This window comes from Apium graveolens, chromosome 6, assembly GCF_009905375.1.
Source record: "Apium graveolens cultivar Ventura chromosome 6, ASM990537v1, whole genome shotgun sequence".
NCBI classification, from domain to species: Eukaryota; Viridiplantae; Streptophyta; class Magnoliopsida; order Apiales; family Apiaceae; genus Apium; species Apium graveolens.
This window is the reverse complement of record NC_133652.1, coordinates 176,842,994-176,915,082: the sequence shown is the minus strand read 5'-3', so window position 1 is coordinate 176,915,082 and position 72,089 is coordinate 176,842,994. Positions and strand designations below refer to the sequence as shown.

General features: G+C 36.7%; 1 protein-coding gene across 2 annotated transcripts; it reads left to right on the top strand.

Annotated features, from left to right (window-relative positions):
- Positions 1-39,919: 39,919 nt before the first annotated feature.
- Positions 39,920-48,641, top strand: LOC141665242 (SMR domain-containing protein At5g58720). Of its 2 annotated transcripts, none has more exons than XM_074471218.1 (11): positions 39,920-40,758; positions 40,978-41,003; positions 41,710-41,832; positions 42,471-42,556; positions 44,142-44,374; positions 45,653-45,729; positions 45,816-45,872; positions 46,266-46,333; positions 46,407-46,513; positions 46,632-46,702; positions 48,136-48,641. In XM_074471218.1, exons 1-11 carry the CDS (start codon positions 40,191-40,193, stop codon positions 48,256-48,258), a joined length of 1,539 nt encoding a protein of 512 aa, XP_074327319.1. In that variant the 5' UTR covers positions 39,920-40,190; the 3' UTR covers positions 48,259-48,641. The 2 variants fall into 2 exon arrangements, with proteins under 2 accessions (XP_074327319.1, XP_074327320.1); XM_074471219.1 differs by having other exon boundaries at positions 39,921-40,758; positions 44,154-44,374.
- Positions 48,642-72,089: the final 23,448 nt, after the last annotated feature.

The window sequence follows — 72,089 nt, the reverse complement described above, 5'->3', positions numbered from 1 at the left end:
AAGCAATTCCACTGAGGCTTGGATTTCATTAAGTTGAGATTGCTGAGAAGCTTGATTTTTCATAATATCATCAATCTAAGCTTGTTGGTTCTCTTGAGTCTTCTCAATATAAGCAACCCTGTCAAAGGTAGGTTGGAAGAACTTTTTCTTATCAATCTTTTGAACTTGTTCTTGCTTCATTAGTTCTTCCCTTTAGTGATGTAACTCTGCATGAGTAGTTGAATGGAGACCGTGTAAATATTTAGTACTCAATGCAGTGACTCTAAGTTGTGTTTTGAAATCATCAGTATTTAACATTTCATCAGCTTTTGTCAAGTGCTCAGCCAGATGCTGTGCAGTTGGAGCACAGGTAACTGAGTTCCATTCCTTAGTCCAGTCCTGTCCTACAGGAGTTTCACTCCAAGGCACTGGTGCTTCTCTTGTAACAAACTTCTTAACAAGTTCATATTTAAGAACAGTTTGTTGAGGGGCATGTCCTGAAGGACCTACTTCATCAGCATCTGCATTTGGAGTAGTATCACCAGTATCTCCAGCATTTGCAGCATCAGAACTTACAGAATCAGTATCTTCTGATAAAACAACAGTATGAGTAGCAATGAAGGCTTCAACAGCATCCTCTAATTGCTGATCTGGTTCCAAGTTCTGATCAACAGCCATATCTGGATGCTCACCTATATTCTGATCATCAGCATCTAGATGCAGAGAAGGTGTTGTAGATAATTCTAGAGTTTGAGCAGCATCAGTAACAGGTGTTGTTGATGGATTAGTTGCTGTTGGAGCTTCTAAGCAAATTACTTCAGGCACAACCAAGGTCTGGATATCAATATCAGCACTTGTGCCTGTATTAACAGGAGATACAGTCTTAGGAGACACAGATGGTGTGTTGGCATTTTCAGTAGCAGCTTCCTTAGTTGGAGTTAATGGAGAAGCAGTGGCTTTAGTAGATTCTGGTTCTTGTGAGATCAGAGATTCCTGATCTCCTTCCTTAGCTGCTGCTTCCTCATCATCTGAAACTGGCCTTTTTGCCCTCTGTTTCTTGTATCTCTTCGAAGATATGGATTCCTTGGGAGTTGCAGCAACAGTCATTCTTCTAAGCCTTTTGAGAAGCTTAGATCCCCCAATTCTAGAATCCTTCGGAGAAGGAACTTTCTCAGCTTCTTTGACAACAGGTTCTGATGTAGAAACCTATTCCTCACTGTCTGACTCGTCTCTCAAAGCAATCCTCCTTCTCTTCTGAGGTGTTTGAGGAACAGTCGTTGTCCTCTTTGGCTTGGAAGATGAGGGCTTCACAGTAGGTCCTGAGGATGAAGATTGAACTTTCTGTGAAGTGGTGAGATCTGATTTGAGATATTGCCTGAGGGTAGGTTGAGTATTATAAGTGGCATGTTCTGATGGTTGTTGTGGTGTTTGAGATGTGGTGGTTGGTTGGACATTGGGATAAACAGATCTATAGATTTCAGGATCAGCATTTACCAAGATCTGTTTTACAGACTGAGGAATCTGTAAAGGTCTAACCACTTGTTTCTTAGTGTCAGCATTTACCAGGTCATTAAAGTAACGTTTTGCAACTTTGAAAGGTGGAGTTAAGGTACTGGCTAACTGTGGTTCATCAGTACAAAAAGTATATATAAGCTGACAGAATCTAGCAAAGTAGACAACATTCCTATCCTCTATCATCCTATCCCCAATAAAACCTATCACAGCAGTTGCAAAATCAAAATGAGTTTGGTTAATGATAGCATACCCGATGTGCTGACTCATTATAGGGATGGCATCAAAATTTCAACACTTATTCCCAAAAGCTTTAGTGATGCAGTCGAAGAAGAAACTCCATTCCCTCCTGATATGAGCCCGTTTCAACTGCCCAAGCTTTGCCAAACTCTGCTCATACCCCAAACTGGCCATTAGCTCCTGAAGAGCTGATTCCTCTGGGGTTGAAAAAGTACATTCTTCTGGTAGATATAGGGTCTTGCGAATTATACCAGGAGTTACCACATGTGTAGAATCAGCCACTTCGAAAACAATACTAGGGGTACCATTTTGACCACCATTATCAAAGTTTCCAGTCCTCCAAAATGTCAGAACTTGTTGGCTTGAAAAGGTTGAAGGTTGGGTCAAGGCATACCCGATTTCACTGTGTGCAAGAAGATCTTGCACAAAATGCAACTCTGGTGGAGCTTCAGCATTATCAAGAATTGCAGCATTGTTATTTGGAACAAATTTAGCTCCATCAATGATCAAATCCTTAGGTGCCATGAAAACAATCGAGATTTAAGAGTGCCTGTTAGGTGTTTGATAAAAAATCTAAATGAAAAACCAACGTCAGGAGTAGAAAGTGAGTAAAAGCAAATAGAGAGTTAAAGTATAAAAGTGAATAAAAGATTAGAAAATCCTCTCTCTGTCTTACTTATACTTTTTAAAAAAAATATAACCGTTGGACACCTGTAAGTCATACAGTAATAATGAATAGTTAATGGGCACGGGAAAACAGTAATCATTACTTACCCACTTGCAGTTTTTCAAGGAAAAACCGTTCCACTTACCCAGTAATTCCATTAATCAAGGTAAGTCAGTTTTAATTCAAAATTGAAACCGTTTCCACTTATTCAATTATTTTTCACTGCAACACCAATATTCTGAAAAAAAAATTGAGTGAGAATGACCAAAATAAATCAAAGGAACAAGTACTGATAACGTAAAATCAGAACTTAAGTTACATTTAAATTATAATGGTCATCAGAATATGAATACTTATTAGGATTTATCAATGCATTTCAGAACGTCTCAGAGACAAGAACTTGCAAAAAAGAAATTTCATTAATATATTGAGAGAATACATTCATGAAATTTAAAGTACATCAGAACTTTTACAAGATTGTCCTAAGCTGTTAAACCTAACATCAACAGCCTTAGTCCTAGCTCAAGAAGCAGGGCAAGGCTGACGATGAAGAAAAACAGGAAGAAGAAAATAAATCATTTCTTCTTCCTACTCTCGACAAACAGAATAGCGAGTCGTATGATTCGCTCTTGCTGGTGGAGAGCTTCCAGCCTTTCCTCCTCCAATCACTCCAGATGGCGATGGTAGTCCATGTAGAAGAACAGGAGGTGGGTGAGTACCTCCTGGGGAACTGAGTCCCATATCTCATCAGGAATGGCAGTGACGTGCCATTCCTGCTGCCAGGCTTCACAACTCAGCTCCATGTTAAATGTTTCATAGTTCAAAAACATATTGTAATTGACCATGGTGTTTTTGATATAAAGATTATGAAGGTGAGTTTGTGATAAAAGATTTGATGTGAAGGCTGATGTGAAGTGGTTGTTTATATAGGCAAGAGAATGCCAGGAGACGCAAAGAAATTTAATGGTGACATGTAGAATTAATTCTACCTCGTCTCCCCAGACTTGGAAAAAGAAAAACAGTCATTGGAAAGGTAAAACATGGTTTAATGCGCACAAGTAGCCAGTAAAAAAATGACTGTGCATGTACGAGTACCACTATCCCTAAATATAGTGACTGTTAATCTTCCACTTCAACATATTCTGGTTTAAACTGAGACTGTTTTTAAATTTTATCCACAAATAAGTCAGGTAAAGAATCAGAATTTAATATCAGAACTTAGACTTATATCAGAACTTAACGGTCATCAGAACATGATTTCTTAACTCGAAAAATGAATGCCTATCTTAGTAAGTCCTCACACAAATTCTGATATAGATTCTTCAGAACTTAATCATCAGAACGTGCAATCAGAACTTGTCCTCAGAATTTGTGCAATGTGACACAATAACTGTTCATCGAAAACAACATAGATCACCACAGTAATTTTCATCATTCATATGGAGTGTTTAGTGTGTGCATTAAGCTAAATATCAGACAAAGAGTAAAGTCTGATTCACTTCAGTACATCTTAGAAATAAGGCATAACTAAAACTTTACTAAAAACCTGTCATTATTCTGAAACCTACTATTGAATGAGTTCATGCTTGAGTCCACCTCAACTATTTTGTGCTAATTTTGTGCATCTTTTTAAATTCCATTTTACAGTGGCTTCTCAGTGTAAGTGAGTCACGACTGCTTATCAGAATTTATGCTATTATCAGAGTATTTCTCCAGTAATCATAGAGTGTGAAAAGTCACCAAGAAAATATTTTGCTTTTCTGATGCATATTTACTTAATACCAGCAATGCACTTGGGTCGTTCCTTCCACATTTGTACTCTAGATCTCAAAGGAGTACCTGAATTTTAATCCTTGATTCTTTTTCTTTTTCTTTTCATAAGTGAGGTTTATCAGCACTTAGTACATCCAAACAGATTTACTAGCATCAGAACTCAACAAATGAGAAGCAATATTCTAGTTTGTGACTTAGTAATAAGATAGACAAAGTAAACTCAACTAAGCTCAATATCAGAATTTGCTTGTGTCAATGGATTGCCACATAAATAATTACTTCTAACATGGGATCCCTTATTTATTGAAGACTACTAGGTTAGCATCTAGCACAGGTATCCTCATAGGATTGAGTAGTTACATTAACAGACATATCACTATCATAGTTTAGAAACTTACATCAGACAACAGTCAGTACTTAAGCAAATTTTCAATTAAGCACAGAATACACAAAGAGAGTAATTTCTGTAAATACTGATCATAAAGTCTGATGCATCAGAACAAAACTAAGCAGATTTAGAGAAAGAACCTGAAACCATTCCAAGTTCATTTACCAATCTTGTAAAAGTAGCTTCACACAATGGTTTTGTGAAGATATCTGCTAGTTGTTGATCTGTTGGAACAAAGTGCAATTCCACTGTACCTTCATCCACATGTTCCCTGATGAAGTGGTACCTCATGCTGATGTGCTTTGTCATAGAGTGTTGAATTGGATTACCTGTCATAGCAATAGCACTTTGATTATCACAGTAAATAGGGATTTTGAAATAGGTTAACCCATAATCCAGTAACTGATTCTTCATCCAAAGAATCTGTGCACAACAGCTTCCTGCAGCAATATACTCTGCTTCTGCAATTGATGTGGAAATTGACTTTTGTTTCTTGCTAAACCAAGAAACCAATCTGCCTCCAAGAAATTGGCAGCTTCCACTTGTGCTTTTCCTGTCAATTTTGTAACCTGCAAAATCTGCATCTGAGTAACCTATTAGTTTAAAATCTGATTCTCTGGGATACCATATTCCCAGATCAGCTATTCCTTTAAGATACTTGAAAATTCTTTTCACAGCTGTTAAGTGAGGTTCTCTTGGATCTGCTTGAAATCTTGCACAAAGACAGGTAGCATACATGATATCAGGTCTACTAGCAGTTAGATAGAGTAGAGAGCCAATCATACCTCTGTAATCAGTAATATCTACTGATTTACCAGTATCCTTGTCTAGTTTTGTTGCAGTGGCCATGGGAGTGGATGCACTTGAATAATCTTGCATTCCAAATTTCTTCAGCAAGTTTCTGGTGTACTTAGTTTGACAAATAAAAGTGCCTTCTTCATTCTGCTTGAGTTGAAGGCCCAGAAAATAGCTAAGTTCCCCCATCATACTCATCTGATACCTTGACTGCATCAGTTTGGCAAACTTTTTACAAAGTCTGTCATTTGTAGATACAAAAACGATATCATCAACATAAATCTGGACCAGAAGTAAGTCCTTTCCATGGTTGAGGTAGAACAGTGTTTTGTCTATTGTTCCTCTGTTAAATCCACTTTCCAGAAGAAACTAAGCTAAATTCTCATACCATGCTCTAGGAGCTTGCTTAAGTCCATAAAGTGCTTTATCTAGCCTGTAGACATAATCTGGATATTTGGAATCTACAAAGCCTGGAGGTTGTTCAACATATACTTCCTCCTCCAATTCTCCATTGAGAAAAGCATTTTTCACATCCATTTGAAAAACAGTAAACTTTTTGTGAGCAGCATAAGCCAAAAATATCCTTATGGCTTCTAACCTAGCAACTGGTGCAAATGTTTCATCATAATCAATTCCCTTATGTTGAGAATATCCTTTTGCAACCAACCTTGCCTTATTCCTTGTAATTATGCCATCACTATCAGTTTTGTTTCTGAATACCCACTTTGTACCAACAACAGATCTATTCTTTGGTCTTGGTACTAGGGTCCAGACTTTGTTTCTTTCAAATTCATTTAACTCTTCCTGCATTGCTTGCACCCAATCAGCATCTTGAAGAGATTCTTCCACTTTCTTTGGCTCAGTCTGAGAAAGAAAAGAATTATAAAGACATTCATTTGAAGTACCTGTTCTAGTTCTGACACCTGCATCAGGATTTCCAATTATCAAATCAGGTGTATGTGATTTAGTCCACTTCCTTGCAGATGGAAGGTTTTCTCTAGAACTAGATGCTCCCCCATGATCCATGCTGTCTTCATTTTCATTTTCTGATGCTCCCTCTGAAACTATGCTCTCTGAGTTGGATTCTTCAGAATTTAGATTTTCAGAACTATCAGAACTTGGCTTATCAGAACTTGACGAATCAGAACTTGAAGAGCCAGATGTATGTTCTGATGCTTCTTGAGATGTGGTAAGATCTTAAGTATGCTCCCCCTACATAGATGCATCTTTCTTTGGCGTAGTCACCACAGTTTCAATAACATCAGAGTTTAATCCATCCGAGTTTACAGTATCAGGACTTAGATTGTCAGGATTTTCAGTATCAGAATTTGAGTCTTCATTTTCAAATCTCAGCTAATCATGATCAATAAAATCTTCAAGTCCAGTAATCTTCTTGTCATCAAAAGAGACATTGATAGATTCCATGACCACTCTTATTCTCAGATTATAGACTCTGAAGGCTTTTGTGGATAGTGGATATCCAACAAAGATTCCTTCATCAGCTTTTAGATCAAATTTGGATAGCTGTTCAGGATAAGTCTTGAGAACAAAAACACTTGCATCCAAATACATGAAAATACTTCAGATTTGGCTTCTTTTTCTTTATCATCTCATATGGTGTCTTTCCTTGCTTGTTAATGAGTGTTGCATTTTGAGTAAAACAAGCAGTCTACACAGCTTCAACCCAGAAATAGGTTGGAAGCTTTGCTTCTTCAAGCATTGTACGTGCAGCTTCAATGAGAGTTCTATTCTTCCTTTCAACAACTCCATTTTGCTGTGGAGTTCCAGGAGCAGAGAATTCCTGCTTAATTCCATGGTTTTTGCAGAACTATTCCATTATCAAATTCTTGAACTCAGTGTCATTATCACTCCTTATTGTCTTCACAGAATCTTTGACCAATTTATCCAGTTGTTTGACATGATCAATCAAGATAGATGCAGTTTCACTTTTTGTGTGCAAGAAATACACCCGTGTGTATCTGGTGAACTCATCCACTATGACCATAGCATATTTCTTCTTTGCAATAGACATGACATTTACTGGACCAAATAGATCAATATGTAGTAGGTGATAAGGCTCAAGAATTGATGATTCAGTCTTGCTCTTGAATGAAGATTTTCTTTGTTTGGCCTTCTGACAAGAATCACAAAGGCCATCAGGAGCAAATACTGACTTTGGCAGTCCTCTCACAAGATCTTTCTTGACCAACTCATTTATATTGTTGAAATTTAAATGAAAGAGTTTCTTGTGCCAATTCCAGCTTTCATCAATTGATGCTCTACTCATCAGACAGATTGCAGAACCATCAGTACTTGTTGAAAGCTTAGCTTCATAAATGTTACCACGCCTGTATCCTTTCAGAACAACTTTGCCTTTAGATTTACTCACAATTTCACAGTGTTCTTCAAAGAAATCAACATGATAACCTCTGTCACAGATTTGACTTATACTCAGCAGATTGTGTTTAAGTCCTGAGACCAGAGCTACTTCTTTAATGATGACATTCCCAAGATTGATATTGTCATATCCCAATGTATTTTCAATGTTGCCATCTCCATAAGAAACACTTGGGCCAGCTTTCTCCACAAAGTCTGATAGCAGGGCTTTATTTCCAGTCATATGTCCTGAACATCCACTGTCCAGAACTAGGATATTTTTCCTGTTGCCCTGCAATCACAAAGACCACTAAGGATTAGTTTTAAGGACCCATACTTGCTTGGATCCTTTGTCCTTATCAAGTTTGTTAACATTTGCAGCGGATTTAGCATCAGAGTTTATGTTAACATTTTTCTTATCAGAACTTACACTATCAGACTTTGAATCAGAATTTACACTAGAAGGAACAATGGAAACTTTCTTTAAAGAAGGTTTTATTTGATAATAATCATAGTACAAACTATGATATTCCTTACAAGTATAAATGGAATGCCATAAACTACCACAATGAAAACAAGGATTTTGTGGCTTATATCTAACAGACTGACTCTTAACTCCTGACTTTGAAGGTAAGGAGTTTATGTTCTTATTCTTCCTACAAAAAGAGGCCAGAAGGTTAGAACTTCCACAGTTATGACACGTTTTCCTAGGAGCTTTAGGAACAGGCTTATAATCATTGCTTTTATTCACACCTTCCTTTCCATTCCTATTTTTCCTAGGTGATTTAACCTTGTTTGCGTTCTTAACATCTTTCAGCTTATGCTTAAGCTGCTTCTTAGTCATTAAACCTATGTTTACTTCAGCTGTCTTTTCTTGTTTAAGTTTGTCAGAAGTTAATCCCTCTTTAACTTCTGATTTCTCATTATCAGACTTTACAGTTACAAACTTAACAGGTTTTAACTTTGGCTTTTTCTTAACAACGGGCTTAATTTCTACAGTTCCTTTATCATTCTTATCCTCTCCATAACCTAAGCCCTCTTTCCAATTTTCACTACTTAGCAAATTTTGAGTTGTTCTACCAGAGTTAGTCCAAGTCCTGATAATCTCTCTTTCCTTTTCTAACTCAGTTTTTAGAGATTCATTCATTTTTAGCACTTCATCCCTAACATAAAAAGCATCATCTCTATCCTTCTGAGTTTGATGGAACATAACTAACTCTTTTTCTAAGAAATCATTTCTTTTCTTAAAAGCAAGATTTTCAGAAGTTAATCTTTCACATGTTAAAGTTTGATCTTTATAACTAACAAACATGGTTTTAAGATATCTTCTCAACTCATTAATATCATCAGTATGAAAAGCATAAGTAGTCTGAAGTACCTTTGATTCAGCAGCTTCAGAACTGCTTTCAGCACTTGCTTTATCAGCATTTGCCATCAAAGCATAATTCTCCTCACTTTCAGAGTCTGAGGTGTCTATCCAGCTTTTCTTCTTTGTGACAAGAGCCTTGCCTTTGTCACCCTTCACTTTCTTGCAATCAGGAGATATGTGGCCTTTCTCACCACAGTTATAGCATTTGACATTGGTATAATCTCCTCTATCAGACTTTCCTCCTCTGCCCTCAGATCTTCTGAAATTCTTCTTATCAGAACTTGTGCCTCGCCTGGAAAACTTCTTTCCCTTCCTGAACTTCCTGTATGCAATCTTTGTGATCCCTTTCACCATAAGAGCACACAGCTTCATCATCTCCTCATCAGCATCAGTCTCAGAAAAGCTTTCAGAATCTGAGTCATCATCACTTTCAGAACTTGATGACTCAGTATCAGACTTTGTGAAAAGAGCTTTACCCTTTTCTTTCCTTGAGGTAGCTGCCTTGGGGGATTCTTCTTCAGCCTTAAGAGCAACTGTCCTTGACTTTCCTCCTTTCCCCTTGCTTTTTTGTTCCATCTCAAGTTCATGAGTCTTGAGCATTCCATAAATTTCATCAAGAGTTGTTTCATCAAGATTGTAGTTGTCTCTTATTGTTGTTGCCTTCAAATCCCAGCATTCAGGAAGAGCTAACAGGAATTTAAGGTTTGAATCTTCAAGATCATACTCCTTATTAACCAGTGACAAATCATTCAAGAGTTTGATAAATCTATCATATAAATCAGTCAATGACTCATTAGCCTTTGAGTCAAAGTTTTCATACTCTTGAGTGAGTATTGTCTTCCTATTCTTCTTAATTGTATCAGTTCCCTGACACCTTGTTTCCAGAGCATCCCATATCTCCTTTGCAGTCTTGCAGTTAATTACCCTGTTTGACATTACATTATCAATGGCACTATGCAGTAAGTGTCGTACCTTAGCATCCTTAGCAATTGATGCGATATCTTCAGCAGTATAATCACTCTTCTCCTTTGGTACAGTCTTTGCTGCTTCATCTGCAACTGCAACTGCGAGCTTGGTTGGTTTGTGAGGTCCTTTCTTGATTCTATCAAGATATTCTGGATCTGTAGCTTCCAGAAACATGGCCATCCTCACCTTCCATATGGCATATTCAGATGGTCTCAGTATGGGAACTCTGATGGTCTCATACCGACTTTGAATTTGTGTCTTTGGAGGTTCTTCGGTTTTGGTAGGCTTAGTTGGAGTTTCTGTGTCAGATATGATTGTGTTTGGATCTTAAACTGTATGTGCGTTAGCAGATAGGCTCTAATACCACTTGTTAGGTCACACACACACTGTAGAGGGGGTGAATACAGTGTAAAGTACAATCAAATCAAACTTTAATAACTCAAGTAACAGAAAACAAACTTTATTGAAACAATAAACTCTGTTACAGTATGGAACTGTTACCTCTCAGTGATGAACAAATATCACGAGAGCTGCTAGGGTTACAATTAATAATCTTCTTGAATATGATAACACTTATAGTGTAAACCCTATATATGTGTTTATATACTACACAGTTACAAGATAATCGCTAATTGATATGGAATATAATTCTGCTTCCTAAAATATATCAATCAGATATCTTTTCTTCCAAGTATTCTATTCTTCATAGAATTCCTTCTTCATGCATATCTCTTCTTATGTTTATCTCGATCTTCTTTCCTTTAATCAGCTGTTGTTCTTATCTGATCGTCCTTCAATACTTAAGTTCTGATATCCATCTTCTGATGATTATCTCCTGATAATATAAGTACTGATATCCTTAAGTCCTGACTTCCAGTAAGTACTGATTTATCCTGTTTAAGTAAGATCTGAAAACTAAACATAAATCATATTAGCCATGACATTATCAAATATATCTAACACAATCTTTATCTCACTCAGGAAAGGGAACAACAATTGCCAACACTAGGCCAAAGCTCTCAGTTAACAAGCAAGCACCAATTCCTACAACCACGGGAGTAGTTCTTTCCAGTACTGAGCCAAAGACCTTAGTCAGCAAGCAAGCATCTATTTCAGATTCACATGTTCAAAATGCTCCTGATTTCATCTTGACTACTCAATCAACTCAGCTCTAAAGGATAACACAACTGAGGGGGGGGAAGGGTAGAACAAGAAAAAATAATTACTGTTATAGAGTTGATTCAATATGCATTTCAAGCAGCAGGATCAGTATACGATGAGTTTGGTGATGAGATTGAAGAAGAAGAGAGAGGTGATGAAAGAGAAGAAAGAATAGATGAAAGGGTGTTTATAAAAGCCAGATCAAGTGAGAAGAGTTCTACAACTCAGGGGCGAAATCAATGTCAAAGCAAGATCTTCTAAGCCAAGTTCTAAAAGGTCAAAGGAATCTTCTATCAGATGTATATGCTCTGAGGCCCATATTCACAGAATTGGGGATGAAGGATTGGAAGAAGGGGAGATTGATGTAAGTGATGTTCCTCAAGGGTTTGAGCCGATGTTTGAAGAAGTTGAGGTAGAAGAAAGAAAGAAGATCTCTGAAGAGGAAGAGTATGAGGACGAAGATGCCTTCTCGGATGATTGCATGTTCTATGGAGCTACTGAAGAGTTTAAATTATCATATGAAGCTATTCAAGATGAAATAGCCAGATCAAGAGCAAGAATCCAAAGAGTTGTTCAGAGAAAAGAAACTAGAGAGGCAAGAAAGTCATATCTTCAAAGGACCAAAAGAGGAAGCAAGTGGGAAGAGATAAAGAGAAAAATGGACAAACTAGAAACTTACATTAAGATAGACACTGACAACAAAAAGCTCTTAAATATTGTGGAAAAATTTAGGGAACGCTATGTGAATATTCATGTCTTCTTCCACGAGTTCAGTTAGATAATTACTAGTATTACGGTGAATACTTTGAAGAATGGGTGGAGAATTTAAGTTAATCACATAGATGGGATCTCAATGAAAATATCCACCAGTGTACTGAAGAAATTAAACATAATTGAACTATTTGTCCTAAATACAAAAATTCCATGGTTGACGTCATTGGAAAATGAATACTTCAGAGACAAGCTTCGTAAGATGATGATGGATGTGTCTCCTTAAGCATTCCTTTAACCATTTGTGATCAAGAGGTTTGCAGATGGAAGAATGCATAACTTGACCATATCTGATGAACATTTCAGACTCATTCGATATCTTTAACTCACTTTTCTAGAAAATCAACTTAGAAGCAAAAGTGCAAAGCTAGAAGCTCCTGGAGTGAAAAGATCAGAAACATACCTTAAAGCTGCTGAAACACTATATTCTTATAGGTTGAATGATAAGATGATCAGAGATTCAGAAAAAAAAAATCTAACAAGAGTATATCATGAGATGGTGTTCATAAATAAGGTGGCAGAAATTGATCTCCTAAAAGATAGTGAACCTATTATCAGTGAGGATAAAGAATGGGATCTAGTCTTTGGGATCAATAAAAAGAAGATTAAAATTAAAGATTTTGGAGTGAGTGAATCAGATTCAATCAAGAAATCCTTATTGGATGTCAAAATTTTAACATGCAAAGATGACAAGCGTGCCTTGATTCGAAGTGTTGGAAAACGAGACCGTCAACAACACTAAGAGAGTACAAGAATTTTCTAAAAGGATAACCTTTTTGCAATGGAAAAAAAACTTCATTATTGTTCATTCTACTTCACAGAGTTTCCAACATCAGGTATCTTCAACCGGTGCTCAAAGAGCTGAACAATCCACCACCTAATAATGCACTTGAAATTGAAGCTCGTGATTCTATTTATGTAAGATTGAATGAACTTCTGAATAGATAGAAAGAAAAGGAGAAAAAAATGTCTCATCATGATTCTACACAGGCATCAGGTCCTACGAAGAAAGCTACCAAAAGAAAGTTTGTTCAAACTGAATCTACTCAGGAAGGAGAAGGTAGTCAATGCAAGAAGCTGGAGAAAATAAAGACCAAGAAGATATAGTTGATTTGTTCAGGTTAGAGGAACACTTCTTATATATGTAACTTGTAATTTAAAAAATCTGGAATTGTATATGTGATCCAGAATACATTTAATATTACTCTCTGTTTTGAGTACGTACTTTTTATTAGTGTCAGTTGAGTTATCCTTTAGGGATTTGCTTGTCAAACTCTAACAAACAAATAGGGAAGATTGTAAATCATAATATAACGTAATATGTAACCGAGGAATTATAACTCAACATGAAACGTAAACAGATAAATAATATTAACCGCGTGAAGCACTGGAACCCTGAAGCTGAATACTGGATAAATACAAATAATCAAAACATGGAATTAATGCTCCAAGTCCGTAACCAAGTCATATAAAGAAGTTCATTAATATGTTCAAGCCTCCGTGAAGAATAAAATGTCAAAGAAGTTCTAATGACAATGAAATGTGTTGGTTTGAATTATTGAAGATCAAGGGTTTAAGTGATTAAAGCAATAAATGACCAACGGCCTGTATCAGTTGAGAATTGTAGAGAGGATTAAGTAAATACAATTCAGTGCTAGTCATTTGTGAACCAGACCAGTGCACTAAGTGTCAACACATCAGAAAAGGGTTTTCTTATTCATTCAAAAGAAATCAGGCTAATACAACTTAGAGTGGATCAAAGTATAGAAGAAATTAAGCTGTATTGAGAAGATTAGAAAAATATTTATAAGTTTTCCCCGCAGGGCGCCACTGGTGAAATTTCTAAGGTAAGAAGTATTTTTCCCTTTTAGGTGCCACTGGAAAAGGTTCTAAGGCCGTGAATTATTTCCCCTCTAGGCGCCACTAAAGAAAAGACTAAGGCAAGGAATTGTTTCTCTTCTAGGCGCCACTGGATAAGAAAATCTTTTAAGGCTACAGCCTTCACCCTAGGCGCCAGTGTAACAATTTCTCTAATGCAAGTAACACACTCTAGGCGCTAGTGGAGTTCTCAGTGCTCACTCTAGGCGCCACAGGAAACTTGGTAATTTATTTAATTTGTTAAGCAATTCAAATGTACTAGGATGAGAATTAGCCACGTGTACAAATGAATTAAAGTCTACACTCAAAAGAAGCAGAAAGAAATTTAGTGCATTCAGTTATCTTCCTCAGCAACCAACTGTATTTTACGAAGCTCCATTGAGGCCAAATTTATTAAACCTGTAAACATACTATTATGTTGTTGAATATATTGTAGTTAATCATTTGATTGATTAGAGTGTAATAACCTCAAGTTTTATATTAATAAAATAATATAATCCTTGAATTATTTCGGCTTTATTTTGATTCCGTACATTTAACGAAGAACTTGAAATGAATCAAAAAATATTGTAGGTATCATATTCAACCCCCTTACGATACTTTGGGACAAACAGAAAATTACCTTTTCCAATTTAATATATATACTAAGCCTATAGTCCCTTAAAATGTAACCCATTTTTATATATTTTATTAATGATTTAATGACTAAAATATATAATGTATGGTATTTTTGGGCGTGTATTGATGTGTTTTATATATTTTATGATAAATAAAAATATAATTTATTTTTATTTTGGGGGGGGTTTTCTTGTATCAATATTCAGAAGTCATACTTAACATTGTTTATTTTTAGGTATTTATAGAATAATTTAATTAAAAATAATATGTTTTAGTTAGAAAATAATAATAATAATTGAAATATATCAGTGTAATTCATATTTTTAGGTGTATTTATAAAAGATAATATATTTTAATATGACATTTACATATTTTAATTATAAAAAATAAGTCACACCTACTACTCCCCTTATCCTCCCAGTTCTTTACATTGGGGACAGGGGATCAGCACGCATTTTAAGCCTTCTGTAAAGTATGATTTCCTAAATAATTTTAATTTTTTTGTCTTTTGAATAAAAATATAATATTTATTCTTTATACAGGAAAATAAAACTTTAAAAATAAATTATATAACTATACCTTATGGTTTTGTCTAGTGTGTGTCTATGAGCACATGCTAATCACTAAAATTTATAATTTTGGTGCATTTTAATTGATGTGGTTGTTATGAATGCAGAGGTCCACCATTGTAAAGAAGTATTAGCCAATCAAAACAAGATAAACTTATAGAACTAGTCAACTAAGCCGCATTTCAAGGCGACCATATAGATTATTTTCTATAAATTTTTTTATAAAATTATCTAAATTGAATATATATTAATAATAAAATACATCAATTTTAAATATTAATTATACTAATTTGTGCCATGCTTTTTTTGGGCCGACAGTCATTGTAATTAATAGGTATTTATATTTCTGAATTGAAAAAATATATAGATAAACAAATAAATGTACGCTGGAAGAAATATGGAGGACTAAAATTTTAATTTTCTTTTCTTGTCCTTTATTTGAAAATATTTTTAAGATCTGGAAAATAATATGATTCAGTTGGCACTTAATACAATAAGTTCCAATTCAATTAGATTTTATCGAACCGAAATTTTAAAATAAAATTTATTATTCAACGCAAAATTGTTTGATTTATATTTGCATTTATATAAGTTAAAAAAATATGTAACATATTTTTAGATATTTGTCTTTACTTTATGAAAATATTAAGATGATAAGTTGAATTAAAAAAAGAAAGGAGAACTTTTGGGAAAATATTATGTTGATAAGTTGATTTAGGAAGAAATTGTAAGAGAATCTAAGGTAATTAAGACTTTTCGTTGTTATTGTTTATCTTAATAATTTCAAAAATCTTAACGGAAGATGTTGTAGATATTTTAGGAGATAATTGCGTATGTTTATAATATATTTAGGAGAATATAAGGTTGATATAACTGGAAATGAGAACTTTCAGGAAAACATTATCTTAAAAATTACAAAAAAATTCATGGAAAATGATGTAGATATTTAAGGAGAATAATACGAGCGATGATAATATATTTAGCTGAATATAAAGTAATTATTGTTTTTAATATTTATTAACTCAAAAAATTGAGAAAATTAGTAAAATATGTTAGGAAATGAATAACACAGAGGGGGGGTGAATGTGTTTTACTGTTTATGAGCTTTACTTTATCTTTTATGGTTGAACAAAGTGAATTAAATCTTGTAGTAAAAATGTGTTCATGTAGAAATTAAGCTTGTAGAAAATAAAGAACACGGATCTTTAAAACACACTTAGTTTTATATTAAAATCAAGAATGTTTTGCTACAAAATTTCTAGGCTCTTTGTTGATAAAGAGCTTATCTTCTTCTTGAGAGTGTTATAAGATTTTCTATCTTAATTGTTACAACTGACTTAAGGACCAGTGTTAACTTTATAACTTAATTAACTACTGGTTTATATATTGTACAATACGACATGCTATTAACTTTATTAAATTGTCACTTGTCATTTCCATTTATAGAAAAGTATATCTTCTATTTTTGGTTTAGCATATCTTTAACATCCTGTGATTATCTTGATCTTCCTTTGTCATTTAATCTTCACCATTGATCTTGCACATCCTTCAAGCTACTTTTTGTAGACTTGTCAATCTAGCTGTTTAGATTGTTTGTTGATTGTTAATCTTGGATATTGAACTGATCTGCAACTTTGTATTTTGAGATTTTACCCCGAGATCTCCATTTGGTCTATAGAGAACTTGACATCTCGATAAGTATATTGTCTTATCGAGATTTCTAATACTCCATAACAAATTTGACTTGTAGAGGTCTCTGAGTTCTCTATAAGAGAATTTGGCTTGTAGGGATATCTAGTCTTCATATCTTCACTTTGACTTATCGATATCTCTGAGTTCTCTAATGGTTTACTGACTTATCGATAACTCAGAGTTCTCTAGTCAAATTAGACTTATCGACAACTCAAAGTTCTCTAGTGAATTTTGGCTTATCGATATCTCTGAGTTCTCTAGTGAAATTTGACTTATCGATAACTTAGAGTTCTCTAATGAATGTTAACTTGTCGATAACTCTGAGTTCTCTAGTGAAGAAAATACTTGTCGATATCTCCAAACTCCATGTGCTCAATTTGGCTTATCAATATCTCTCTGAGTTCTCTAGTGCCTTTCCTGACTTCTCGATAAGTCATTTTGAGGTCTCGAATGACTTCTCTATAACACTAAATCTGTGACTTATAGAGATCTTGACTTAGAATATTTGTCCTAAAACAGATTTATTCAACTCCAAATTTCTTCATAATTCTTCTGAGGCATGATCTTCTTGATCTTCTTCCAAATAGAATTCTTAGGCTTGACACTGTTTATAGAAAAAGACTTCAATCTGCTCCTTTGACATTCTTACAAATTTTAAGTGTTACAAGTTCAAAATATAAATTAAGATAACAATACAACTTACTTAGGGTTGACACAATGTCTTAGTCTTGTTAAAGTACAGGCATGTTTTATACAACAATCTCCCCTAATTTGTGAGAAGATTGCTTAACACAAATTCATGCATGTTAACAAGACTAACCTCAAGTTTAGAATGATGGAAAATAAAATTAATACACAAAGCTTCATAGAATTACAACTTTTATACAACATAAGCTTTACAAGATTCAATGGTTACAAGTATCAGGTAAAGACAATTTTTGTGTCTGCTTCTTCTCTAAGTAAATCCTTCAAGTGATCTAGAATTTCAAGTTCTTATATGATAGGTGTTCAACTTAGAGCTTCTACAAGTTTTTGTCTTGCTACCTTGGGAAAACTACTATCTAGAAAATCTATTCTAAACCTTGAGAATCCACCAGCTTTAATATTAAGAAATTTTCCATCTTTAGAGATTCTGCTCATTCCTTTGGCCTTTAGCTCTTCTGATTTTTTTGTATATACATCTCTATTTCTTCATCATACTTCCTCCTTCTCTCTTCAGCTTCAACCTCATCTCTTTTCTTCGTTCCTCCCTTTCAATCAACCATTCAGATAGAACTGATCTCCATGCCCTTGTAGCAGTATCCTTGTCCTTTAGCAAGCTTATTATTCTCTTAATTTATGTGTTTGAAAGAGAGTCCATTAATTTGCTGCTAAGAAAGGTGAAGGAACCATCTTCATAGAAAATTCTAACTTCCCTAAAAGATACAATCCAGACTTTGACTATTTCCTCAGCAAGTTGTTGAAAATGGTCTTCATCTGAGATGCACCAATTTTGAGGTAGAAAGTTAGATTGCTTGAAGCAATTCCAGATGGCCCTTTTAGTGACTTCTCCTTTATTTGTAGGCTTGACTTTCTTCGGCTTTCTTCCAACAGATTTGAGATTGACTTTAAGTGAAGGCTTGGTTAAGGGTAGGGTTGTGATTTTCTTGAGATTTGTCTGGCTTGTGGTGATTGGGATTTTTAGGAAAGAGTTGGTTGTCTGTTTGTACATTAATTTTGGCTTTGAGATTGAAGGTGGTTTGATGTTTGAGATGGTTGATGTTAAAGGTTGAGCTGAGGTTTGAGCTAATTGTGTTTGGATTTTTAGGGATTGATGTAGTTCTGAGCCATCATGTAGCTTTTTACTTCTCCTCTCACTTCTTCTCTTCTTTTCTTCATCTTTCTTGTCATCCTCCTTCTTCTTCTCTCCACTCTTGCTGCCAGATGGCTTACTGGATTGACTTGGATTTGAGACAGAAGGATTTTGATCATCTTTCTTCTGCTCATCATCATCCAAATCATCCTTATTGATTTGTGTTTTTGGCAAGTTGGCTTCTGCATTATCCAGATATCTCCTCAGTAGCTTTATCATTTCCATATCATCATTATTCTTGTTCTTCTTGGTTTTTAAACCAGTTCTAAGGATCATGATAAGCTTCTTGTTACTCATGACACACTGTTTGAGGATCTGAAAATGTTTGAATTGTTTGGTGTTTGGACAGATGTATGTTATACCTTTGCTTGGCTGTAGATATGCTTCAAGGAAAGCAGCCACTTGAGCATTTCTCATTTAAGTTAATAGAAAGGTATCTTCATGAGTTATAACTTTGACTTTATTGATGAAGATATCTAACTCAAATGCCCTCTTTGAGACAAGGTAATTGAGAGTCACCTGCATACATCTGTCTGTCTATGAGTCATTTGCATTGATCATTATCCTCTTTTGCAAAAAGTTGTCATGATTGACCATGATCACTCTTATGAAATTAATTATCTTGTCCATGTCCTTTTTGTATGTGAAGTGATTGTTGTTGAAAGAAGCTTTTAAGGCTTTGAGTAGTTTATCAAACTCTCTGCTCAGATTAGGTCCTTCAACAGCCCTAATAAGTCTCTCCATGTCAAGATCAACTTCTTTAGATAATTTCTTTTCAGCACCCTGGACTTGTTGTTGAGATGACCTTGATTGTGCCAATATAGCCTCTATCTCCCCCTTAGTCTTGTTGGCAGGCATGAGGAGGGGAGTAGGGATTTCAGGCCTTACTTGTTCAGGTAGAGAAGGTAGTGGTATGTTGAGTTTGCCCATGATGGCTCCCAAAGCTATAGAATTATGCATTTGAAGATGCTTATGGGAGTCCACCAGGGTTTGGATATCTGTTTGTTGGCTCTTAACAAGAGATTTTCAAGGCCTGAACGTGTGCAGTGAGAGAAGAGTTAGAGTCTTGCAATGTTGTGACTTGGCCTTGTAGAGATTGAATCTGTAGATTTGTTGAAGTAGATACAGGTTGATGGGAGCTTGATATAGAGACAGCAGTAGATGACCCAAATGTAGCTTGCACAAATTTCTAAATCTCATCCATGACCAAAGGAGAAGGAGTGTATCTGGCAGTGTGCATCTGATCCAGCTTCAACCTTATGTCATTAGAGTTGGTGATATGATTTTGAACTTGATTATGCAAGGCAACAAAGGAGTCCTTGAGTTGTGTCATGCTTTTATCTACACCACTGAGATCATATCTGGACATTTGGTCTGAGAAGTGTTTGAATTGATTTTTTATCTCAGTTTGAGAGGGAATGATTTCATCCATCTTTTCCTTACCATCTTCCTCAGCCATTCTTCATGACCAGTCAATTTGACTTCAAGAGCTTTACCAAAAAAGGTGAAAAGCCTTGAGTTGAGCTTTGTGCACTTCTGTGACTGCATCATATACTTCTTGTGGAGTCAAGGCCTTTGCATTGCTTCCAAGGATAGTAACATACTCTTCCCTGAATCTGGCCAAGACTTAATCCATCTTCAACACAAAGTCTTGAGATAGCCATGCATCAATATTGCCATCCTATTCTTCATCATTTACAATCTTCTCCTTCTGTTTCTCCACGTCTTCATTATAGGTGAGCATGATGGCTTGATAGTCCTGATTGCTCATATCAGAAGTGAGTAGATGTTGAAAGATGTTTTCCAGTCCAGAAATCTGCTTCACTAAGAGATCATCTACAGATATGGGTTGAGAGACAGATTTTTACAGCCAGTTGGTGAGAATGTGAGATTGTTGAGGTTGGGAAGTTAAAGGTTGTGAGGTTAATGGTTCAGAAACACCTGTGACTGAAGTCACAGTTTGACTCACAGATTGCTCTGTGGTTTTGACAATGTGTTGTTCTCCACTTGTAGTGGGAACCTCCAATTGAATTGGAGGGGATTTAACAGGGTTATTGTCATGTACGTCTGCCTCAAACCCTTGCGTGTCTTGCAACATACTGGCACTTGAATGTGTTATACTTGCCTCCCCTGTGACAGGATCATTGGCAATTGTACTCCTAGCTTCAACTTCCAATATAATTTCTGCTAGGGTTTTGAGGGGAGTTGTCCATACATGAGGAACCTCCAATTAAATTAGAGAGGATTTAGATAGCTCCCCCTCGGGAGTACTACCCTCAAACCCTTCAGTATGTGAAGACTATTTTACACATGAAGGTGTATTAGAAGCATCCATGGGGTCTTCAGTAAAAACTGATGAAACCCCCATTGTTTTGATGGTGTCATCAAGGTCTATCCCAGCATGTAGCCTCTCACCATCTAAATGTAGTGTCTGGTTGGTGAACAAAGTTTCTTGAGCTAAGTCACTTGATTTTTGTTGCACTTGAGAAGTGGATTCAAGTGGAATTTGAATAGAAGAAATTTTAGTCATAAGAATTTGTTGCTCAGTTGTGAATGTTGGCAGCTCCCTTTGAATGAATGAGGGAGCTTCAAGAGATGTGTCCTCACAGTGTGTGCCTTCCTTATTTCTCCTACCATACACTTGAATTGCTTCTTGTGCAGGCTGTGCAGACTCACTATTGGTTGCTTTTACAACTACATCATGTTGGGAGGATACAGAGGAGGCTAGAGTGGTTAGCTCAGTTTGCTTACTCCTTTTGGATCTTTTGACCAAAGGTGACTCTCTTTCAGCTATCTCCTCACCACTCTCAGTTACCACAGTTAGGGTTATCCCCTTTCTCTTCTTTTTATTCACCTCATACTTTTGAGAAGATGAGGTGGTTGGTTTCCTAGCTTCTACATATTTTGAAGGAACAGGCTCAACTTGGGTAGGTTCCTGTGGGTGTGCCTATGTTTGTACTTCCACAGGCTCAGAAACCATTGTTGTATTGGGTTGACTAGCACTTGTTCTCATGTCTGGCATAGGATAAGGGTAGGTCCTAAATCTTTCAGTCATGAAAGGTGTTAATCTAAGACCCAACGGTACCTTATTTTTAGTAAGAAGTGATCAAAATAGAATTTTGGACACTTGTTTACAATTGCCAATTAGTGACCTATTTACACCTTCTAGCATATATATGCCATTAACTTTATGATTTAAAGCAGACATGATAAATCTAGGAAGGAAGATTTATTTACCTCTTGACTCCAATGGCATGATCAGCCTGGTGCTCAGCTCCTCCAATATGTAGTGACCTACATTGATCTGTTTGTTGTGAGCCATGGAGTACACCAGTTTTTGGACAACACTAGAGATGTTATCAAACCCTGACTTCCTGCAAGTAAAAGCTCTTATCACAAAGTCAAACATGAATGACCACTCTCTTCTCAAGTTCTTCTTGTTCAAGCTTGCCAAGTTGATATTCTCAGAATAGTTAATAAAGTCCATTAATTCATAGGGCTCTTCCTGAGTTGGGATCCCTACCACCTTATCAGTTGGAATGTTCAAGGCCAAGTTCATGTCAGCTTCAGTTATTTCCACTTGTTGTCCTTTGATTTGACAGTTGGAAACCAAGCTTGGAGATTGATCTTCATGAATAACCGTCCTAGTCACAGCTGAGTTCCAGAAGTCACCCAATACATCCAGATATAGAACTGGGTTAGCTGTTAGAGCTCCAACAAATTAAGTTTCAGATAAGAACTTGACAAAGCCTTTAAAAACTTCAGGAGCTTGATTTGCATCTAAAAATGCAAGGAAATTGGTCTTCTTTGGGATGAAAGGTACAATAGTGTTTGCTTCCATTGAGATAAGTATAAATTTTAGTGGGTAAAACAATTTTTGAGAAAGGAGGAGAAACGAGAGATAATCGGTTTTTGCTTAAAAGACTAGGTCACTTGAGATCTCGAAAATTGTAAGTATGTGTATGTATCGAAAAGTCTGGATATTTATAGTAAAAGTGAATGGCTTGTCGAGAACTCAAAAATAGACGTTTGACATTTGTCTATCGAGAAGTCATTTTAAGAAATGAAGTACATATCGAGAAGTCATTTTAAATTACTCTTATAGAGAACTAAAAAATTGACTTATCGAGATGTCAAATAAATACCCAGTTTGTCCAAAACTGGATTGAATTAATTCCAACTTTTATCTGAATAAATTAAAATAAAATTAGAATAAATTTTCCAAAAGTATTTTACCAAAATAATTTATTAAATTAAATTATTTCAGTTCTCAGTTATTGATAAGTAAAAAATTATACTTGTAGAGAACTCTGTGAATTAACACTTTTAGAGAACTTTACAAGAACTTATCGACAAGACATATTTAAGCCTATCGAAAAGTCACTCGAGAAGTCAGAATATTGACTTATCGAGAACTCACTCGAGAAGTCCTAAAATGACTTGTCGAGAAGTCAATTAAACTTATCGAGAACTCAGTTCTCTATATACTTTTGATCATTTTAATTTTGCCTTGTGTTAATTTTACATATTAAAAATGTAAATTAACACTGAGCAATTTACTTAGAATTTGAAAAATTCCAAGTTGAATTTTGAATTTCGAAAAATAAATATGCAGAGATTTCTGAAATATTTATAGTTCATATTTCAGTTAATTTATAACTAAATCAAATTAATTTTGATTTACTGAAGATTGATCTGCTACAACACATTAGCTGAGTTCTTGTCTTGGGATGAAAAATTAAGCATTCCAATTTCACCCAAGTACATCTTGAGAAATCATCCACCATCACAAGTGCATATTTGTTCCTTGAAATATATAAGACATTTACTGGCCCAAACAGGTCCATGTGAATAAGTTGCAATGGTGCACTTATAGAATTCACAGTTTTTGACTTGTGACTTGATCTCTTCATTTTTCCTTTCGAACAAGCTTCACAAACTTCAACTTAAGCAAACTCCAGTTTAGGCATGTCTCTTACTAATTCCTTTTTTAACCAAGGTGTTAATTGCCTTAAAATTCAAGTGAGACAACTTCTATGCCAAAGCTTGCTTTATTCTTCTGATGCCTTGGTGTAGAAGCAACAAATATCATCCTTATTTGTTGAATCCAAGTCTGCAACAAACAAGCTTCCTTTTCTTGCTCCTTTCAGAGCAACTTCACCAGTTTTCTTGCTGATAAAAGTGCGTTCTTCTTTGTTGAATAAAACTTCAAAGCCTTTGTCTACAAATTGGCTAACACTGAGAATATTTACTTCAAGACCAGCTACCAGTGCTATATCATCAATGCCAATATTTTCAGAAAAAATCTTGCCATATCCCATTGTGATTCATTTGCTGTTATCTCCAAAGGTCACCAAAGTGCCAGCTTTCTCCTTAAACAGTGATAGCAGGGCTTTATCACCTGTCATATGCCTGGAACATCCACTATCTATGATCCAGATGACTTTCTTCACTTTGCCCTGCACACAATGAGTTTTAAGTATGTTTAGCAACCTAAGCAGTGTTGGGTACTTTCTTCTTGTTAACTGATTTAGTAGAAGTAGAATGAGTAGTTTCAGATAAAATAGAGTTCATTAATGTTGAGCTTTTTCCCTTTCTGTTATAGACCCAATTCTTGTTTCTTTGAGGTCTACTCTCAGTTTGTGACAACTTTTCATCACTTTTAAGTTACAAGGAATGTAGTCAAACTTGTCACAGAAAGAGTAGGAATCATTTGCATTTGCTTCATTGTATTTGTAGGCTCCTTTAGTTGGCTTGCTAACTACCTTTTTACAAAGGTGAGTTAGGTGATTCACAGAGCCACATTTTTCACATTTCTTTCTTGGAGCATCTGCAACATAAGCAAAATTGTTGCTTTTATTTATCCTTATTTTTCCATTTCTATTTTTCTTTTTCTTTCTTGCATCTTCATTTTTGGTCTCTTTGACAGGTGTCTTGGGACTTTGTTTATCTATGAGCTTTTCTTCAGTATTGGAAGACTGGGTTGATTCTGCAGTTTTCTTCTCTTTATCCTCATCATCAATTTCTTGCTTGATAATCAATTCTTCTTCACTGGAGCTGACTTCACATGCCTTGAACATAGGTGATGCAACCTTTTTCAGCATAGCTTGAACATTTTCATAGATTGTTGATTTTCCTTTGTCACTTGTCTCTTTCTTCTTGTTGTTCAAGGCATCATAGTCAAGACCAATAGCAATATTTGCACATGATTTGTTTTTCTCATGATGCTGTCAAATTAATTCAGCTACATTCTTGAAAGACTTCAACTTCACCTCATTCTTTTCCAGCTTCTTCCTTAGCACTGCTTCAATTTCATTTGCACACCTGAGCTTGTTCTTGAGATAAGCATTCTCTTGCCTTACAGTTTCAAGCTCTACCAACAATAATTCAGTTTCTTGCTTCTCACTTTCAAGCTTCTCATTTATCTTAGTTAATCTGCTAACTTCTTCATTAGCAGCAACCATGCTTGTATGAATGTGAAACATTTCTGTGCTCATCTTCTCTACAGTTTCCTTATATTTACTCACATTTAAATCAATTGTAGTAAGAGTTGATACCTGTGTTTTAGATGAGGATGATTCTCCTTGCTCCAAGGCCATGAGTGCATAATTTCCAAATTCTTCATCTTCATCATTTTCAGAGTCATCCCAACTTTTACCCTCTGAAATATAAGCTTTGCTTTGTTGTTTCTTCATAAGAGCTTCATACTTTGCTTTCTTGGGTTTCCTGCATTTTGTAGCAAAATGGCCCAACTCATCACAATTGTAGCACCTTATCTTATATCTGTAAACATATCATGTTTTGTAGCCAGTTTTGCTTTTAGAATTGTACTTCCCTTTTCCTTTCCAGCTGCTGTCTTTATTGAAAGACTGTCCTTTACCCTTGAAGTATCTTGGCTTCTTTACTCTAATGTTAGAGAATTTTCTAGCCAGATAGGCCATTGACTGATCTAGCTCATCCAGTTCATCAAGAGTGTAGAACTCATCTTCTTCCAATTCCAGAATGACTTGTTCCTATGAATCATTTGTTCTTTTCTCACTTGTTGAGGCAACTGGAGTTTGAGATCTTGGCTCATTAATAGATGTTTGGCTTTCATTGACAATTAAAGCACTTGAGCCATCTACAACATGTCCTTAGCCAAATCTCAATGATTTTCTCTGAATCATTTCAAGTTTATATATTTTAAGAATTCCATATAAAACTTCCAGTGTTATCCTACTCAAGTCTCTCCCTTCCCTGATTGCTGAGATTTTCTGTTCCAAATGATCAGGGAGAGTAAGCAAGAACTTTAGGTTCACTTCTTCAGCTTCATAGTATTTATCATGGAGCTGCAAATCATTTATCAGCTTGTTAAACCTTTCAAACACATCAGTTATACTTTCCTTTGGCTTAGCCATGAAACCCTCATATTGTGAAATCAGTATCCTTCTCTGATTTGATCTAACTTCCTCAATTCCCTCACAGAGTATCTCAATCTTTTCCCATATTTTCTTGGCAATATCACAGTTGACAATGTTGTTGTACATCACATTGTCAAGTGACTCAATCAATATTAATTACAAGACACTATCCAGGGAAACTTTCTCTTTTCAGGCTCAGTATACTCAGAAGGGTCTTTTGGAGCATAATGAGCTGGGATAACTGTTAGATATATTGTGATGTCATGTCTAATCTGATTTGTTTAGTTTCAGAACTTAATATCAAGACTTATCAGGACTTACTGGAAATCATGATTTATTGAAGATATGAAGATATCAGAACTTAAGTTATCAGAACTTGTGATATCAAAACTTAAGGAAGGATATGCTTCAGAAGTAAAGTGCGGCTGATTTCTAGGAGAGGATCTGGACTAAAACAAAGGAAGATATGATGTAGGAGTTGGACGACTAGAAGACTTGTAGAAGATAATATCTGATTGATATATTTTAGGAGGAGATATATTTCATATCAATTAAAAGATATCTTGTAATTGTGTATTGTATAAACACAGCTTAGGGTTTACAATATATATGTTATCAATCATGAGAAAGATTATTATTTGTAACCCTAGCAGCTCTTAGTGATATTATTCATCACTGAGAGAGTAGTTTAACCTACTTTGTAACAGAGCTTATTATATTGAATAAACTTGATTACTGTTACATACTTTGTGTTCTAAATCGATTTGATTGTATAAACACTATATTCAACCCCATTCTATAGTGTTGTGTGACCTAATAAGTGGTATCAGAGCCTCTCTGTTGATATACAAACAGTGAGATCCAGTTTACAATCATGTCTGACGAAACACAAACTCCACCTAAGCCCACCAAAACTCAAGATACTCAAAACAATCAAACTCACAGTCGATATAAGAGTATTAGGATTCCCATACTGAGAGCATATCCTATATGGAAGGTAAATATGGCTATATTTTTGGAAGCCACGGATCCATAATACCTTGATAGAATTAATGATGGACCATATAAGCCTACGAAGCTTTCTGTTGCAGTTGTTGATCAACCAGTAAAGACCATACCAAAGGAGAAAGTTGATTACACACCTGAAGATATCACATCTATGGCCAATGATGCAAGGGTAAGGCATTTACTTCATAGTGCAATTGACAATGTCATGTCAAACAGGGTAATTGGATGCAAGACTGCAAAGGAAATATGGGATGCTTTGGAGACAAGATGCCAGGGAACTGAAGCCATAAAAAAGAACAGGACGATAATACTCACACAGGAGTATGAGAACTTTGACTCAAAATCTGATGAGTCACTAATTGATTTATATGACAGATTTGCCAAACTCTTGAATGATCTATCACTTGTTGACAAGGAATATGATCTTGAAGATTCAAAACTAAAATTCCTTTTAGATCTTCCTGAAAATTGGGATTTGAAGTCTACTACCATAAGAAACAACTATGACCTTGTTGAAACTACTCTTGATGAAATTTATGGCATGCTCAAGACTCATGAACTTGAGATGGATCAAAGGAGCAAAAAGCATAGAAGAAAGTCAAAGACAGTTGCACTTAAAGCTGAGGAGGAATCTCCTAAAGTGGTTGTCTCAAAGAGGGGCAAAGGAAAGGCTCTCATCATACAGTCTGATTCAGAGTCATCATATTCTGATGATGATGATTTGGAATCTGAAAATTTATCTGAAGTGGATGTTGATGCAGAGATGATGCAACTGTGTCCTCTTATGGTGAAGGGTATCACAAAAATAGCCTATAAGAGATTCCGAAAGGGTAAGAAGTTTTCCAGGAAAGGTGGAAGTTCTGAAAAGAAAGGGTTCAGAAAGACTGAAGGCAAAGGAGGAAAGTCTGACAGAGGGGACAGCTCAAATGTCAAATGCTACAATTATGGTGAATGAGGCCACATCTCTCCTGACTGTAAAAAAGGAAAAGGTGATAAAGGCCAGGCACTTATCATAAAGAAGAAAAACTGGGCAGACACTTCAGATTCTAAAGAAGAGGTGAACTATGCTTTGATGGCAAATGTTGATAGCAGTTCTGGAACTGTTGAATTGAAGGTACCTCCTTCAACTCTTGCTTTTCATACTGATGATAATTCTGAGCTAAGATTATATCTTAAAACCATGTTCATTAGTTTTAGAGATCAGACTTTAGAAAATGAAAGATTAAAATCTGAAAGTCTTGCTCTTAGAAATAGAAATGACTACTTAGAAAAAGAGTTAGTTATATTTCATCAAACTCAGAAAGAAAGAGATGAGGCTTTGTATGTTAAAGATGAACTGCTAAAATAGAATAAATCTCTTAAATCTGAACTAGAAAAGGAAAAGGAGATAATCAAAACTTGGACTAACTCTGGAAGAACAACTCAGAAAATCTTAAAAAATGGATATTGGAAAGAAGGACTAGGTTACCTAGATGATAAAGAAGAAAAGGAAACTATGTCATCTAAACCAAACTTTACTAAGAAAGATGAAAAGCCTAAAATTAATCCTGTCAAGTTTGTGTCAAATTCTGACAAGTCAAAATCTGAGAAGATGAAAGACTCTAAAACAGAAATCAAAGAAAAGTCAACCTTTGACAAATTAAAACAGGATAAACCAAGGCTTAATGACAAAGAAGCAGCTTAAGTATAAGTTGAAAGAGATTAAAACTGTGAACAAGGTCAAGGAAGCTAGGAAAAATAGGAATGGAAAGGAAGGTGTGAATAAAAGCAATAATTATATGCCTGTTCCTAATGCTCCTAGAAAGAAATGCTATAATTGTGGAAACTCTAACCATCTTGCTTCTTTTTACAGGAAAAATAAAGATATAAACTATTTACCTCCTAGATCAGGAGTTAAGAGTCAGTCTGTTAGGTTTAAACCACAAAATCCTTATTTTCATTGTGGTTGTTTATGGCATTCTATTTATTCTTGTAAGGAATATCATAGTTTGTACTATGATTATTATCAAATAAAACCTTCTTTAAAGAAAGTTAGTGTAATTCCTTCTAGTGTAAATTCTGATGCAAAGTCTGATAAAAAGCATGTTAGCATAAACTCTGAAACTAAATCCGCTGCAAATGCTAACAAACTTAAAAAGGCCAAAGGAACCAAGCAATTTCGGGTCCTTAAAACTAACCAATAGTGGTCTTTGTGATTGCAGGGCAACATGAAAAATATCCTGGTTCTGGACAGTGGATGTTCAGTACATATGACTGGGAATAAAGCCCTGCTATCAAACTTTGTGGAGAAAGCTGGCCCAGGATTTTCTTATGGAGATGGAAACATGGGAAAGACTCTGGGATATGGCAATATCATTCTTGGGAATGTCATAATTGAATCAGTAGCTCTTATCTTAGGACTTAAACACAATCTACTAAGTGTGAGTCACATCTGTGACAGAGGTTATCATGTGGATTTCCTTGAAGAACACTGTGAAGTTGTAAGTAATTCTAAAGGCAAAGTGGTTCTGAAAGGTTACAAACATGGTAACATATATGAAGCCTGACTTTCAACAAATTCTGATGGTTCTGCAATCTATCTGTTAAGCAGAGCATCAATTGAAGAAAGCTGGAATTGGCACAAGAGACTCTCTCATTTAAATTTCAATAACATAAATGAGCTAGTAAAGAAAGATCTTTTGAGAGGACTGCCAAAATCAGTATTTGCTCCTGATGGTCTTTGTGACTCATGTCAAAAGGCAAAATAAAGAAAATCTTCATTCAAGAGCAAAACTGAATCCTCAATTCTTAAGCCTTATCACTTACTGCATGTTGATCTATTTGGTCCAGTCAATGTCATGTCCATTGCAAAGAAGAAATATGTTATGGTTATAGTGGATGAGTTCACAAGATACACTTGGGTGTATTTCTTGCTCAAGAAGAATGAAACTGCATCTACTCTAACTGATCATGTCAGACAGCTGGATAAGTTGGTCAAAGATTCTGTTAAAATTATAAGAAGTGATAATGGCACTGAGTTTAAAAATTCAATCATGGAAGAGTTCTGCAAAGAGCATGGAATCAAACATGAATTTTCTTTGATGCTATCCCAATAATGAGTCAGCAAATTGGGTATGCCCTTCTTAATCAAACTCATTTTGATTATGCTACTGCAATTTTGGGTTTTATAGGTGATATGATGAAAGAAGATAGCAACACAGTTTATTTTGCTAGATTCTGTCAGCTTATATATAATTTCTATTATTCTGATGCACCTCAAAACTTTAGTGAGACAATTGAACCCTTTAAACTTCACAAAAGGGCTTTCACAGACTTATTATCTGCTGATAATAAGAAGGATATACTAAGACCCCTCCAAATTTCTCTATCTGTAAAATAGTTCTTAGTAAATTCCGATCCTCACGCATACACACCCATATATCCTGATGTTGCACCTACACAACCTACCACTTCTCAACCTCCACCAACACAACCTTCCAATACTCAACCACAACCAACTATCAGAACCTACTATCAACCTGCACAATCCTCTCAACCACAACCATCAGCACCTACCATCAGAACCTCACCTCTCAAATCTAAAACCAAACCAACCTCTGGTACTTCTCAAAAGGTGCCAGTTGTAAAATCTGACATATCCTCTAGGCCCAAAACCAAAAGAACTATTTATGTGCCTAAATCTCCACCAATGAGAAGAAGAAGGATGATTCTGAGAGATGAATCTGATGAGGATGAACAAGTCCAGGTTCCTGCATCAGAACCTGTGACATTAGAAGCTGAAGAGTCAACTCTTCAGAAGGAGAATGAAGCTGAAGGTTCTGGAATTTTGAAAAGGAAAATATCTGTAAATTCTGATACAGATCATATCTCTCCACCATCCAGAAGATCAAAAAAGACAAGAGCAGGTGTGCATATGGCACAAATTCAATTGGAAGATGCTGAAGAAGCTGAGGAAGGGGATCAGGAATCTCTGATCTCACAAGAACCTACAATAATTGAAGACCTTCCAGCACCTGGAGAAATTCTGATTCAGGAATCTAAAATTCCTGAAGTTCACAGATCAGAACCTGTGATTTCTCCACCTCACTCTCCAATCCAAGCTACAAATGATGTTGAACAACAAGAGACAAATTTTGAAATAGATATTCATAACTTGAATATTCCTACTATTCTCTATCTGGAAGCTCCACCAGCAAAACAGTTAACACCTCATGTTTCACCAATTCTACAGGCTGAGAGACCATCAACTTCAATTCTTGATCTTGGCACTGAAGATCAGAATTTATATGAAACTGCTCTAGAATCTCCTTCAGTTACACACACTCTAGTTTTAATAGAAGATGATGAGAATTTATCAAGTTCTGGAGACAGTGCTCCAGCAAGTGTTCTAGTTAATGCTCCAATTCTTGGGAAGGAGGCACTGCTTAAGTTTGTTGAAGAAGATGCTCCTGTTCTATGGGAGGAAACTTTTAGAGGAGTGGAATAGACCAAGAAATGGAATGATAATGATTTCATTCCCAGCTCAAATGTTCTTTTAGAACATATTTCAAAAGCTGACGAGTTGCTGAAAAATTCTGATTTCAAGCACCAACTTAAAGTCACTGCTCTCAGTACTAAGAATCTTCAAGGTCTACACTCCAAGACACATGAAAAGGTTGATAAACTTCAGGAAAATGCTGATAAGCTAGACCTGATGCTTAAACTAGACAAGAATAGGTTTATCAGACCAATTCATGACAAAGTGGAAGCTATTGAGCAAGTTCAGATCAAGCAGCAGGCCCAACTGGATGAGGTCTTGCAGAATCAAGCCTCTCAACAAACTCAACTCAATGAAATCCAATCTTAAGGGGAACTCCTTCTTTCTCTACTTCTGTCAGATGATGCCAAAAAGGGGGAGAAGGTAGTTAAGTCCAAATGCTCAATTAGCAAAATACTGAAGAAAAAGGATGATTCTGAAGATGACCAAGGAAACCCTAGCAAGGGCAAATGTCAAGGTTAAAGCAAGCAAAGCAGCAAAGTTTCTTCACAGAAACTAATTTCTGATTCTAGTAAATCTTCTACATAGAAGAATTCAAGTTCTGAAGCTGTGAATGCTCAAACTCTGATAGCAAGTTCTGATAATCAAATTCTAATGACAAAGTCCGATGTTCTGATTCAGTCTGGAAGTCAAGACTCTCAGAAATTTTTACAAACTCTGAAGCTTAAGGGAAGGGAGACTACTGTCTACTATAAGGATCCCAAGATTCAGACTCTTGATAAAGAAATTACTAAAAGATTGTTTCTCAAGGATAATGTTGTAATGGATTTAGAGACTCTAAAGGAGGAAGAATAGATTTGCAGCTGAGAAGACAAATCCTAAGTCTAAAGCTTCTAATGCAAAGAAACCTCCAAGGCCTAAGGAAAAAGGCATTGTGATAAAAGAAAGATCTGCCACAGAGATTCCAAGATCAAGCACTAGATCTCAAACCACTACTGATCCCAAAGACAAGGGAAAAAGAAAAGTTGGGGAGATAGTCAACAAACAGAAGATGAAGATTCCTCAAATACTGATGGATCCTGTGTGCAAGATGGTTCAGGTTTTTGATGATGCTGCTCCTGAAGATGAAACTGTTGAAACTCTGAAAAGAAGAAAGGTGACAGAAGAATCTAAGACAACCTCTGACATAGCTCAAGTTGTTCTGAGTGAAGAAAGTTCAAAATAGCAAGCTACAGAAGAATCTGCAAATCCTGAACAAGTCATCAAGACATCAACCTCTGAATAAGCTCAAGTTGATTTGAACAAAATGAAAGTTACTGATAAGAAGAAACTCCTATGGAAAAATGTTACACCATCAGATCCTAAGAAAAGTCAACTGCTATATGATTTCTTGACTGTTGGATTGAATTCCAGAGAAGCAAGAGACAGATCAGGGTTAGGATCAAGTGAAGCCAAGCTGAAAATATGAGTTGAAGTAAATATCAAAGATCCATTCTTATTAACTGAAAAACCACTTGAGGAAGTTACACGGAAACATCTTGACAAGGTTATATCTGTTCAAGTGGTACTGGATGTTCATGATAAGAGTAATGTCAAGGAAAAGCTGATTCTGTTTCTTGAAGATGGAAGAACATACAAAATGTCGGAATCACATGTTTTGAACAAATCTCTGAAAGAACTTCAATTCTTTCATTATCTTTTGGAGATAAAGTCTGAGATTACCAGAAGATGGTCAAATTTCATCATGAAGAGCATAAGGGATAAAGCCAGAATCTCTGGATCAAGGGTTGTAGAATTTATTCCAAAGATAGTTGAAGATGATGGAAGTGAAATTCCAATGAAGAAGAATTCTGCTAAGATAGAAGTTATTCTGAAAGAGAAATGTCTGTGTTACAATGAAGACTCTTCTCATCCAAGAGTAATCAGACTTGGTGATGGTTTGGAAAGAAATCACATTTCAACACTTAGGACTGCAATCTACCAGATTGGAAGTCAAGATGAAGAAATGAAGCAAGTTAAGGCTACATTAGCTCAAGTCCTGAGAAATGCAGAAGAGAAGCTGATATCAAACTTTGTCAAGAATCATTTTGAATTCAGATTGATTCAGTAAGATTGGTAAAAGCTGCAAGGACTGTAAGTTGTAGTTAGTTGTCTAATTAAACTCTCATTACATTTGTACTTAAATGTTTTTGACATCATCAAATCTATTAACTTGTATATTTTTCATAATTTACAAGTTGAGGGAGATTGTTAGATATATTTGTGATGTCATGTCTAATCTAATTTGTTTAGTTTCAGACTTAATATCAGGACTTACTGGAAATCAGAATTTACTGAAGACGGGAAGATATCAGAACTTAAGTTATCAGAACTTGTGATATCAGAACTTAAGGAAGGATATGATTCAGAAGTAAAGTGCGGCTGATTTTTAGGAGAGAATCTGGACTAAAACAAAGGAATATATGCTTTAGGAGTTGGACGACTAGAAGACTTGTGGAAGATAATATATGATTGATATATTTTAGGAGGAGATATATTTCATATCAATTAGAAGACATCTTGTAACTGTGTACTATATAAACATAACTTAGGGTTTACACTATATGTGTTATCAATCACGAGAAAGATTATTCTTTGTAATCCTAGCAGCTCTTAGTGATATTATTCATCACTGAGAGAGTAGTTTAACCTACTTTGTAACAGAGCTTATTATATTGAATAAACTTGATTACTGTTACATACTTTGTGTTATAACTTAATTTGATTGTATAAACACTATATTCAACCCCCTTCTATAGTGTTGTGTGACCTAACAATAACCATGTCTCAATCTGTAGATTCCTCAACTCTAACCATAGGAGTGAAGGGCCCATTCTTGAGGATCTGAATGTAGAGTGGATTGGCCATCCTGATAAATAGCAACATTTTCTTTTTCTAAAGAGTGTAGTTAGCTTTGTCAAAGGTAGGAATTTTGATGCTACTGATTTTCTGTGTATTCATTCTTCCAAGATCTTGAATCTGTTTACTTTCAGATTTTGCTCTGATACCACTTGTTAGGAAATGAATAACACACAAAGGGGGGGGGTGAATGTGTTTTACTGTTTATGAGCTTTTCTTTATCTTTTATGGTTGAACAAAGTGAATTAAATCTTGTAGTAAAAATGTGTTAATGCAAAAATTAAGCTTGCAAAAAATAAAGAACACAGATCTTCAAAACTCACTTAATTTTATATTAAAATTAAGAATGCTTTGCTACAAAATTTCTAGGCTCTTTGTTGATAAAAAGCTTAGCTTCTTCTTGAGAGTGTTACAAGATTTTCTATCTTAATTATTACAACTGACTAAAGGGCCAGTGTTAACTTTATAACTCAGTTAACTGCTGGTTTACACAGTATACAATAAGACATGCTATTAACTTTTCTAAACTGTCACTTATCATTTCCATTTATAGAAAAGTATATCTTCTATTTCTGGTGTAGCATATCTTTAGCATCCTGTGATTATCTTGATCTTCCTTTGTCAGTTAATCTTCACCATTGATCTTGCACATCCTTCAAGCTGCTTTTTGTAGACTTGTCAATCCAGCTGTTTGGATTGTTTGTTGATTGTTAAACTTGGATATTGAACTGATCTGCAACTTTGTACTTTGAGATTTTACTTCGAGATCTCCATTTAGTCTATAGAGAACTTGACATCTCGATAAGTATATTGTCTTATCGAGATTTCTAATATTCCATAGCAAATTTGACTTGTAGAGGTCTCTGAGTTCTTTATAAGAAAATTTGGCTTGTAGAGATCTCTAGTCTTCATATCTTCACCTTGGCTTATCGATATCTCTGAGTCTTCTAATGGTTTACTGACTTATCGATAACTCAGAGTTTTCTACTCAAATTATACTTATCGACAACTCAAAGTTCTCTCACGAATTTTGGCTTATCGATATCTCTGAGTTCTCTAGTGAAATTTGACTTATCGATAACTCAGAGTTCTCTAATGAATGTTGACTTGTCGATAACTTTGAGTTCTCTAGTGAAGAAAATACTTGTCGATATCTCCAAACTCCACGTGCTCAATTTGGCTTGTCGATATCTCTGTGAGTTCTCTAGTGCCTTTCCTGACTTCTCGGTAAGTCATTTTGAGTTCTCGAATGACTTCTCTATAACACTAAATCTGTGACTTGTAGAGATCTTGACTTAGAATATTTTTTTTTAAAACAAATTTATTCAACTCCAAGCTTCTTCATAATTCTTCTGAGGCATGATCTTCTTGATCTTCTTCTAGATAGAATTCTTAGGCTTGACACTGTTTATAAAAAAAGACTTCAGTCTGCTCCTTTGACATTTTTACAAACTTTAAGTGTTACAAGTAAATAATACAAATTAAGATAACAATACAATTTACTTAGAGTTGACAAAATATCTTAGTCTTGTTAAAGTACAGGCATGTCTTACACCACAATCTCCCCCAATTCGTGAGAAGATTGCTTTACACAAATTCATGCCTGTTAACAAGACTAACCCCAAGTTTAGAATGATGGAAAATAAAATTAATACACAAAGCTTGATAGAATTATAACTTTTATACAACATAAGCTTTACAAGATTCAATGGTTACAAATATCAGGTAAAGACAATTTTTGTATCTGCTTCTTATCTAAGTAAATCCTTCAAGTGATCTAGAATTTCAAGTTCTTCTATGATAGGTGTTCCACTTAGAGCTTCTACAAGTTTTTATCTTGCTACCTTGGAATAACCATTGTCTAGCAAATCTATTCTGAACCTTGAGAATCCACCAACTTTAATGTTTAAAAATTTTCCATCTTTAGAGATTCTGCTCATTTCTTTGGCCTTTAGCTCTTCTGATCTTTTTGTATACATCTCTATTTCTTCATCATAATTCCTTCTTCTCTCTTCAGCTTCAGCCTCATCTCTTTTCTTTGTTTCCTCCCTTTCAATCAACCATTCAGCTAGAACTGATCTCCATGCCCTTGTAACAGTATCCTTGTCCTTTAGCAAGCTTAGTATTCTCTTAATTTCTATGTTTGAAAGAGAGTCCATTAATTTGCTGCTAAGAAAGGTGAAAGAACCATCTTCATAGAAAATTCTAACTTCCCTAAGAGATACAATCCAAACTTTGACTATTTCCTCAGCAAGTTATTGAAAATGGTCTTCATCTGAGATGCACCAATTTTGAGGTAGAAAGTCAGATTGCTTGAAGCAATTCCAGATGGCCCTTTCATTGACTTCTCCTTTCTTTGTAGGCTTGACTTTCTTAGGCTTTCTTCCAACAGATTTGAGATTGACTTTAAGTGAAGGCTTGGTTAAGGGTAGGGTTGTGATTTTCTTGAGATTTGTTTGGCTTGTGGTGATTGGGATTTTTAGGAAAGAGTTGGCTGTCTGTTTGTACATAAATTTTGGCTTTGAGATTGAAGGTGGTTTGATGTTTGAGATGGTTGATGTTAAAGGTTGAGCTGAGGTTTGAGCTAATTGTGTTTGGATTTTTAGGGATTGATGTAGTTCTGAGCCATCATGTAGCTTTTTGCTTCTCACTTCTTCTCTTCTTTTCTTCATCTTTCTTGTCATCCTCATTCTTCTCTCCACTCTTGCTGCCAGGTGGCTTACAGGATTGACTTGGATTTGAGCCAGAAGGATTTTGATCATCTTTCTTCTGCTCATCATCATCCAAATCATCCTTGTTGATTTGTGTTTTGGGCAAGTTGGCTTCTGCATTATCCAGATATCTCCTCAGTAGCATTATTATTTCCATATCATCATTGTTCTTGTTATTCTTGGTTTTTAAACCAGTTCCAAGGATCATGATAAGCTTCTTGTTACTCATGACACATTGTTTGGTGATCTAAAAATGTTTGAATTGTTTGGTGTTTGGACAAATGTATGCTATACCTTTGTTTGGCTGTAGATATGCTTCAGGGAAAGCAACCACTTGAGCATCTCTTAATTCAGTTAATAGCAAGGTATCTTTATGAGTTATAACATTGAGTTTGTTGATGAAGATATCTAACTCAGATGCCCTCCTTGCGACAAGGTAATTGAGAGACACCTGCATACATCTGTCTGTCCCTTAGTCATTTGCATTAATCACTATCCTCTTTTGCAAAAAGCTGTCCTCATTGACCATGAACACTCTTATAAAATTAATTATCTTGTCCATGGCCTTTTTGTATGTGAAGTGATTGTTGTTGAGAGAAGCTTTTGAGGTTTTGAGTAGTTCATCAAACTCTCTGCTCAGACTAGGTCCTTCAGCAGCCCTAATAAGTCTCTCCATGTCAAGATCAGCTTCTTTAGATAATTTCTTTTCAGCACCCTGGACTTGTTGTTGAGATGACCTTGATTGTGCCAATCTAGCCTCTATCTTCCCCTTAGTCTTGTTGACAGGTATGAGGAGGGGAGTAGGGATTTCAGGCCTTACTTGTTCAGGTAGAGAAGGTAGTGGTATGTTGAGTTTGCCCATGATGGCTCCTAAAGCTATAGAATTCTGCATTTGAAGATGCTTATGGGAGTCCACCAGGGTTTGGATATCTGTTTGTTGGCTCTTGACAAGAGATGTCAAGGCCTGAACATGTGCAGTGAGAGAAGAGTTGGAGTCTTGCAATTCTGTGACTTGACCTTGTAGAGATTGAATCTGTAGATTTGTTGAAGTAGATGCAGGTTGATGGGAGCTTGATGTAGAGACAGCAGTAGATGACCCAAATGTAGCTTGCACAAATTTCTGAATCTCATCAATGACAAAAGGAGAATGAGTGTATCTGGCAGTGTGCATCTGATCCAGCTTCAACCTTGTGTCATTAGAGTTGGTGATATGATTTTGAACTTGATTGTGCAAGGCAATAGAGGAGTCCTTGATTTGTGTCATGCTTTTATCTACACCACTGAGATCATATCTAGACATTTGGTCTGAGAAGTGTTTGAATTGATTTTTGATCTCATTTTGAGAGGGAATGATTTCATCCATCTTTTCCCTTACCATCTTCCTGAGGCTGTCTTCATGACTAGTCAATTTGACTTCAAGAGCTTTACCAAAAAGGTGAAAAGCCTTGAGTTGAGCTTTATGCACTTTTGCGAATGCATCATATACTTCTTGTGGAGTCAAGGCCTTTGCATTGCTTCCAAGGATAGTAACATACTCTTCCCTGAATCTGGCTAAGACTTAATTCATCTTCAACACAAAGTCTTGAGATAGCCACGCATGAACATTGCCATCCTGTTCTTCATCATTTACAATCTTCTCATTCTGTTTCTCCACATCTTCATTGTAGGTGAGCATGATGGCCTGATAGTCCTGATTGCTCATATCAGAAGTGAGTAGATGTTGAGAGATGTTTTCCAGTCTAGAAATCTGCTCCACTAAGAGATCATCTACAGATGTGGGTTGAGAGACAGATTTTTGCAGCCAGTTGGTGAGAATGTGAGATTGTTGAGGTTGGGAAGTTGAAGGTTGTGAGGTTGATGGTTCAGAAACACATGTGACTGAAATCACAGTTTGACTCAAAGATTGCCTCTGTGGTTTTGACAGTGTGTTATTCTCCACTTGTAGTGGGAACCTCCAATTGAATTGGAGGGGATTTGACTGGGTTACTGTCATGTACACCAACCTCAAACCCTTGTGTGTCTTGCAACACATTGGCATTTGAATGTGCTATACTTGTAGCAGTATTAAAAAATTATAATAATTTTAAAATAATCTATAATTTTATTGATCAATTTTTTTACATTATAATATATATTTTTAATTTGTCATTTATTTACATTATAAATTAATTTTAAGATGATTTGATATAAAAAAGAGATATTATCAATGTTTCTATATATTATGAATTAGTAGATTGTTTTTTTATTTAAGAAATATATTAAAAATATAAAATTATTATTTTTAATTATTTTTCACATCCCGTAGGAATCCCCGTTCCGCAGTGATCAGTAATGAAAAGAATCAACGTTTATGATTCAAGGTGTGAAAAGAATCAACGTTTATGATTCAAGGTGTGTTCCGGAATAGGAATAAGGGGAAAGATAATACTTCCCGACCCCGAAGCGACCAGATGCATATCCGTACAAACAAACTTCAAATAATTTTATTTATAATGATATAGTTTTGATTTTTTTTTATTAATTATGATCATATAGCTTACAATAAATATTTAATCTTAAAATTTTCGGGGTAAGTTAAAATCAAAATTTATGATAAAAAATAAACTCTCACTCACTACTTAAGATATATAATACCACTTTAATAATATGTATGAAAATAAAAAAATAAGACAATTCATTTATTATATTAAAAAATTAGTCATGTATAAAACAAAATTCGTTCAAAATAATATTTTAATATAGAGTGAGGCACGAGACGAGGATGTGATGGATAAAAAGCAAAAGACCGTTGATCATATGATTATTTGCGGGATATTAATTATACAATATTACTATTTTCAGATTTTTCCCTTAATAATCCCTCCATACAAATATTTTCCCCGAATTCCAAGTTAGGGTTTCGTTTTCCTCTCAATTTCGAATTTTGAAAACCTAACTTGGATCCATTGTTTTACATCTTTGTATCTATACTTGTATCTATTCATATTTCAATTATAGGGGTTTCCAATTTAATTCATCCAAAAGTCAAACCACCTCAATCATTCATCCGATTCGTATGTATATTGTATCTATAGGTGTCAATTTATAGATATGAAGCACGGGAAGAAGAAGCGATCACGTCCTTCCAAAACGAAGCAAGTCAAAAAGGGGAACGAGATCGAGACGAATCAAAATGACGAGGAGACTAGGGTTTTGGATTGTTTAATGGAGGCGTTTAGTTCTGTTTCGTTAGATGAAGCTAGTTTAGCTTTTAAACAAGCTAATGGTGATGCCAATAAGGCTGCGGAGATTTTAGGTGGCTTAGATGATAGGGCTGTGTCGTGTTCCAGCGAAACGAGTGGGAGTTATTTTAGTTCTGAGGTTTCGGGTTCGACTTCTAGTTCGGAGATTTTTGGTTCAAGTTCGGGATCGGAAATGTGTGTGGAGAATAAGAGTGGACCGATTGTTGGTGTGGTCAAGGCCAAGCCGAAGAAGAAGGTTGTGGCTGCTACGGGAATGGTGTCCTCTGTTTTAGGGAAGGAGTATGTGAGCTCGGGGGCTAAGAAAGGGAAATGTGTTGATGATGTGAGTTCGAGTAAAGAGGAATTGGAACAGTTTTTGTGTTCGATGCTTGGGGGCGATTGTGAACTGAGCATGGGCGTGGTTAGAGATGTGCTTTGTGAGTTGTTTTTCCTATTTTGTTTTGAGTTTTTATTATTTAAGGGAAGTATATTCATTTTGTTATGTAAATTGGGGGTTATAACTTTTAAGCTATAGCTTTGTGATTAAAGTAAATGAAAAAAAGGTATTACATATTTATCATATGCTGAGCTTAATTTTTGTGGAATGTAGCGTGATATGAGGATTTACTTTATCTTTTTAATTTAAAATTTGGCAGGTCAGTGCAAATATGATGTTGAAAAGGTAATAATTAAGAACTCTGATCTACTTTTTAATAACTGAGCTTGGATAAATTTTCTATTTGTTTGTTGTTATGTGATTCCAGTTACTAATCATAGTCAAGTGAAATGCATTTTCTTATGTATAAATTAGTATTCTTTCATTGCATAATAACTTTTAAGGATATCTAAGTGGTCACTAAAGTGGGGGACAAATGGTATTCACCTTTTTCAAGTTATTTATCTGCTATGGTGTTGATTGTCATTGTTATGAATAAACTAGACAATGCATGATATTGCCTATTATATTCATTACCGATATGTTCTATATGATCTTGATAACTTTCTTCTTGCACAACTTTTTCTAAATTGAACTTTTGTATATTTTTCCAGATATAGCTATTTCCGCTTCAATTATTTTATGCTGACTCTGTATCTCCTGTGGTTTCCCTCTTTAATGTGGTTCCCTTGGTGGATTGTGTCTATACTCTATATTCCTCTCTTTTGCATGCTATAATTTCCTGGGAATATTCACATTCTTTTTGCCTTCTTTGTTTGCATTATATATCCAGGTTAAGTTCAGGAATATGGTAAGTTGGACTGAACATGGCCCAGATATTTTGAAATATGATGTTAGTTGTTTTTTGATATACCTGTGAAGCAGGTTCAAATTTATACCTTTGAGAAACATTAAATCAGCTTAAATATGCATTAACATTTAGTTTTCTCAGGCTTTGAGCGTATTGCTTGAATTAACTGCATCCTCCACCCAGCACTCAGGTAGTGGCAGATGTGCTGAAGGTTTTTTTGACAATACAGATGATACAGGATATGTTCTTGAATCTAGTGACTATGTAAGTGCAATTAGTTCATTAATCTTTACGATGCTAGTTATCCGTTCAATTTGTTTTGCCTAGTGAGTTACCTCGTCATCTTTGCAACCTAAATCTGATGATTATTGAGTAGTTGATTCTGGTTTGGATTTTCTTATGAAATGATCGTGCTACTCTAGTGAGTCATGGATCCAATTTGGGTAAATATGTGTTTTGAAAGAGCAAGAACTAGTAATAGAATATATTTGTTCTTTAAGTTTTAAATAATTGAGTTCCTATATAGATGTTTTGAGTTCTGACATATTGAACTTTATTGGTTAATTAATGTAAGATTACGTATTCACTTGTAGTGTAACTTTTTCCTTTGTCTTCAAACACATCTCCTTTATTTATGCTAACGTTCTAATAATCTGAGGTTATTGTAAATTACATTTGTGATAGTATCATTTTGTGATTGGCTTATCGAAATTGTTCTTTAGCATCTTAAGTGCAAGGTGTAACAAATTTTACATGACAGATAAAATGATAGTTGTGACATTTATTAATTGAACTCCATACACCGACATAGTTTGTGGTATAGTGGTTGTGCTAGATAGGAGTAACAATATACAATTCTTATATGCTATCTGGTGATTATACTCATTTTCAAATGTGTACAGTTTATAGATAGAACATCTGACTCGACTTCTCATTCATCTGAAAGTGAACTTCAGGATAATGTGTGGCCTATGGGTTATAATAGCAGGTAATTTTATGCGATGCTTCCTTTTACAGTTTAATTGTTCAGTTTAAGGGCCACATTGTTCGGGTGAGAAAGGTCTAACTGTCTGTTTTTTTGTGTTGGTAAAAATTGAAAATAGCGGATACTGAGAGTTTCTAAAAAACAATATTTTTGTTGACTACTTTTGTTAGGTATACATTGATAAAGTTCTACAACTGAATCTAGTTTAAGTGTTCAACCTTGTCATCATTTTCATATTTCCAGTTTTACTTGCACTGATTTATTTGACTTGCTGCACAGAAAATTCTTATAATCAGCTAAACTGAACTTTGACTCCTTAACAATACGGCTAAACTCTGTCGTAAGCTGTGCTGAACTCACATGGAATTCATGATCTAGATTTTAAAGTCACGCCCTAATCAATTAAAGACGAGGCAGCAGGCCCAACTCTAGTCTTGAATGCAGATATTGGAAACTTATTGTTGACATTCAGTATTAAGATACTGAATTTAATTGAGAAAGAGTTATTTGGAACGCACCCAAATACACCTAAAGAACCGCTTCTTGGAAACCTACTTTGTGGATGTTAATTAATATCAAGTACTACATTTTTAATTTTAAAAGATGGAAGAGGTCAGGATGAGTGGTTACCAGTAGTAACTACAACACTAGCTTCACATTTGTAGTTTATAGTGGCAGCGTAACAACATTTATATAAATAAACTTACGTACAAATTACTCTCCCGTTCGAAATTCAGCACAGTATGTATCTGCTATTACGTTGTTTTGATTTTGGCTTGGGATTTAAATATCTATTGTAGGGCGTTAGTTTCAGTTTGGGTTGCTTTTAACTAATTGGGGTGTAGACATAAGATCTACCATGTCCGTTTTCTGTGAACTCTGTATCACCTATCACGTTTCCAGCCTAGTTTTTACATTTAAAACATGGCTATGTAGAGTTTCAAATGTTTTATTAAATATTGCAGTTCAGTTAGTATTTAAGTGGCTTAATATGCAAATTGGCCCCTTTTACTTGTCAAAAATGAATGGTATAAGCAGTTGTCTTACTTTTATTAGACACCTTATCAATAACTGAAATGAAAATGCGCTGGCATAGCTATAAGTTCACGAACCTAAATCTTGGTTATGTATTAAGCAACAGGACTTCATACACTAAAACCTAATTTATCCGGAAATTCTAGTTTTTTTAGTATAACCTATGTTGTATTTCAATTCTCAAAATTTCTAATGGGAGAGGCAACTAATAGTGCTCTCTTTTGCTCAACATATGAGCTTTTGCTTGAATGAAATTTTCATAACTTGCCATAAATGAATATTTGAAGGCTTTTTTAATGTTCTTGTCTGATGAAGCAGAATTTTGGCTTTATAAGCCTTAATTTACTTCTTACACAATCTTTGAAGCATAAGTTAGGAATTAATTTCTGGTGTATGCCACTGCAGTTTTGTGATGCTTGGTATATGTAATTAACCGGGTAATTTTGTGTGTGAGTGTGTGTGAGCATGTGCTGCATTAGGAAGTACAAAAAAGCGTTATTTATTATTGGGTGATAAAAGAAGTGCCTTTCTGTCATTTTCATGTCCTCACCAGAAATTATTTCAGTGCCCTTGTTGGTTCAGAAGCACCTGCTTCAGTTAGTGCTGAAGTTTCCGAATCAGAACTGCCGTGGAAAGTGTTGGAATCTTTATTTAACACACCCAAAAGTTCTAAACACAAACCTGATACAATGAACTGGAGGAACGTGGTAAAGAAGATGGAAGCTCTAGGCAAAAGTTCACAGATTTGCACTTCTGTAGAGGACAAAGAAAGGACGCATGCTCATGGTATTTTTATTGCTTGTGTTATTACATTGTGCTTTTTAGCACGTGGGCCATTTGTTTTCCTGTGCAATTAAGTATTAGTGCAGATGAAATTCTATCTCGGTGTACACAACTAAATTTCCCTGTTCTACTTTTGGCTGTTATGATAAAATGTTGATAATCAATTAAGGCACGGTCTTAAGTTTTTTTTAAAGAAAATCAGTGGTAATTATTGTCATCAAAGACTTTTTAATATCTCGGTACATATTCTTAATGATAGTAGAGTAAATTTTTATGTTTTATTCAGTTAAAGTCTGGCCAACTGCCTTCATATGTACAGCTGAAATGTTAAGCTTTTGTGTCCAAGGTTTAATTGAGTAGTATGTGTTGCAGTTTTACTCGATATCTAGAGAATCACTTGTTAGTACTTTGACTACTTTGTACACCAATGCGTGATACTCTCGATGCTGAAATACGTCATCTTTTTTCACTAAACAATGGAAAACGTTAAGGTTTTTTAGGATTCTTAACGTATTTTTTTTTGTGGTACAAAGAGGGAAGAATGAATAAAGGAAATAAAAAAAAACATGAATAGCATCAAACTTGCAACTTAGATTGATAGATAAATTTTGAAAATTCATGTCTTTCCAATTTTATACTATCCTCAATTAATCTTGTACATTGGCGATTAAGATTTATGATTGGTTAGGAAATATTTTAATGGGAGTTCAAATTTTTTTAGCTAGGAAAGTGGTTCATGCTGTCTGAAGATATTACTTTCGTTTTTCATGTGAATTTATAGAAAAATCAATTGAAATTTGAGTCTAGTTGATTGACTTTGTTACTCGCCACTTTCAGATCCAAAACTCTTGCTATAGTTGGTGCAATCTAGTCGGCTTATTTGAGGGGTGATAAGGATGTAACCCTGGTGTTTGCTTTTCTGTCCTTTTGTTTTAGTCTAGATCTATCTTTCCTTTTTGTCCATCTTAGATTCATGTGTCCCTAGTAATTCAGTGCTTTTTGTCTTTTTCATGTGGATATAATTTTGGTTTGTTTATTTATATATTGTTGTAGATACTATTTACTAACGAATTTTGAATATATCGATGTTTTGTTTTTGTGTGTACCAACTTTTTCTAATTATCACTAACATCATAGTTAACCTGAAACTTACATGTTTTCATTCTACACTTATACTCTACCCTTTCTCACTATGTCGATATCGGATTATACTCCTGCACAGACATATATATCTATGTACATGTATAAAAGACCAGTCTTTATAAAAGTATTATGTTTTAGCTAAAGGAGACGAATATCGAGTTTGTAGAGAATCTGCAAGGCAGCACTGGGATTTGATGAAGTCCTGTTATCAGAAGGTACAGTTCTGTTGATTTGTTTAGAACGACAGACTGGATTTTTACTTAAAGACAATATTTGTTACTGAAAGTGCATTCTTTTGCAGGCGGCCACCGCATATTCAAATGGAGAGCGTGACTATGCAGCTTACATGTCTGACAAGGTGTGTTATGATTTGTTTTTTTCAGTCTTGCATTCAGTTGTATGTTTTGCTTCTCACTTTATTTCGTACATTTTGTACTTGTCCAACTGTTTCAGGTACAAGTTTGTTGATATAGTGTATACTTGATATATATGCTGTATTTGTTATACTTTGATCTTTTAACAATTTAATATTAAATAAAAATTAGTGCTTTTATATTTTATATACATATACTTGCAAGGATTGTTAGAATGGACAACTTGAGAATGATTTATTTTGTTTATTCTTTATGCTATACTCCCTGTGCTTGCCTGTTATCGTAAGTGCTCATAAAGGAATGTAATACCGAAATACCGAGAGTTCCTTGCACCATTAGTCCCACTCATACCAACCTAATTTTCCTTATTGATCTAGGGAAGGACACACAATAAAATAGCTCGAGAGGCAGATGAAAAGGCAAGCCAAGATATCTTCCAAGCTAGGTTGGTCACTGTTTTGCAGAAGGAAGTTGTTTTCCATAAATTTATTGTTCTAATTTTGCTGACTGTACTGTAGAAACAAGAGCATAGAGAATGTGATTACTATTGATCTACACGGGCAACACGTCAAACCAGCAATGAAACTTCTAAAACTTCATCTGTTGTTTGGTGCATATGTCCGCTGTAAGCATTGGCAATATGTATTGCATGTTTCTGGTTCCTAAAAGTACTTGTAGGACCTTTATATTAGGGTCTAATATGTAGTAATTGTTTGTTCTCTTTCTCCATTCATATTTTGTAGCTGTGCGGTGGTTCAGAGTTATCACTGGGTGTGGAACCCATGGTATGGGGAAGTCAAAGCTGAAGCAATCAGTATGCTTCTCAACCAGCTCATTTCTTTACTTCTTTCACCTTAATCATCATGGTCTTTGTAACATTGTCTATGGGTTGCAGACTAATAATAAACCTGTCTCAACAAAATGTAAACCAAGTCCATCAGGTGTTTATGCCTTTTATCTTAATTATGAAGCATGATTGATTTCTGAATTTGGGATTCAATGCAATTATGTGGTGATTCACAATAGGATTTTCAAACAGATACTTCGACTAATTTGGGTTGTCCTTGCAAGCTCTTTGAAACTTAGGGTTTACATTTTGCTTTACCGCCCTAAATGTTATAAGAATGTAGCAGTGGCAAGTCCGTATGCTGGGCCCTAGAAAAACCTTAGGATTATCAGGGACATAACTGCTGACCTTAGGTTGTTCTAGAAAACACTTTTGCATCTATTGCTGTAGTTATCCCAATAGTACTAGAAAAGTGACCATGTAAATTCATCTTTGTTTTTCTTCTATACCTTTAACTCCAGAAGTTTTACATGCATTGCATGATGCCAAGATTAGTTTTACAATTATTAAGCCCCAACCATGATAATATTGACATTATGGTTTCGGTCAGAAGATTTTTTACCGCTGTTGTGTGACAAACTGTTCTGGAAATGATTTTACTGTATTGGAACCATGTTAAATACTTCTTCTTTAGTTTACCATTCTTTCGAAAACAGGAGGTTTTACCTGCATTTGGATGACGTAAAGATTAGCCACATAAGCTAACATTAACTAACATGTTATCTATGCTGTTGATTCGTCAATTTATAAGTCAACTGAAAATTTACAAAACAGTGGAAAACACATTTGTGAAGCAGTAATCCATGTTGAGCTTTGAGGGAAAAATTGACTTGGTTAAAAGAGGCAAATAGACCCAATCAACATCAATTTTTCCGCCATTACATCAAATAAGAAAGAAAACATATAGACTCCATATCAGTTCTTGCACTGTAACATCACACATGCAAGATGTTGGTTTTTTCTCACCCCTATGTATAGATAAGAAGAGATATTATATATCTTATTGCGAAGTTAAACTTTTTAATGAAATCTTCATGCTCCGAGCTACTAGTATGTGGGCAAGAAACTAGTTAAAAGCCATTTAAAAAAAATCGCTTTCGTGTAAAACTTAATTTATTCAGGAAGCAACAAATGTATGAATGTAAAATATTGAAGTGTTATTGGCTTGCAGTTGTTTGAGAGAACTAATTATCGACCAGCTTTCATCAATAAATCAGTATTAACTTTCCTGTTTATTCAATAACCATTAGTGTGTTTTTATTAATTTGTAAAATTACCCAGTCTTGCTAGATAAAACATTCAGGAAAATAGTAATGTATCTTCTTATAGAGAGATTTAGATTTTAGAACCGTTAATTGATATTGTTATTATCAGCTGAAGTTTCTAGTTGCTGCTTGTAGGTCGCTAATCTTCTGCAGAAAGAAGGTATTCAGTGGAGCGAGGAGAACAGGGGAACTTTGCTTATCAGGCTTGATGGACAGACTGAGTTCGGTTTTCTGGATACTGATAGCGATACTGAATAGCATTGTTTTCTTAAGTTTTTCCTTGCTAACAGCAGTAAAGCTTGTGCTAATATCTGAACCGTAGAATATCGAAGGATCTAAATCTTAACCCTGTGCTTGTTTATGTCACATCCAAATCTGCTGTGTAGAAGCTCATTGGGTGAAGATATATACATAGAGTAATTGCATAGGTGTTGGATGCCAGGTTTTTGCAGATATTCACTTTTCATTTCTTTAGTTCATGAACTTAAAAAAATGTGTTCGACATGTTTGTAACATGTGCATAGAACCATGGATTCTCTAGAAAGATTGTGCAACATGGAAAGTCTAACTTTAGTATTTCCCTTATAATATCAAATTGTGTACAAAAAAGCTAGTTTAAGTGGAGTTTGATTGATTTTACAGTCTGCATTTCTTGTGTTGAAAAGTTCTTGGATGGTTGGGTTCCACTCATTAATGAAATGCTGGCAATTACAAATTAAACAATGCTGTTTAGTCAGATTTGCCTGCAGGGGTATCTGTAAGTACCATCAGACTGAGTGAGCTATTAGAAATTTGGAGCTGGTGGTGCTCATGAATGGCGCTTGTTGCTGTTGCTCACAAGGCTTTTTCCAAGTAAATGTATATCTGCCTACATGTTATACTCCTTTTTATTTTGTGAATATCTAGTAGTTTTGGAGGTCTCTCTTTTCCAAGTCAAATTATGTAAACATTTTGGTTTTTACATCAACCCCGTGGATAGACATGGGTGTAGGTATAGGATTTCACCTCGGAGCAGTCTCATTCGAAATGAAATTGCTTTATCCTCACTGCTTGAATTACGAGAACACGACTTGTTTATTTAGAGGACTATATGTGAAAGGTAGGTTTTCTTTTGTCCTTTCATCTCTGCTACAAATTTGACACTCAATTGCATATGATTTCCTTGCTGAAATTGAAAATGTATAATAAATAAATTAAGGTTATCACGTGTTAAGTTCTGAATATTAAGGCTTTGCACTTCGAGTTTCAAGAGTTTTTAATATGCCATTTTTTCAATATCCTCGTCGGACTCTTCGATCTCTATGTGGACGTACCTGTGCTTGGTGCATTTATAAAGTTAAAAAAATGTGTACAGGCGAGCGTATGTGTCTGAGTGCAAAATTCAAAAATTGGGACTGTAATAGAGCTAAATTGTCCTTGAGGGATATGTTTTTTTAATTTTAGTTCAGTGGCTGAACAATGCGCAAATTTAGCACTGAACAAACATCAGCATAGCATGTTATATAAAACGGTCTTGCAAAATAAAAGATATTTTACATTTGAATATTAAATGTTACAGGGAAACATAAATGCTGTAATGCAGCTTGTCGCAAAGATTAAACTACTGTAATGCAGCAACTAATTTACCCAATCGGGACCGAGCAATACAGGGAGCTCAACAAAATCAATGGTAACATATATCAGTATTTAAAATTAAATTAAGGGTTCCCTTGTTAATACTTTTCTCTTCTTATTATACTAAGTTTATTTATATTTTAATTTATAACACTAATTTTCTTTAAATTTACTCTTTCTATTATAGCAAGTCTATTTATATTTTAATTTATAACACGTTCAACACAATATATATACTAGGGCGCAGTAAAAGAAAAACTGAAATCGAATCGAAACCGGAGAAAATTGATCCGAAATTGAAACTGAAAAAAAAATCGAACCAATTTAGATGACTTGGTTCCGGTTATGCGTGATCGATTACTATTATAAATAAATAAATATTATATTTTACAAATAAAATTTATGATTTTGTAAAAATTAATACTGCATAGTTATTTTGCAAAATCAGACTGTCCTTTTGATAGTGGTAGATAGGTCTCGGCTTTTAGTTGTGTTAGAATATTTGTTTACTTCTGCTATACGATTCAACTTGCAAGTTGTAACATATGCCTTAAAACAAATGCCTTAAAACAAAGGCAAAAGTAGTTGGAACATATACCTTAAAATATAGGTAAAAGTTTCACGGCCACGGTTGGCTTGGAACCAACAAATATGGCCGTTCAACGCGGTCAACAATAAATCATTACAGAAATCACGTTATCTTTCGCAATAAATCATTGCTGAAATCTTTTATATAATTTTTTTTATTAAATATTATGTTCTAATTATGTTGTTAATATTAAATATTTTAATTAAAATAAAATTTATTATTTTATAAATTTTATAAAATTTTGTATCATAAAATAATAAAATTATAATATAAATATCCTAGATATTTTTAGATAATTTCAAGAAATGTGTACCACGAATGATTTTTGATTCATACACATGATGATTTTTTATTCATAAACTCATGTTCTCATTACACCATGAGTTTATAATGAGTTTATAAATCAAAAATCGTCTCGAGTATACGTTTTTCCAAGTTATCTAATAGTAGTATTACTGAAACGAGTATAATTTAATAAAAAATATAATGTTATTATTAAGAAAAATGTTTCTACGAATTTTATAAAATACATTTATACGGATATAAATGTGAACATAATAAATCTACTTCCGAAATAACGTATCTATTATATTTGTTAATATATTTATGTATTTTAAATTTAAATGAACAAATTTTTCTATTTCAAAGAAAAATGATAAAATCTATACTCAAAGTACATCATTTGTGGTTATCAAGTTTTAAACTATTTATCATACGGAATTGTATATTTTTTTTCTAACTGGACTTTATATTAAAACCAAAGTATTCTAAAATTAAAATTACATTTATTAAATAATATTTTTATTTATTAGTGTACTTATTTTACCGTAATAAAAGGTAAAGTAAACAACATTTATGTTTAAAAAATAAAAATTATGTCAAAAATTCTAGTAATAGTAATAAGTCCTATCAAATTTATGGTTAATTTTTTTAAAAAAATTGTTTACCGAAAAAATTAATTATAAAAAAATTAAAAAATGGGGTACTTCCGCAATGAATCATTGCGGAAGGTCGGGAAGTTTTTTAAATTTCGCCATTGCGGAAGGTCGGGAAATTTTTTAAATTTTGCGCGTTTGCGGGGCGTTGGTTGATTGAATTCATTAATACTCCTTCCGCAATGATTCATTGCACAAGGTCCCCTCTTTTCCAGATTTTCCAGTTTTTTGGCCCGCTTCAAATTTTTCAGAATTTTAGCACTTCAAAAATTCATAACAAATTGACAAATTTAGGTAATTAGGTAAAAAAAATTACAGTAATTATTTTCTCAAAATTTTTGATTTTGACATTTTTCAGGAATTTTTAAAAATTATTAGATTTTCTTTTTTTTTGTTTATTTATTTAATTTTCCTTCCGCAATGAATCATTACGGAAGATCCCCTCTTTTTCCAGATTTCCCCTATTTTTTGGCCAGCTTCGAATTTTTCATAATTTTAGCACTTAAAAAATTCATAACAAATTGAAAATTGAGGTAATTAGGTAAAAAAAAATTACAGTAATTATTTTCTCAAAATTGATTTTTGGCATTTTTTCTGAAATTTTTAAATATTAATTTTTTTCCTTTTTTAATTATTTAATTTCCCTTCCGCAATGTATCATTGCTGCGCATTTGTTATGGATAAAAAACTAAGATTATTATTTGCTGTATTTATTACTAAGGTTCGGGAGCTCACGGCCTTTAATGGCTGCTCTCGTGTTTCGTAGCTTAATTCTGCTTTTACGAGATGCCTACGTATCTCTGTGAATTAGAGAATCAAGCCAAAAAAAGTAGTTCTGATTGATGGGGTGAGTCCCTTTATATAGATGTTGAGAGTCCTTGAATTGGACTAGGGATAGGAGATTTGTTGATCAAGTTCTCAGTCTTTAGATAGACTTTGAAATCCTAAAATAAAGGAATCGGATTCCTTGTTGGTGTAGGTGCCCTTGGGGCTATCTTTTATAGATTTATATCATTGATTGGACTCATTTAATGAGCTGTTGATCTCCCTTATTTATTAATTACGAAATTAATAAATAATCAGAGCTTCGGGCCTCGTAATTGGGCTTCGTTACTGGACCATACCAGGTCTAATTAATTCAACATTAATTATATTTCTAGGCTAATTTTAGGCCCATATCATTTGCCCCCCAACTTTTGGGAAACCGCAAAAGATTTCGCAGAAGTTAAGTTCATTTGTTCCCTTACAGGGTGTCGTTTTTGCGTAAAGTGTGGAGCGACCTACACATTTACAATGATTTGCCTTGCACACGGCTTCAGGGTTATTTTAAAACCTCTCTATTGTTTTCCTTACCTTATTCCGTCTTTTTAGGAATTTTCTGGCATTTTTCAGGAATTTTCTCTTAATTTCCGAGTTTTTTTCCTCATTTACAGGAATTTTCCCTTAATTTCGGGGATTTTTTCCTTAATATTTTACCATAAATAATTTTTGAAAATTATTTTCTAATTTTACCTTATTTTCCGGGATTTTATGCTTATTTTCCCTACTTATTGGGAATTATTAGCAATTTTCCTGATTTTAGCCCATTTTCTAATTAATTAAATAATCAGAAAAATGGGATTTTACTGCACAAGGCATCCTAGGCGTTGTTGATCCACGCCTAGGAGACAATCTCCTAACAACGCCTAGAAAATGTGCATCCTGGGCGTTGTTGAAGGCCAATACTTCCTGGGCGTCGTTGATCCGCGCCCAGGAGACACACTTCTAACAACGTCTAGGAAACTTGCGTCCTGGGCGTTGTTGAAGGCCAATGCTTCCTGGGCGTCGTTGATCCGCGCCTAGGAGCCACACTTCTAACAACGTCTAGGAAACTTGCGTCCTGGGCATTGTTGAAGGCCAATGTTTCCTGGGCGTCGTTGATCCGTGCCTAGGAGCCACACTTCTAACAACGTCTAGGAAACTTGCGTCCTGGGCGTTGTTGAAGGCCAATGCTTCCTGGGCGTTGTTGATCCGCACCTAGGAGCCACACTTCTAACAACGTCTAGGAAACTTGCGTCCTGGGCGTTGTTGAAGGCCAATCCGTTCATAAATCCTAGGCATTGTGTACCCACGCCTCGGAGACATCCTTCCAACAGCGTCCAGGAAACTTGCGTCCTGGGCGTTGTTGGAGGTTAATTCGTTCATAATTCCTAGGCGTTGTATACCCACGCCTTGCAGACATGTTTAGCAGCATGCCCAGGAATCATGTCCTCTAGGCGTGGTTGGGCTTTCAAGCCTTGATTTATTCAGTGAATTTTGTTTTTTTGGTTTAGAACATTCTAGATCTTTTCAAAATTCAAACTTTATGGGCTTCCCGCCTTTACTAGGCCCATTTCTTTTGGCCCAGACACGTTTGAGCTTCCACACGCTCATCTATATAAGAAGTGAAATGTGAGCTCATTTCTCACACTTTACTTCCACAAAATTTCTTCACCTCTAAATTTCTCTACTCTGCAAATATTCTCTCAAGAATAGCCACCACAAAGCGAATTCCGACATTCTACACCACCGCTTTCTGGGCTCATTTTGAAGATTCCGTTTGAATCTTCATATTCTTCGATTATTTTCAAGGGCTTTCTGGGTTTCAGTCTTCATCCATGGCGGATTCCGATTCATCTCACTCCCAGGTTCCCCAAGCTATTCCCCGTCCATCTAGGGCCAGCCGAGGTAAAAAATCTCTTGTCCATTCCTCAGTTATTTCTCTTAGGGATCTTTTAACCGAGTTCGGGCAAGCCTTCCCTAACATGTTACACTTAGATGCATATAATTACCCTTCTAGATTTGGTTTAGAATAAGTAGGTACCATAGCTCGCCTCTTTGGTATTTCTCACCCTTATAGGGCCGAGGCTCCAGGCCCAAATGATAGGGCCTGTTATCCAAAGCCTGGGGCCATTCAGTCTATAATGAAACCTTTTATGCTGGTTTTCGCCTTCCTCCTCATCCTTTCGTTTTTCGCCTTTTGGCTGAAGCCCGAGTCTGTCCGACCCAACTCACACCCAATTCTTGGCGTTTCATTCACTATTATATGGTCCAATCACGTAAACATGGTTTTGAGCCCAATGTTTGTGTCTTTCGCTATTTATTTAAATTTGTAAATGCTTCTGAGGACCAAGGATGGGTCAAAATAGTTCATAGATCCTTGGCGCGCTCCTGCTTTGTTTCTGGCACCAACCCTGACTCGTATCCAACTTGGAAGAGCGAGTGGTTTTATGTGTTTCTGGATTCCGAGGAGGGTTGGGACCATTTTTTCAGGACCAACTTCTCAAAAAGTATAGAGGGGTCTTTAAGAGACCTAAAATTGGGGATAGATGAGGATGCGGCCATCAAGGCCATCACATCTGATAACTTGCATCATTGCGCTCTCATCCTTTCAGAGGGTAATTTGCAAAATTTAGGTCTAAGTGACCTAGGTCCCGAGGGTATTTCTTTCCCCTTTTATTCCATTTTCTTAATTCCTTATTTTTTCCTTCTTCTTACGTGTCTATACCTTTTCGTAGCTAGGCAGCTCTGGACACGATTTTCAAGAAGCGAGAGGCCCGTGCTGCCAAGGGCTCTGCTGTTGAGACCCACCGCGACAAGCGGGTTAGGATTGGTAACGGCCCTTCAGTCACGGTTAAGGAGGCCGTCCCTACCTTTTTATCCCAGAGACCCCTTAGCCTTGATGAGGATACCTCTCATTTCTCCGTCACTTGGGGTCTTCGGAAGAGGGACACCATGGTAGGGAGTTCCGAGGCTGCCGCTGTTTGGTCCGAGAATGTGATTACGCCTCGTGACAGGGCTGAGATAGTAGAGTTTTCTGATGACCTACAGATTGAGCGTCTGGGTGCTCAGGCCGTGGCTTCTGTAAGCCTCTTCCTCGTCTCCTTTTTGACTGTTTTTCAATTCTTTCATACTTACTTACTGTATTTGAATATGCTCGCGCGGATGATTACCTATCTCCAGGCTGCCCTTCACAATCTGAAAGATGTGAGGACTAGCCTGACTATTGCTGAGAGAGATAGGGACAAGTACCTCAAGGCTTCCGAGGCCAACTTCACTCGTTTCCATGAGGTAGAGAAGGAACTGGCGGATGAAAAAGAGAAAGTTCGTAAGCCGGAGCTAGATGCTCAGAGGGCCCAGGCTGAGGTGATAGCTGAGTATAAGGCATCTCAGGACTTTCAACATGTCCTGAATGCTGAGTACAATACTAATTTCCCGGAGACCTTTTCTAGCTGCTGGGAGCAGATAGTGGAGGAGATTGGGAAGAAGATCCCAGAGGTGACTCTCGCGGCCTATCCAGTCCCTGCTATTCCTGGGTAAGAGCCTCTTCTCCAGGATATTCCTCTCTCTCCTACTCTCACTACTTCCGTTGAGGCCACAGCTGCTTCTCCTCGAGATGCTGATCCTATGGGAGATAAGCCCGTTCCCCCTTCTACTGCTGCCGATGAGGGAAACATTGATGATGACTTTTTCAAGGATCTTGAGTAGTTTGTTTTTCTTATTTGGCCCATCGTGGCTTTTTATGTATTGACTTATTCGTATTGGGAACTTATTACCCTTCGGGGTTTATTATGTTATTTTAAGTTATTTGTTTGCTTTTCTACCATCCCTTTCAAGTACTTGTACTATTAGTTTGCTAGCTTTTTAAAAGCTGTCCCTTATTTTCCTCGTACTTGTACTAAAATAGATAAGCAAACTCAACCATATATAGTATGCACCAAACAGTTCTATGATAAGATGAACTAAACAATTGTAAAATAAGTTTATGGCAACTCTTGGGATTCATCCTCTACACAACTCCTAATAATCTTCAAAAATAAAGCTAAAACATGTAAATCCTAAGCAAGCAAAGCTTCAAGGTTCTTTTCAACCTACTTGTCATCTTGACAAGTGAGAATCATATTTTAATGGCTTCATACATAGTAAACCTTCAGGTTTTGTGCATGCCAAGTTCTCGGGACTTCAATACCATCCATAGTCTCCAGCTTGTAGGTTCCTCTACCCTGTACACTCTTGACCTTGTATGGCCCTTCCCAATCTGGGGCAAGCTTCCCTTTCTGCCCTACACTAGAAGCTTCCGCCTTCCTCAAGACTAAGTCACCCTGTTTGAAGAACCTTTATTTAACCCTTAGGTTGTAGTAGAACGAAGCCTTTTTCTGATACTCCACTATCTTCGCATGTGCCTCGTCTCGGACTTCATCAATTAGATCCAGGGCTAATCTTTTCCCTTTCTCATTCTCCTCAGCATTGAAAGCTTGAATCCTGGGAGAGGAATGTGATATCTCTATGGGAACAACTGTTTCTGCCCCATATGCTAACATGAAGGGAGTTGCTCCAGTCGTGACTCTACAGGTAGTCCTATAGGCCCATAGTATTAGGAGTATTTCATCTACCCAGTTATTCCTCGACTTCTCGATCCTCTTTTTTAGTCCATCCAGGATTATTCGATTCGCAACTTCTGCTTGCCCATTGGCTTGCGGGTGAGCCATGGAGGTGAACCGTAACTCAATTTCAATTTCTTCACAGTACTTCTTGAATTTCTCGTTGTTGAATTGTGTTCCATTGTCAGTGACTAGGATGCGGGGAATTCCATACCGGCACATGATATTTTCCCACAGGAATTATGCAACCTGCTTAGTTGTAATTTTGTCCAAGGGCTTGACTTCAATCCACTTGGTAAAATAATCAATGGCTATAATCAAAAACTTCCTTTGTGTCGTGGCCATGGGGAAAGGCCCCAGAATATCCATTCCCCGCATAGCAAAGAGGATGGGCGAGTTGATGGAGGTCAGTATCTCGGGGGGTTGTCTAACAACTAGTGCGTGCTTCTGACAGCGGTCACACTTTTTCACATATTCTTTGGCATCAACCATCATTTCTGACCAATAGAAGCCTAAACGGGTTATCTTATGAGCTAAGGCCCTTCCCCCAAGTGTTGCTCACATATGCCTTCATGTACTTCTTCAAGAGCCAAGTGTGCTTCATCGGGCCTGAGACACCTTAAGTAGGGAATCACGAAAGATCTTTTATACGGAATTCCATCTATCAAAGAGTATCTTAGTGCTCGTGAAAGGAATATGTCCTAAGTCCAATCATGTATTAGGATTTAGGAATAACTTCCTGTGTAATCTGTTTTGATTTCATTGATATTAATAAAAGACTTGTTTTGTTTTAATTACGGGCTTTATCTATTTAAGTGTTTAAATAAGATATACCATAGTTTAGAGTAAAGCTTTTTATGGATTATGATGAGATCATAATAGTGAGACCTAAAAGATGATAACTCTAAACTTAAATAGTTCCTGGTCGTAGGATTACTAACTGGTAATTAATAATCCGCAGAGATCGGTACATACTATGCTTGCTTCTTTTCTGAAGGATGTCTGTTCTCATAGACATTTGTGTGGTGACACTATAGCTAGTATGTAGGTGCTTATTATAGAATAAGTTCACTGAACATGACTCGCCCAGCTGAACAACTGATGGAGTTCACTCACGTGTCAGCAGTTGTTCATATAGTGATAGTTGTACAAGTATCCTTAGACTTGAGGTCATCATAGTCATCTTGTGTACACTGAACTATGCTTCGGTTTAGTTCTTAGTCTCCAGGGACAATTATTAGGGCTCTACCGGGTATAGGAATTTGTACACGAAGATAGTGTATGATCAATAAAGGATCTACCCCTTCCAGTGAAGGAAGCGAATGTTCAAGGCTGATCCACTTATGCTAGTTCAGGAATCTCTGGCCAGAGTGAATGAAATTAGAAAGGAGTTTCTAATTTGCATAGAACTAAGCATAGTAAATGGTAAGCAAGTGATTGAATTAGATAGGCTTGACACGAGATCCATGCCTTGTATTTAATCAGGACATTGTAGGGTAGAAGGAGTTTATTGTACGGTAACTATTCACTGAATAGGTTCTTGGTATTCTAAGCAGTGAATTCATATTATCCGGATAGTCGCGATATGCTGAGAAGTATCCCTCACGATGTAGAATAAATGTGATTAATTAATTAATCATATTTAATAAATTAGAGAATTTATATAAATAATGATAAAATAGTTTTATTGTTATTTATTTCTACTACCGGCTTAATATTGAACCTACAGGGTCACACCATAAAAAGAGAATGATTTAATGATGGATGAATTAATTAATAATGGCTAATAATTATTTATTTATGAAATAAATAATTAATTGGCAAATTTAATAATTGATTAAATGAGATTTAATTGATTATAAATTAATTAAGAAAAGTTCTTAATATTATTAATTAAGGATTTAATTTTTTGGAAATTAAATCAAGAGAGAGAATTATTTCTAAAGTGTTTAGAAAAAGGATTAATAATTAAAAGGTGTTTTAATTATTAATGAGAATAATAAATGGGATAATAATAATATTTATGGGAAAATTTCAGCTGAAAATTTTGCCTATAAATATACTATTATAAACCTTATTTTGATTCTAACCCCAAAATTTTATAAAACCTAATTCTCTCCACCTCCTCCTCCTCCTTAACGTCGTTTTCTTGGTGGATACCGGTGGAGTGCTTCACGTTTGAGGAGCAGCTGCTAAGGATCTCCGATCGATGCTCTTGGATCGTATATTAAAGGTTAGTAATCGATCCCTACATTTTTACCACGATTTATATGCTTTTATTTGGATTTTATATGTGTAAAAGTGTTTTACCATGCCTCCGCTGCGATTAAAATCCAACAGCTCGAACAACCAATTTTCGTGCTTCAGTAGCATCGTTTGGCAACCAACCAGTTTGAATGTGAGCCTTAATGAGATCTATCCATGATGTCCCCAGGCCTATAGGAGCCACAAGCTTAACATCAATGCTCCGTGTTTTCAAAACGCGAAAGTATACACTTCCAGAACTTTCTTCTATCTCAGATGAAGCAAACTTTGACAATGCATCTGCCTTAGCATTTTCCTCCCTTGGAATGTGCTCAACATGGCATTCATCGAATTGGGTCATCACAACCCTTACTAGGCGGACATACTTAACCATCGTATCATCCCTTTCCTCAAACTCTCCCTTTACCTGGGTTATGACCAGCTTCGAGTCTCCACGGACTTTTAAGTTCTTGACTCTAAGTGTCCCTGCTAGGCCGAGGCCAGCTATCAGGGCTTCATATTCTGCCTCATTGTTTGTGGTCGGGAAGTCTAACTTCATGGCATACTTAATCAAGAACCCATCAGGGCTTTGTAAAACCAATCCTGCTCCACTTGAATTTGTTTTTGATGCTCCATCAAAATAGAGAACCCAATATTCTTTCTCCTTATCATCCTTCTCTTTGTCCCCCTTATCAACTTCCTTGTCTTCAGGTGTGGTATCTTCCTACCCCCCGACTTCTTGGTTGGGTATGGTACATTCCACCACAAAGTCAGCTAATGCCTGGGCTTTTATTGCCATCCGTGGCTTATACTTGATGTCGAACTCTCCCAGCTCTATTGCCCATTTGATCAACCTCCCACTACCCTTGGGACTATGAATGATATTTCTCAGGGACTGATTTGGTAGTACCTCAATTTGATGAACCTGAAAGTAAGGACGTAACTTTCTTGAAGCCATTACCAAGGCTAGAGCAAATTTCTCAATAGTTGAATAATTCAACTCAGCACCATGCAGAATTTTGCTGACATAGTATACGGGTTTCTGGATTTTCAGTTCCTCCTTTAACAACACAGCGATCAAAGCACTCTCTGAAACGGCCAAGTACAAGTATAAAACTTCATTCAAAGCTGGTTTGGCCAACAACGGGGCCTGGGCCATATATTACTTTAACTCCTCGAATGACTTCTGGTTTACCTCATTCTATACGAATTCCTTAATGTTCTTTAGTGATTTGAAGAATGACAAGCACTTGTCTCCTGACTTGGAGACGAATCGTCCGAGCGCAGCAACCCTTCCTATGAGCTTCTGAACATCCTTGACAGTTTTTGGTGGTTTCATGTCCAAGATTGCCTTTATCTTATCGGGGTTGGCCTCGATCCCTCTCTTGGAGACCATCAATCCCAAAAAATTTCCAGATCCTACTCCAAAAACACACTTTGTAGGATTTAACATCATCTTGTGGTACCTCAGGACCTCAAAAGCTTCCCTTAAATGGGTTATATGATCAGTCTTTACTAGACTCTTGACTAACATGTCGTCAACATAGACTTCCATAGTCTTGCCAATAAGATCCTTAAAAATTTTATTTACCAACCTTTGATAGGTGGCTCCTGCATTCTTAAGACCAAATGCCATAACAAGATAACAATAAACACCAAAGTCAGTGATGAATGATACCTTTGGAATGTCATCCTTGTGCATCTTAATCTGATTATATCCACTAAATCCATCCATGAAGCTCAGCATTTCATGCCCAGCAGTGGCATCTATCAAAGTATCGATCCTTGGTAACGGGAAACAGTCCTTAGGACAGACATCATTTAGATCAGTGAAGTCCACACACATCCTCCATTTTCTATTGGCCTTCTTCATCATTACAGGTTTTGCTAACCACTCTGGAAATTGATTCTCCTCAATGAAACCAGCCTCTAAGAGCTTCTCCACTTCCTGTTTTATAGCTTCTTGCCTTTCTGGAGCAAAACTTCTTTTCTTTTGTTTCACTGTCTTCCAATTTGGGTCCACATTCAGCTTGTGAGTAATCAGTTCCGGGTCTATGCCTGACATATCAGCTGTTGACCATGCAAATACGTCACTATTTTCTTGCAAAAATTTCACCAACTTCCCTCTAAGGGGCTCCTCGAGCGTTGCTCCAATAAAAGTCACCTTCTCAGGATCTTCGGGGGCTAAAGAAATTGAAATCAAGTCTTCTTACCCTCCAGATCAGAATCATCAAAAGACATTGTTACTCCTTACCTAGCCCTCTTCGGGGCTTCCCCAACAATATGCAAAAATTCTCGGGCATACGCTTTCCTGGAGTTCTTTGATAACCCAGCAGCAGTTGGTCCTCCAAAATTTGTGTTTATCACAGGCCCTCGGGGTCGTGGTCCTCCAAAGATTTTATTTATAACCGGTCCTCTAGGCTGGGGATTCCGCCCCTGATCATCTTGGTCCCTCCTACGATCTTCAAAGTTCTTTCTTCCATTGTTATTCCTATCCCCTCCTTCTCCCGTGTATTTGTTCAATCTTCCTTTACGAATGAGGAACTCAATTTCATCTTTCAGCTGTCTACACTCATCGGTGTCATGACCAATATATTTGTGAAATCTACAATACTTGCTCTTATCTAGCTTGGCAGGATCAGCCTTCAAGGGCTTAGGCCAACAAATATCTCGATCTTTCTCGATCTCCATCAAGATCTGGCTTTTAGGAGCATTCAACTTAGCGTATTCAATGAACTTTTGCCCAGGTCCTCCCTTCTTGGGGGCTGAATCAGGGTTTTGCTCGGTTTTAGGATACTTGTCCTTAGCGATATACTCCAGATCAGTTTTTCGCTTCTTACCTCGAGTGGGCTCATTACTCACTACGGTCTTCCTTATGCTCTCTTCCACCTTGATGTACTTCCCTGCCCTATCCTGGAGCTGCAACATGCTTTCACGGGGCGTTTGGCTAAGGACATCTTGAAAAACTCATCCCTAGTTCCTTGTTGCAGTGCTATCATGGCTACCTTATCATCAAGGTCTGGGACTTGTGAAACGATTCAGGTAGTCTCTCAAGGATTCCTTTGTTCCCGGCACAATGCTCATAAAAGATGCTGAACTTTTCTCATGTACTCTCCCGCTGATGAATTGCTTAATAAAAGCCTGACTTAATTCTATGAATGACCCAATAGAGTTCGGGGGAAAACGACTATACCACCTTTGAGCGATACCCGACAGGGTTTGAGGAAAGGCCCGTCACTTAATAGCATCATTCACGGGCTGCAATAGCAGTGCATTAGAGAATGTCCTAACATAATTAGCGGGATCTCCCGTGCCATTATAAGCTTTGATAGTTGGTATCTTGAACTTCCCTGAGATATGGGCATTCATTATTTCTTCAGTGAAGGGCGGAGTAGGATCATCAGGATCTCCAAGGGGAAGAAGATTGTTTAGATCGGCCCTTGGGACAACAACCCTTCTCTGTGCTGGACCATCCAGGTCTATGACAGGAGGAGGATTTCTCCCCCTAGGAGGTACTGGGGGTCTGGTGGACTGGTGCGCCTCCAAGTCGCGCCTCAGCCTTTGAATCTCAGCCTCGTGAGCCCTGATCCTTTCCTTCACTTCTTGGGGATTCGTCCCTTGGGTGCTCTTAGGACGTTGGCTACCATCAGCCATCTGCTCTTTGCCAACACGTCTCCTTCTTGGGGCTACTTCATCATCCGAAGATTCGGAGTTCTCTCAGTGTAAGGACCATAAAATTCCTGATCCTCAGGGATAAGAGCCAAACCTCGAATGTAGGGGGGAAATCGTCCCCGTGCTTCACTCCGTCCAGCATGTCCACTTCCTCCAACCTCAGGGTAAAAGGGCATCCCATAAGGGGGGTTAGTAGTCACAACAGTTGAATATTCTTACCCAATGGGTCGAGAATTCACAGGTGCATGTAGTTGTTGAACTTGGAGATTCGTACCTTGAGTAGCCGAGGGAATCGTCTCTTGTGGCTGAGGTTCAGTTGCCCCTATCTGGGCTTCTCCTTGTGTGGCTATATAAGTCGAATGAGGAGGTACCTCCACAGTTGATAAAATTACTTGGGTTATCCCCGTTGGTGTTCCTCCTTCAAGGGCTCTAACTATTCTCCGTGTTTTCGCCATGGTTGTTATTGTGTTTCCCACAGACGGCGCCAAATGTTATGGATAAAAAACTAAGGTTATTATTTGTTGTATTTATTACTAAGGTTCGGGAGCTCACGACCTTTAATGGTTGCTCTCGTGTTTCGTAGCTTAACTCTGCCTTTACGAGATGCCTACGTATCTCTGTGAATTAGAGAATCAAGCCAAAAAACATAGTTCTGATTCATGGGTTGAGTCCCTTTATATAGATGTTGAGAGTCCTTGAATTGAACTAGGGATATGAGACTTGTTGATCAAGTTCTCAGTCTTTAGATAGACTTTAAAGTCCTAAAATAAAGGAATCGGATTCCTTGTTGGTGTAGGTGCCCTTGGGGCTATCTTTTATAGATTTATATCACTGATTGGACTCATTTAATGAGCTGTTAATCTTCCTTATTTTTTAATTACGAAATTAATAAATAATCAAAGCTTCGGGCCTCGTAATTGGGCTTCGTGACTGGACCATACCAGGTCTAATTAATTCAACATTAATAATATTTCTAGGCTAATTTTAGGCCCATATTAGCATTGGTGAAAATTTTCGTATGCACTCTAAAATACTTCTAATAACTAGTAGATTTTTATAGTCTATATGAGTATTGGTTTTTGTGTTTACCCCTTTTAACCTATAAAGCTGTCATGAGTCGCCATTGCTGCACATCTGACCTTGGATTAAGTTAGGTTTTCTAGGTTTTTTTTCTTTTTCAGTTTAATAATAGCCTAGCCTAGCTTTCTGCTGATTATTTATGTCAATTTTCTTACTCATAAGAAAAAAAATAGAAGACTGGAAATGATAGGGTATAAGTAACCCGGTTAGAACCCAACCCAGGTCTAGGGTAAGACAAGTTCAGTTGGAGGACCGAGACCCCCCCTCCCGAAACAAACAAGTGAAGGGAGCCAGGCTCAGGTTGACAGCCGGGCCCAGACCCAACCCAGGAACAAAATCACCTCCCAGCTAGAGTCCAACCCAGCTAGAACAGGCTCGATGGGGGGTCCCCCAAGCACATGCATACACCACGACCCATAAGGAAGGGAACGTGGGCACGGGATAATGACAACTATCAACAACCAACAACTGAAACAAGCATAACACATGTCGGCACATCATTGGTTCATCGCAGAGGTGATCCTTACCTGGACACGTGTATGGAATTCATCCGAGTCAGGCGTCCTCCGCCTCCAACAATGAACGGTCCTGATCTAAAGGTACTAACCCCTAAACCCTACCCTTAGGTTATAAATACCCCAAGGGGAAGGGGTTTGGGGTTTACACTCTCTTACACACTCATATATACACACAACCACCTTCCTTTCCTATCTATCTTCGTCTTCCCCAAGTGAGTTCTTACTCTCACACTGGAGGCGCCGCGGTGCTCAAATCCCTCTCCGGTGTTGTTTTACAGAAACCCCACAACAACTACACCTTAACCACCGCAAGAAGGTTCAGGCGCGGCGTCGGAAGGAGCAGCCCCGCACATCGGAGTTATCATTTGGCGCTAGAAGGAGGGGCTCTCCATCCTTAGGTCACGGTGCACCTGGATTCACCTTCATCAGCAAGTTCTTAAAAGAGTCCATTTCTTTAACCCGTAAGAAACCAAGCAACCATACTCTCTCATAACTATGAATGCTGTTTATTTAAACCACATTTGTGTGTGCTCGTTAATTTAGGCCACGTTTGTGTGAGCCCGATTTTGTTTGTTTTTAAGCCACGTTTGTATGTGCTATAGATAGTCTTGATTGTTTTAGAACCCAGATTTGCTTTAGCTGCATACTTTCTTGAGTTTTAGACCCCTTTATACTTATTAAGCAATATTGTTAGCAAAACCCAGAAAGTTTGTTTGCTGTTATTCTGGAATTTTTTGCTACCTTAAGAAGCAACCTTAGATCTAAATTTTTAGCTTTAAATCTTGATCAGTTGTTGTTTGTACACTTGAGATAATGGCAAGAGCAGGGAATAATACTGTTGGGAGACATTCCGCAAGTACTCAGTTCCAGGACCAAGACCGTTCTCAGGCACAGGACCCTGGGGATGACCGATACACCCTCTAGGAGAAACCATTGACACATACCCCAGTGTTGGAAAGGCTAGTAGCGGCCCAGAATGCCAGAAACCTCATTGAGCTGAACCAATATAAGTATACCAATATTTCGGTAGCTGTGGAGCACATGGCCGACCTAACCAGCAATGAATTGGCTGAAACAATCAGGCTCTACAGGGAGGAGAAATCTCGGGCTTAGCTAGAATTTGAACAAGAAGATGATCAGGAGGAGTTCGGGGACTCTCAGCAATCTAGGAGGCTGTTTTTAACCGAATCAGAGCTAAGGGGAAGACAAATCAAAAGGATCAAAATAATAAGGAAGAGACAGAAGCAACCAGGAAGAAGAAGTTGGAAGAGATGAGAGAACAAATCAGAAGGGAGGAAGAAGCAAAGCTTGAGCTAAAGATTCAAAAAAGAATGCAACTAGAAAATGAGAGGATACTAGCCAAATCCAAGACAAAGAGGACCCGAAGGGACCTCCCCCCCGAGGTCATTTCCGATGATGATAAGGAGGGGCAGAAGGATCTCAAAGATATGATTTACGAACTTCAAAGAAAAATGGAGAAGGACTCTGGAATGGAGGTTGGGGAAACTCTAACACCCTTAAGCCATTCCTTAGAGGCCATTCCCCGCCAAAGAGGCCTTAAGCATTATAACTTCGATTTGTTTGGCGGTTTGGGAGATCCAGAGAAACATCTGGATTACTTCGAGCATATTGCTCAGATATACTACTACAATGATTTGACCAAGTCCAGATTCTTCGCGTCGACTCTCAAAGGGGGGCTCAGAGCTAACAAATGATCACCTCCCGAAGTATCCACAGCTGGAAAGAATTTCGTGGAGCCTTCCTCAAGAAGTTCCGAGAAAACAAAACACACGAGCTGCATATGTGCCATCTCGAAACTATTAGCTACTATGACAATGAATCCCTCTCAGCCTATATGAGGCTTTTCCAGGAAGCAGTCAACAAGATCTCAAACTTAGATGAACGGGAGGCTCTGAGCATATTCCGGAGGAACCTAGACCCGGAACATCATGAAAGGTACATTGTAGAATTGATCAACAAGGAACCACAGAGCCTAGCTGCTGCCTACTCTATGGCAGCCAGATTCATCAAGGAAACAGATGTGCTCCAGGCTATGAGGATGACCCGAAACGGGGGGTCCAGGAGCAAGAACTCCGATGACCGACCGAAAGGGGGTTACCATCAGGATAAAAAGTTCAAGCAAAGCCAACAGACTCAAATGGTCCAAAATACTTCTATACTTTAGAGACTCGGTCCTAGGAAGGAATCCAAGAGCGACCCAGGACCAGCTAGACAAGCCAGGGAGCCCAGGAAGGAACCGGATTGGACCCCCCTGAATCGGACCAGGGAGGAAATTCTGAAAGAAATCAGAGACAAGCCATTCTACTACCTTCCAAAGCCAATGCAGACTCCCTCAGAGAGCCGTCCTTACAATCGACAATGTGATTATCAAGAAATGCATGGACACAAAACAAAGAATTTCCTATCTCTCAAATACTTCATCGAAGAGCAAGTAAAGAAAACCTCAACCAATACATATCCCGGGAAAGCAGTCAGGAAGGAGAAGGATTAAGGAAAGGCAAGAATATGGTAAATGTAGTCTTAGGAGGCTCCCACTTACCTTCCCACAGCCCTGGCTTAGGGGATGAGGTCCTATCTATTCAATCGCTCCCGAAGATAGTAATATCATTCAGCAACAAAGATTATGAAGGAGTCACCCGAATCACAATGAAGCTTTGATAGTAACATTTGATATTTTTTTAACAATGAAGTGATGAGGATGCTTAACATCCTTTTCAAGCATACTGTGGTCGAATGAAACTAGGGAGTGTCCGCTCAAATAAGTGTCGGGAGGACCCCTTCTATGGATTCGGACACAACTTGGTCCCGATCCAAGGAACCCTATACCTTCCTGTCATATTTGGATCAATTCCAAACCAAGTCACCCATGTCATAAAATTTTATGTGATCAAAATCCCCTCATCCTACAATAGCAAAATTGGTCGCCCGACTCTCACCAGAATGCAAGCAATCACCTCTATATCATATCTGAAAATTAAGTTCCCAACTCCGACTGGGGTAGGAGAAATTAAAGGAGATTATGAAGTGGCAGCGAGATGTTATAGCCAAGCCCTGGTCATGACAGAAACCCACCAAGACAACAAGAGGAAAGCCACCGTCCTTCGAAAGCAGTAAAGCAACAAGAAACACCGCCCCCGCTTAAGAGATGCAGCGGGAAAAGAAGTTCAAGTTATAGAATCCAACCTGGATCCAAAAGTAACTGAGACAACCTCACAAGAGCCAAAAAACAACCAAGTCATGTTAGGGATTGAAGTAGACCCGGATCTCATCTAGGGCAATCCTGCTATGCAAGCAACCAACCCTGAAATAAAGGAATTTAAGGAAAGTAACCAAGGAAAGACACCAGCCCAAGGTCAAATCTACATGAAGAAGAATGCTTAAGCTCGGATCCAGAAAATGGCATCAAACCAAGATCAATCAAAGGTTGAGGTTGCAGTTGAAATGGAAACAATTATGACTGATGAAAGCAATCCTTCTAAGAAAGTGAAGACATTATCCGGGCTTGGGAATGTTTTTAGAGAAGAGTTGGTGTCATTTCTTCGAAGGTATGCTGATGTATTTTCCTAAAACCCAAGAGACATGCCCAGGCTGCATGAATCCATAACAATGCACAACTTGGATGTCAACCAAAATAGGAAGCCCGTCAAGCAGAATAAAAGAAATTTTTCTCCATAGAGGCATAGAGAAATAGACGAAGAGGTGGACAAATTACTCAAAGCTGGAATCATATGAGAAGTCAAGTACCCGGAATGGTTGACTAACGTGGTCATGGTAAAAAAGGCTAACGGAAAATGGAGAATGTGTGTTGACTATACCGACTTGAATGATGCATGCCCAAATGACACCTACCCTCTCCCAAATATTGATCAACTGATAGATGCCACATCAAGATATATCATGCTAAGCTTCATGGACATCTTCTCGGGGTATAACCAGATAAATATGAATCTGAGATATATCTAAAAGAAAGCATTCGTCACCCACAGGGCCGTTTATGCTTACATCATGCTGCCTTTCGGATTGACGAATGCAGGCTCAACCTACTAGAGAACAATGAATAAAATTTTCAAGACCCATCTTGAAAGAAACTTAGAATCCTATGTTGATGATATGATTGCAAAGTCTAAAAGCATCCCAGGTCACATCGAAGATCTAAAAGAATGCTTTGATAACTTAAGGAAATATGGACTCAAGTTGAATCCGGAAAAATGCACTTTCAGAGTAGGGGCAGGTAAATTTCTAGGGTTCATGATAAGCAACCGGGGGATTGAAGCCAGTCCAGAAAAGATAAAGGAAATCCAAGAAATGAAGCCTCCCAGGACCCAAAAGGATGTGCAGAAACTAGCAGGGTTAGTAGTAGCACTTAGAAGATTTGTCTGAAAGCTCGCTGAAAGATGTTTACCTTTCTTTGACATATTGAAAAGAGCGAACAATAAGAAAGAAGTTAATTGGAGCATGGAATGTCAGAAAGTATTTGAAGAAATCAAAAGATACCTCTCCTAGCCACCAATCCCAACTAAAGCCCAACTCGAGGAGCCCCTATTCCTCTACTTGTCAGTAGGAGCACTGGCAGTTGTAGCAGCACAGATTACGATAGAGAATGGAAAATAACAACCCGTTTATTATGTTATCCAGGTACTAAAGGATGTCGAGACCAGGTATCCAAGAATGGAAATGTTTGCTTTTTCCTTGGTCACAATATCCATAAAGCTCAGACATTACTTCCAAGGAAGAGAGATCCGGGTCATGACCGATCAACCCGTAAGGAAGATAATAAACAAGCCAGATATCTCGAGAAGAGTTGTAAATTCGGCGGTTGAGCTAAGTCAATTCAACCTGAGTTTTATTCCAAGGACTGCTATAAAAGCTCAGGCACTCGCAACTTTAATAATCAAATGCAACTTTCAAATATCGAGCCCACACACATGAACATTGATCCAACCACAAAATAGGATCCCAACCCGGGAGCCTGGAATCTCAAAGTTGACGGATCCTCGAGTAATGAAAGGTCAGGAGCCGGGCTCATCCCAAAAAGCTCCCGATGGCTTCACAATCCAAACTGCCATCTCCTTCAGCTTTTCAGCAATAAACAACCAGGCAAAGTATGAAGCCCTTATTGCGGGATTGAAGCTTGCTAGGACCCTCAGTCTCTAGGACCTTTATATCTATAGTGACTCCCAAATTATGGTCAAGCAAACAAACGGTGAATATATAGCGAATGATCCTATTTTAGCCAAGCACCAAGCTTTGGTACAGAGCTACCTTGCCTCGATACCATGAAGCCGAATCCTACAAATCTGTCGAGAAGAGAATTCAGAGGTAGACATCCTGTCCAGGCTGGTCCAGAACTCATCAGATATGGATTGCCCTATTTACTTTGAGGAATGACAAAAGCCAACTACGGAAACTGAGGAAGTCGCGGAGATAGACAAGAGCCCAAATTAGATGACTCCCTTCATCAATTATCTGGAAAAGGGAGACCTCCCGGAAGATAAAGGGAAGGCATAAAGATTAAAAACTAAGTAGCAAAATTCTTTCTTGAAGAAGGATTACACTACCGCCGAACCTTCTCCCGCCCTATCCTGAAATGCGTTGGCCCAACGGAGGAAGAATATTGGTTAATGGAAGTCCATGAAGGGATATGCGGATATCACATATCTGCGAAGGCCCTGGCTCATAAGATAATAAGGCAGGATTATTAATGGCCAATAATCCACTAAGACACATGCGAGTTTGTGAAAAAATGCAAGAAATGCCAGCTCTTCAGTAACGTACCCCGGCTCAGCCCAGTCCTACCATTCTCAGTCCTATCCCCAATCCCCTTCACTATTGGGGGGATAGATATAATGAGATCCTTTCCCCGGGCCAGAGGAGATCTGAGATACCTACTAGTCTCAATCGACTACATGACTAAGTGGGTAGAAGCAAAGGCAATGAGAACCATAAACCATCAGGATTGCATAAAATTCATGGATAATATCTTAATGAGATTCGGAATCCCGAGAGTTCTGGTATCAGACAATGGACCATATTTTTTCAGGCCAGAATTCGAATCCTATCTCCAAGAGCGGGGTATCAAGAATAAAAAAGTCATCAGTAGCATACCTTCAGGGAAATGGACAAGTAGAAGTGACGAACCAGATCCTTCTCCGAGGCATCGAGAAGAGCCTTAGAGAAAACAAAATCAAGTGGCCAGAAGAGTTGCCCAATGTGTTATAGGCCTACAGGACTAGTCCCCGGACAAGCACAGGAGAAACCCCTTTTAAGCTAGCTTACGGGATAGAAGTAATGCTACCTATCGAGGTAGGATCCCCTTCTCACCGAGCGATCAACTTCGAGGAAATAGCCAACGAGTAGGGGCTCAGAACAAACATTGAGCTCATTGATGAGGTCCAGGACCAAGCTATAGAAAGAATGAAAAAATACAAGAAGAAAACTAAGGAGCACTTCAGAAAGAAGTCCAGGGTCAAAAACTTTCAAGTTAAAGACCTGGTACTTCGAGATACAGAAGTCTCGGACCCTACCAATACCGGAAAGCTGATGCCCAAGTGGGACGGGCCTTATAAGATCAAAGAAGTCTTAAGGACAGGGACTTACAAGTTAATGAACATGGATGAATCCGAGATCCCCAACACTTGGCATAAACTCAGGCTTAGAAAATTCTATTAGTAGAAACAACAGAAAATAACCAAAAACTTGTAGCCTATGGAAAGCAACCAATCTATGATTCAAATTCTTGTATAAAGAAAATCTGAGATTAATGAAAAGAATTTCTCTGTTTCAGTCATCAATTATTTAAGCCATTACCGGTTAAAAAACAAACATCAACCCGGCTATGGATTTCATACCCGGGTTGAAAGCAATCATTTTTTACTTAGTACAAAAAAGCAATATAAAGCAAACATCAACCCGGCTATGGATTTCATACCCGGGTTGAAATCAATCATTTTTTACTTAGTACAAAAATCAATATAAAGCTAACATCAACCCGGCTATGGATTCATACCCAGGCTGAAAGCAATCATTTTGTACTTAGAACAAAAAGCAATATAAATCCAACATCAACCCGGCTATGGATTCATACCCGGGTTGAAAGCAATTATTTTGTACTTAAAATATTTTTTAAGTACAAAAAGAAATATAAAGCCAACATCAACCCGACTATATATTCATATCCGGGTTGAAAGCAATTATTTTATAATTATAATACTTTCGAAGTACAAAAAGAAATATAAACCCAACATCAACCCGGCTATGGATTCAAACCCGGGTTGAAAGCAAATTTTTGTACTTAGAATATTTTCTAAGTACAAAAGCAATATAAAGCCAACATCAACCCGACTATGGATTCATACCCGAGTTGAAAGCAATTATTTTGTACTTATTATATTTTTTAAGTACAAAAAGCAATATAAAGCCAACATCAACCTAGCTATGGATTCATACCTGGGTTGAAAGCAATTATTTTGTACTTAGAATATTTTTTAAGTACAAACATCAATACAAAGCCAACATCAACTCGGCTATGGATTCATACCCGGGTTGAAAGCAATTATTTTGTACTTAGAATATTTTCTAAATACAAATATCAATATAAAGCCAATATTAAACCGGCTATAGATTCATACCCGGGTTGAAGCATTCAATTTCTTTTACTTAAAATACTTTTTAAGTATAAAAATCTTTATAAAGCAAACAATTAGTTACTATAAACGAAACTAAGTTTATAAAAACAGCAATCCAGACAAATTCAAATGTCATAAATCATCCAAAATAACAAAGTACGAGGAAATTAAAAATTACACGGGCACAACCCAAACAGCTTTGCAAAGCCGGGAATAACCTAAAGGAAACTGGGATTTGGACCATCATAGGGTTCTGGTTCCCCCTTCCCCTGTTCAATGGCAGCTTTGGAAGCATGGAACTCCTGAATAAAGCTTGGCCAGCTTGCCCCGAGATCAGTCTTGACATTCCTTTCTACTACAACCCAAGCTCTCTGAACATCAGGCGCCCCGGA

What these genes read in the sequence shown, in the direction of transcription:
- LOC141665242 (XM_074471218.1), top strand. Translation starts at nt 40,191, where the DNA reads ATGAAGCACGGGAAGAAGAAGCGATCACGTCCTTCCAAAACGAAGCAA. An exon ending in AGAAAGGACGCATGCTCATG is followed by an intron (nt 44,375 to 45,652) that starts GTATTTTTATTG and finishes ATTATGTTTTAG; the next exon opens with CTAAAGGAGACGAATATCGA. An exon ending in CAAGATATCTTCCAAGCTAG is followed by an intron (nt 46,334 to 46,406) that starts GTTGGTCACTGT and finishes ACTGTACTGTAG; the next exon opens with AAACAAGAGCATAGAGAATG.